General features: G+C 47.7%; 2 protein-coding genes across 2 annotated transcripts; both read right to left on the bottom strand.

Moving 5' to 3' along the window:
- Positions 1-25,629: 25,629 nt before the first annotated feature.
- Positions 25,630-38,785, bottom strand: KRT23 (keratin 23). Its single transcript, XM_062216496.1, has 8 exons — positions 38,349-38,785; positions 34,121-34,203; positions 32,988-33,144; positions 31,772-31,933; positions 31,563-31,685; positions 28,337-28,557; positions 27,349-27,380; positions 25,630-25,973 (listed from the first exon to the last, which is right to left on the bottom strand). The coding sequence occupies exons 1-8, from the start codon at positions 38,742-38,744 to the stop codon at positions 25,879-25,881; spliced, it is 1,269 nt and encodes a 422-aa protein (XP_062072480.1). The 5' UTR covers positions 38,745-38,785; the 3' UTR covers positions 25,630-25,878.
- Positions 38,786-58,454: 19,669 nt separating this feature from the next.
- KRT39 (keratin 39) lies at positions 58,455-65,676 on the bottom strand. Its single transcript, XM_062216244.1, has 7 exons — positions 65,227-65,676; positions 63,430-63,512; positions 62,619-62,775; positions 61,835-61,996; positions 61,597-61,722; positions 60,071-60,291; positions 58,455-58,713 (listed from the first exon to the last, which is right to left on the bottom strand). The coding sequence occupies exons 1-7, from the start codon at positions 65,674-65,676 to the stop codon at positions 58,455-58,457; spliced, it is 1,458 nt and encodes a 485-aa protein (XP_062072228.1).
- Between the last annotated feature and the right edge of the window lie 4,714 nt (positions 65,677-70,390).

The raw sequence follows: 70,390 nt of genomic DNA, 5'->3' as shown, positions 1-70,390 counted from the left end.
ATTTTATTTCCTGCTGCAGGCGTCATCTTGTTCCTAAGTCATTGGAGGTTTTATGAAAGATTTACCTGGTGGCCTTTTAAAAGCACATTATTTTTAAAAAAAATTTTTATTTGACAGGTAGAGTTATAGACAGTGAGAGGGAGAGACAGAGAGAAAGGTCTTCCTTCCGTTGGTTCACCCCCAAAACGGCTGCTACGGTGATTCGAAGCCAGGAGCCAGGTGCTTCCTCCTGGTCTCCCATGTGGGTGCAGGGGCCCAAGCACTTGGGCCATCCTCCACTGCCTTCCCAGGCCACAGCAGAGAGCTGGACTGGAAGAGGAGCAACTGGGACGAGATCCCGGCGCCCATATGGGAAGCCGGCGCTGCAGGTGGAGGATTAACCACGTGAGCCATGGTGCTGGCCTCCAAAAGCACAGTATTTACTGTAGTTTGTGTTTAGTCACTATTTATATTTATTGAATATGGTAAGTATGACATTTTCCCAGAATTCAGGTTTCTATTCTGTAATTCAGACCTTGCTTTCCCACTGGGTTATACTGACATGATGCCTCAACATCATCAAGACTGAAAATTGTCTATAGCCAGCGCAGCCCTAGAAGCAATTATTGATTAAGTGAAGAGTGAAAATGGAAGCTGGTTATTCTGGCAGGTTAAAATGATGGCCCCTCGTCTGCTTTGTTCCAATCACTGTGATCTTTTTTTTTTAATTTCACATTTTAATATTCCAGAAATTTCTTTTTTTAAAGACAGAATTACAGAGAGAGGTAGAGACAAAGAGAGAGGTCTTCCTTCTGCTGGTTCATTCCACAGATGGCCACAATGGCCAGAGCTGCACTGATCCGAAGCTAGGAGCCAGGAGCTTCTTCTGGGTCTCCCACGCGGGTGCAGGGTTCCAAGGACTTGGGCCATCTTCTACTGCTTTCCCAGGCCATAGCAGAGAGCTGGATTGGAAGAGGAGCAGCTGGGACTAGAACCGGCACCCATATGGGATGCCAGTGTTTCAATTTGGGGCTTTAACTTGCTGCGCCACAGAGTCAACCCCTATTCCAGAAATTTTATCCAGCATTTTTAATGTAGAAACTCAAGTGAAATTTCCTTTGGTGGAACTATAAAGAAGCTTTTGAAGACTATTTAAAAGCAGATCATGGGCCGGCACCGTGGCTCAATAAGCTAATCCTCTGCCTGTGGCGCCGGCACACTGGGTTCTAGTTCCGGTCGGGGCATTGGATTCTGTCCTGGTTGCTCCTCTTCCAGTCCAGCTCTCTGCTGTGGCCCGGGAGTGCAGTGGAGGATGGCCCAAGTCGCCAGCTGCAGTGCGCCAGCCGCGGCAGCCATTGGAGGGTGAACCAACGGAAAAAGGAAGACCTTTCTCCCTGTCTCTCTCTCACTGTCCACTCTGCCTGTCAAAAAAAAAAAAAAAAAAAGCAGATCATGATGGAGGAGGCATGGAGGGGACCCAGGGCCTCCTCCACTGAGGCTGTGAGGCTGAGATCACACTGTGAGGAGCCCAGCTCTGGAGCTGCCCTGTCCATGAAGCCATGGGCCCCTGGTGAGCACCGCAGTGTGGCTTGGGAGTGGGAAATGCACACACCACGTGTCAGGGATCCTGTGCAACTACAACTAGTCCACTAAGTTTTTTTTTTTTTTTGTATTGATTATATATTTTGGATATGTGGGTTAAATAAAACACAAGCAAGTAGCTTGCATATTGTTTTAAAGCCTCCCTGTTTTAACATTGTATTGATCTCAGTATTTACGTACAGAGGCAAGAAGACCCCAGAGCAAAACTTTTACTATAAACCCCTCCTTTTGAGATGAACAGCTATTTTGACGAAGGAAGAATAAAGCCCAGCAGAGAGGCTGGTGCTGTGGCATAGCAGTGAAGCTGTCGCCTGCAGTGCTGGCCTCCCACAGGGTGCTGTTTGTGACCCTGCTGTTCCACTTCCGATCCAGCTCGCTGCCAATGTACATGGGAAAGCAGCAGAGGGTGGCCCAAGTGCTTGGGTCCCTGCACCCATGTGGGAGACCTGGATGAAGCTCTTGGCTCCTGGTTTTGGTTTGGCCCAGTCCTGGCTGTTTCGGCCTTCTGGGGTGTGAACCAGTGAATGGACGATCTCTGCTTCTGTCTCTTTCTTTGTCTCTCTCTCTCTGCCTCTGCCTCTCCTCTCTGTAACTCTGCCTTTCAAATAAATAAATAATTTTTTTTAAAAAAGACCATTAGAAAAAGAGAATGCTTCAAACCTGAGCCTGATTAAAAAATTTTAAATCTCTCTTTCAATGTTCATTCCAAAACTTATGTCTTCATCAGAAAACAGTTCATTGGCAATTGATGCTGATCTGTCTGTCCATTTCTTCCTTGTAAGTTTGTTTGCCCAATACATTACTCTGACATGCCCCACATTAAAAACGGAAATGCACCCTGCATGCAGTCACAGTTGAGTATGTATGTCCACATGTGCTCACCACAGGCTGGTGGAAAGGATATGTTAGGTTTGCATGTTTCTAATTAAGAGGAAAAAAGGATGACTTATTTTTCTATTTTCTTCTAATCAGTTGCAAATGTATATATTTAGAAAATAGACTAAGAAAAAGAATTAAATAATTTTATCTACTTTTAAAAAAACTATTTAATTGAAAAAGTAAGTGAGCAAGAGTGAGAGAGAGAGAGAGAGAGAGAGAGATCTTCAGTCTTCTTCCCACTGGTTCATTCTCCAAATGTCTGCCCACAATAGCCAAGCCTGGGCCAGGCCAGAGCCCAGATCCCAGAACTTAATCCATGTCTCCCATGTGGGTAAAAGGAACCCAGTTACTTGAGCCATCACCCTTTGCCTTCTACGGTGCACATTTGCTGGGGGCTGAATGGAAAGTGAAGTTGGGACTTGCGTTTGGGCCCCTCTGCTACGGGGTGCTGGTGTGCCAAGTGTTTGAACCGCTGTGCCACCCAGGAGAATACGCTGTCTTGTTGAGGATATCCACACACTATTTCCTGTACTGTTCAAAACGGTTGCATTTTGGTTTTTCTCTTTGCTGTACTAGTGACACTGAGCACTTTGTTAATGTCGTAGATGCCAACATTGTAAGCACAGACTTTGTAAATACGGATTTGAACCCTATCTCTGACACTCGCTTGCTCTGTGAACTGGGCGGGAACCTCATTCTCCTCATATACCAGTGGGGTTGGAGACAGTGTCCAGTGTGGTGTTGTGTGGAGTCAGGCAATGCCACGCTGAAGTGCACGCAGGACCCCTGACCCGGGGCAGGCGGGTGCTGAGTGTCACATGATTGTGAGAAAAGTAAGCGTAAACTAGGTGACAGTGGCAAGGGAAGGGGCAGTGGCCCTCCCCACTCTGCATGCATGGGGCCTCCAGCCTGCACCATTGGTGGTGACTGAGCCCATGTGGCTGAAGGACAATGTTCTGGAGGGATGTACACTAGAGAAAACATGGACACTTTGAAATTTTGATGTTTTCCTGACTTATCGTGGCCCCACTTAGGAGTTTTCCACTTCAGTATGCTGTGGAGGTGATATGTGTTCAGTAGAAACCATTACTTTGAGTATTAAATTTTTGTTCTAAAATTTTTTTTTTTAATTTTTTGACAGGCAGAGTGGATAGTGAGAGGGAGAGACAGAGAGAAAGGTCTTCCTTTTTGCCGTTGGTTCACCCTCCAATGGCCGCTGCGGCCGGCGCATTGTGCTGATCCGCAGCCAGGAGCCAGGCGCTTCTCCTGGTCTCCCATGCGGGTGCAGGGCCCAAAGACTTGGGCCATCCTCCACTGCCTTCCCGGGCCATAGCAGAGAGCTGGCCTGGAAGAGGGGCAACCGGGATAGAATCCGGCGCCCCAACCGGGGCTAGAACCCGGTGTGCCGGCGCCGCAAGGCGGAGGATTAGCCTGTTAAGCCACAGCGCCGGCCTGTTCTAAAAAAAATTTGTTCTAAATGGATTCCTGGTGCTCCCGGGCACCGTGAGGGTGGCTGGTCGATGCTCTGCCATGCACTGTGTTGCTATGCTGTGATGCTCAGTAGGTTAGGAGTAGTAAATACAATTTTTAAATTAAAGATTTCTTTATTATTTAAAAGGCAGAGTTACAGAGAGGCAGAAGCAGAGGCATAGAGAGACAGAGAGAGAGAAAGAGATGAGAGATCCGTCTTCCATCTGCTGGTTCACTCCCTAAATGGCCACTGCTGCTAGAGCTGGGCTGATATGAAGCCAGGAGACTTTAGCTTCTTCCTAGTCTCCCACATAGGTGCAGGGGCCCAAGGAATTGGGCCATCCTCCACTGCTTTTCCAGGCTGTAGCAGAGCTGGATTGGAAGTGGAACAGCCGGGACCCGAACCAACGCCCATATGGGATGCTGGCCTTGCAGGCAATGGCTTTACCCACTATGCCACAGTGCTGGCCTCTAAACGCACTTTCAACTGATGATATTTTCAACTTAACAATGGGTTTATCGGGAGATCACCCCATGGTAAGTTGAGGTGTATCTGCACATATAATGACCCACAGATACTACAAGGGGGAGGAGCTGTGCATGATTCACTCGGGGCATCAACATGTTAGATATAACCACGTTACTTAGGTAGGAGACCCTGTGCTGCACAATGAGGACAGAAAGATGCATAACACTAGGTCCCATCTATAAGTCAGCTGCACTCCTGTTTGAGACTGTGTATGTACATGTGTGAGTGTGAGTGCCGGTGTGTGTGTGTGTGTGTGCGCGTGAGAACCAGGGAAGTAAACTTGATGTGGTGAGACCTTGAGACGTGAACTCAGATGTCAGGGTGTTCCCTCCCTGGGTGGCGTCTGGGCTGGTCCTAGGCTCCCACCCTAAGGAGTTTACACTCAAACAAAAAGGATGGCTAAGTAAAGTTCCAACCTGCCTCCCCAGAACAGGTGCCATCCCAACAGGAGCCATATATGGAAGTTGAAATTTTTTTTTTTTTTTTGCACAGGCAGAGTGGACAGTGAGAGAGAGACAGAGAGAAAGGTCTTCCTTTGCCGTTGGTTCACCCCCCAATGGCCGCCGCGGTAGGTGCGCTGCTGCTGGTGCACCGCGCTGATCTGATGGCAGGAGCCAGGTGCTTCTCCTGGTCTCCCATGGGGTGCAGGGCCCAAGCACTTGGGCCATCCTCCACTGCACTCCCTGGCCACAGCAGAGAGCTGGCCTGGAAGAGGGGCAACCGGGACAGGATCGGTGCCCCAACCGGGACTAGAACCTGGTGCCCGGTGTGCTGGCTCCGCAAGGCGGAGGATTAGCCTAGTGAGCCACGGCGCCGGCCGGAAGTTGAAATTTTTCTATCAGCCACATCACAAAGGTAAAAGAAACAGGTGAAGAAATTTTTGAAATATATTTTGTTTAACTCAATATAGCCAAAAGATATAATCAATATAAAAATAGTGGACTATTTGTAGTTGCACAGGATCCCTGACACGTGGTGTGTGCATTTCCCACTCCCAAGCCACACTGCGGTGCTCACCAGGGGCCCGTGGCTTCATGGACAGGGCAGCTCCAGAACTGGGCTCCTCACAGTGTGGTCTCAGCCTCACAGCCTCAGTGGAGGAGGCCCTGGGTCCCCTCCACGCCCCCTCCATCACGATCTGGGTTTTAACAGAATTCATGGAAGTCACTGAAGGTTGAGAAGTGCTGTGTGATGACTTGAAAAGCCCGGCATTTCCGAGACCCCACGCCCTCCCCTATCATCTGTTTGCACAAGACATTTCTTATCGTAGATTAAGTAAACCATCTTATCAGAGTCAGAGCAGAGGTCCAGCTCAGCTTAGCCCTGGTCAGATTCGGCGGCATCTGGTTAGGTTTCTCTTTGTCATGAGGTCCAGCTATTCGGCCAAAAATGAAGAAAGGCAGGACAAAGAGGAAGCAGGAGCAGGTTTTCAATTCAACTCTGTCATGAAAGATACTACGCTTCTCGTCATCTCTGTTCTTTTCTGACATAAAACAAAGAGGGGAGGGAGAGAGAGGTGAGAGGAGGAGAGGGAGAATTTCCAAATTCTTGGCCTGGCTTCAGGACATTTGACTTTAGAAGAGCCTGGTGGCATGTGTTAGTGTTCTGCCTCTAAACATTTATCTCCAGGGGCCTTTCATTTCCAGTTTGAGTCTTCCGAATGATGTAGCTGCTAGTACTTAGCGCTCACCTGCTCGAGCAGTGGGTCACCTAGGGTTTCCGAGGAGCTAGTTCTCTGTCACCGCCCTCACCACAGTCTCTTTGTGGCCTGAGAAATGGAAGAGGAAATGTGAGAAACCCGAGGATTCCGGCTTGTGTCCTGGTGTCGACGACACACGGCGAGGGTACAAGTAGTACAAGAAGTCTTATTTAAGTAAGAGAAGAGAAGCTGCGAACAGTGCGCTTGGAGAGGCTCGTGGAAAGAGAGACCAAGCCGCTGCGGGCTCACTGTCTAGGGGTATTTGTATGTGTTTATCTCTGCTACCTCCAAGGAGCAGAGGTAGTGGTTACTGTGGATGGGGGTGGGGCTGGGGGCCTTATGGGCCCTTTCTGGCTGGTTTTATTGAGACCTGGTTCTTGTCATGTTGAGCAGTGTTTGTTACGAGGGGCTTCCATCCTGATTTGTTCAGTGTGTGCTAGGTGTTGGGAAGGAGCTGCAGGTTGTGTCTAGTCCCAGGCTTCCTCAAAAAGGCCTAGGTCCCTGGTGGAATTGGGCTCAAAACTGCTTCAGAAGCAGGATGTCCCTGGAAGGCTCGGTGCTGTAACCGTGCAACAAAACACCACACCTCACAGGACAGAGGCACCCACTCAGCTGTATAAACAGCCCCACCCTCCCAGCCGGTGTGCTCTGTTCTGCAGGACAGAGCTGCAGAGCATCTGGCCAGGGCCTGTGAGTCACCTGCACCCATTCCTATTGGAAGTGAAAGTTATAGTGTTGCCGGCGCCGCGGGCTAATCCTCCGCCTGCGGCACTGGCACCCCAGGTTCTAGTCCCAGTTGGGGCGCCGGATTCTGTCCCGGTTGCCCCTCTTCCAGTCCAGCTCTCTGCTGTGGCCCGGGAGTGCAGTGGAGGATGGCCCAAGTCCTTGGGCCCTGCACCCGCATGGGAGACCAGGAGGAAGCACCTGGCTCCTGGCTTCGGATCAGCGCAGTGCGCCAGCCACAGTGGCCATTGGAGGGTGACCCAACGGTAAAGGAAGACCTTTCTCTCTATTTCTCTCACTGTCCACTCTGCCTGTCAAAAAAAAAAAAAAACAAAAAAAACAAAAAAAAAAAAAACACACACACACACACAAAACAAAAACGAAAGTTACAGTGTTGACTTGTTTCTGTTTTGTCAAAAGTTCTAACAAAGTAGAAGTATGTTAGTGTTTTCAGTGCTCAGACTTGAAATCAGATACTTGGCATCAACTCAAAGCTTTGTCTCAAGGAAAGTCATTTCATTGTGATACTAACTCGCTTGGTACAATTTGTAACACCTTTAGCTCCGGGTTTGGTCTAGGGACCCGCAAAAGTGGCATCACCTCATCACCTGGGAGCTGATTAGCAATGTAGGTTCCTGCCCCCCTCATAGCCCCCCCCCCCCCAACTGCTGAATAAGCATTTGTATTTTTCGCAAGATCCCAGATGCTCTGCGTGTGTTTTTTTTTTTTTCAAGAGGCAGAGTTACAGAGAAGCAGAGGCAGAAAGAGAGAGAGAGAGAGAGAGAGAGAGAGAGAGAGAGAAAGAGAGAGAGAGAGGTCTTCCATCTGCTGGTTCACTCCCCAGATGGCTGCAACCACTGGAGCTGCACCAATCTGTAGCCAGGGCCAGGAGCCACTTCCAGGTCTCCACGTGGGTGCAGGGGCCCAAGGACTTGGCCCATCCTCTACTGCTTTCCCAGGCCATAGCAGAGAGCTGGATCGGAAGTGGAGCAGCTGGGACTTGCCCAGATGGGATGCCAGCACTGCAGACGGTGGATTTACCTGCTATGGCCCCACATGTGTTTTAGAGTTTGAGAAGTACTGTTTGGAATCCTGTACTCAACAGCTGGTTATCGTGGTGGGGGGAGGGGAGATTGATGGAACCAGTTCACAGGCACATCACATTATGTCTGGGACCCCTTGAGGTGTGGGTCCTGCTGTGCAGAGTGGCAGCATAAACGTACCCTAGGAACTTGTCACAAATGTGACTTCTCAGACTCAACCTCTGCTGTTCTGAATCAGAAGCTCTGGGGGGGGGGGGCCAGTAATCCGTATTTCTGCCTCAATGAGTTTTTTTTTTTTTTTTAAATATAAAGATTTATCCAGGGGCCAGTGCCATGGCTCACTTGGTTAATCCTCCGCCTGCGGTACTGGCATCCCATATGGGCACCGAGTTCTAGTCCTGGTTGTTCCTCTTCTGGTCCAGCTCTTTGCTGTGGCCCAGGAGGGCAGTGGGGGATGGCCCAGGTGCTTGGGCCCCTGCGCCTGCATGGGAGACAAGGAAGAAGCACCTGGCTCCTGGCTTCGGATCGGTGCAATGCTGGCTGTGGTGTCCATTTGGGGAGTAAACCAATGGAAGGAAGACCTTTCTCTCTGTCTCTCTCTCTCTCACTGTCTATAACTCTGTCAAATTGAAAAAAAAAAGATTTATCCATTTGAAAGGCAGATTTGAGGAGAGAGGGGGAGAGAGAGAGAGAGAGAGAGTAAGTTAGAGGTCTTCCATCTGCTGGTGCACTCCCCAAATGGACACCACAGCTGGAGCTAGGCCAATGCAAAGCCAGGAGCTTCCTCCAGGTTTCCCACCTGGGTGCAGGGGCCCAAGGATTTGGGGCCATCCTCTGCTGCTTTCCAAGGCCGTCAGTAGGGAGCTGGAATGGAAGTGGAGCAACCGGGACTGGCACTCATATGGGACACAGGTGCCTCAGGTGCCAGACCCACCTTAATGAATGTTAATGGGGTGATTCTGGTGCCTGGCAGAGTTTGAGATCCATTGCTGTAGTGGTGGTGTAGGAAGAAATCCCACTGGTTGTACGTCTTCGTTTTGGATGTTTTACTTTGTCAGGTGGAGGCCTATGTGAGATCCTGCTTCATAAGGGAAGGTTGCTAACTTGAAGCTGGTGTAACTGCTTCAACTGGCACTTTATGTTTGTTAGATGTATGACAGTAGCTGGAGGTGGGTCAGGCTGAAGCTGGGGGCCTGGAGCTCAATCCAGGTCGCCCCCGTGGCTGTCAGGAATGCAGCTGCTTGAGCCCCACCACTGCCTCCCGGTTCGCATTAGCAGGAAGTGGAGTCAGGAACTAGAGGCAGGCACTGAACCGAGGTGAGAACCGAGGTGCTCTGATCGGGGACGTGTTCATCTTAATCGGCGTTTCAACTGCTGGGCCAAATGAGCGAGATTTGGACAAGGAAGTGGAGAGGAGGAAACTCAGTGGTTGAAAAATTAAATTTTTGAAAGGATCTGGTAATAATTAACCCCGGGAAGGTAAGAGTAAAAGCAAAAGCCGCACAGTCAGGAGTTTATCTCTGAATGGTCAGAGTGATTCAGCACAGGACTCACAGGGGCAGGAGGAATCATTTCTCTCCTGCCTCCGAGTGGCAGGCCAGGCCATGTGCCCTCCATTCAGAACTGCCTGGGAAGCCACGGATCCCATGCTGGGCTCAGGCGTGCCTGAGGCTGCAGCCCCCTGGGAGGAGCTTGCCACAAATCAGAACCTATAAATCAGTGTAGGCATTTAGGAAAAGGCTTGGGAATAGTAAGGAGAGCTCCCTGAGAAAAGCCAGATGGAGGGCGATTGGTGAGGTTTCCCCAGAGCTTGCTCCAGGCCACTGCAGTGTTGAAGGGACAGTGGCCAGCCAGGCTCTCCGCGGTGTTGCAGGGACAGTGGCCAGCCAGGCTCTCCGCGGTGTTGAAGGGACAGTGGCCAGCCAGGCTCTCCGCGGTGTTGAAGGGGCAGTGGCCAGCCAGGCTCTCCGCGGTGTTGCAGGGACAGTGGCCAGCCAGGCTCTCCGCGGTGTTGCAGGGACAGTGGCCAGCCAGGCTCTCTGCGGTGTTGAAGGGACAGTGGCCAGCCAGGCTCTCCGCGGTGTTGAAGGGGCAGTGGCCAGCCAGGCTCTCCGCGGTGTTGCAGGGACAGTGGCCAGCCAGGCTCTCCGTGGTGTTGCAGGGACAGTGGCCAGCCAGGCTCTCTGCGGTGTTGAAGGGACAGTGGCCAGCCAGGCTCTCCTCAGGGCTGGGGCAGGGCAGTGCAGCTGAGTGCAGCAATGGCCCTCGCCCCCTGCATCTGAGTATTCATGCGTCTCGCTTGCCTTCAGTGTTTATTCCGTGCCCTCCTGGTGCCTGGCCTTGTCCTAGGGGCTGCCCTGGTGTGCTCTAGAAGCAAGGGGGAGGGATTGTCAGGGGACACAAGGCGCCGCTCTGGTGGGGTGCATAGAGCAGTGAAGATGGGCCTCAAGGTGAGACTGATGTTTGAACAGAACCGGCAGTCTGGGTAGGGGACCTTGCAGGTGTAAAGGTCAAGGGTGTGTGTGTGGGTGTGGGTGGAGCAGCAGGGAGTGGGCTGGTGTCAGGGATGGGAGGGAGAGTGGGAGGACAGGAGGTCAGAGGTTAAAAGTGGCAGGTGCAGACAGGTGTCGTGCGAGGTCTCTGGTTTTATTTACTCTGTGTGACTTGGGAAGCCCCTGAATTTTCCATGGAGTAATTCCTGAAATCTTTAAAAAATGTACCTATAGATCTTCATCATAGACACTGACTTGAACAGAATAGACAATAGGGCACTTTTTCAAATGTATCTTTTGCTTTCAATCATCAAGGGGAAAGTAGTATCAGTGGCAGCACACACACATATCTGACAGCAAAGAAACAAATAAAAGCTGAAGAACAAATGAGTAATGATTCAGCGTGAGACCCCAACACCTCCCAAGTGGGGGCCAGAAGCTAGGACTCTGGTAATCCAGGCAGAGTCTGAATAACTGGAACTCTCTTTCCTGTATCCACCCCTTTATCCTGAGAAATCCTCCCAGCCTGGCACCATCCAGGGACAAAACTGAGTCTGTCCCCCCCGGGAGGGTTCCATGTGGGTAGTGGGGCTGGCATGGGGCTCGCAGGTGGGTAGGAATGCCCTGCCGGTGTGGGGAGGAGCAGAGCCTGGGAGAGGCTGCAAAGCACGGTGCTGCAGTGTGGTATTCTCACCACAACCGGCTGTCTGGTTCTGAAGTTGCCTGGAAGAGTGCCTTGCAAGTCTTTGTCCTCATTCCATGGCTACCACATGGTTTTCTGACAGCTCACCCTGTTGGTAGACACGGTGACCCTGAGAGAAAGTGCTGACAGTGGTGAAGCAATCCCCGCCCTTCCCCCCACCCCCGTGTCTGGTGTGAATGAGTGGAGGGTTTCTTGTTGATGGGGTTTGTATGGCTCCGTTCCTGTCGTCTCGGATCACCCTGAATGGACCGATGAAATCTGATTTCTGACCCTTGGAGTTTGAGGACAGGGCCTTTGCCATTAGCTGTGTGTTGAGAAAGTGTAGGTGGTGCAGTGACTCTGGAAGGGGCAGCTGCCTCACCGATGTGCAGGTGTAACACCCACGGCCGTGCAGTGCAGCACAGCATCCAGTGGGGAGAGCCTTGCTTTGGGCTATCTGAAGAGCAGGCGAAGCGTCAGGCCTTCAACCCAGGGCTCTGGAGCAGGGTGTGGCTACAGTAGCTACCCCAGTGAGCATACAGTTGATGTTTGAGTGAATGAGGAAGGAAAAGGAAGACTCCACTTTATCTGTTCTCAACAGGGGGAACTTTCTTTTCTCTTAAGGATGTTCCCATTTTTATGGTGTCTGCTACTTTAAAGGTATCATGCCGTGGTCCAGTTTCCTTACGCTAAATAAGAAACATGATTGCATGTTCGTGTAGGTAAATGGATATGAAAAAGCTAGATCAGCTTTGTCCTGGGGAGGCACACGGGCCAGGGTCAGAGGTCCTAGGATAGCTCCGTCATCCTGGCTTCTTAGGAAATGACATCCTTGCCGGTCAGACGAATCATCTGGGCTCAGAGTCTTGAGTCCGTATTATGGCTTTTAAAAAATATTGTGCTTAGCTCTTGCTCCCTCTGTCGGTGGTTTGCTTTCTGCTTGGCTGTCAGTGGATATAAGTAAAGCTGTCAGACCTCCTTCTTCCTCTGCCCTCCCCTCCCCTCCTTCTTTCTCTTCCCCAGACTTCACTCCTGGCTCTCTCTGTGTCAATTGTGAATGGGCTACACAGTTAAATTCAGGTCGAACCATACAAAATGTTTGTTTTGTGGATCAAAAGAGCAGGACATTGGCATTTCATATGGTTCAGCGTATTTTGAACAAGACTTTTGGCCACCATTAAGTTTCCTGCAATGAAGTTCTTTGTTCCAGGAACTGTGTTCAATGAGTTGTGGAGAGCTGTCATTAAAACAATTTAGTGGGGAGGCAAGTTTAAGGGAGATAAGTGGAAAAACATTGACCTCATTTTTGGTGGTCATTCTTTGCCATTGGACATGTAACACAAACCACTTAAATTCCAAATTGCTAGCCGGCGCCGTGGCTTAACAGGCTAATCCTCCGCCTTGTGGCGCCGGCACACCGGGTTCTAGTCCCGGTTGGGGCGCCGGATTCTATCCCGGTTGCCCCTCTTCCAGGCCAGCTCTCTGCTATGGCCCGGGAAGGCAGTGGAGGATGGCCCAGGTGCTTGGGCCCTGCACCTGCATGGGAGACCAGGAGAAGCACCTGGCTCCTGGCTTCAGATCAGCGCGATGCGCCGGCCGCAGCGGCTATTGGAGGGTGAACCAATGGCAAAAAGGAAGACCTTTCTCTCTGCCTTGCTCACTATCCACTCTGCCTGTCAAAAAAAGAAAAAGAAAAAGAAAAAAAAATTCCAAATTGCTGTCACCCCAGGGGCACGAGCTGTGCATACCTGATATTCCTTTATTCCTTTCTGAGGTCCTATGAATGAATGCAGATTCTGGTCCAACTGACTTTCCATCAGGGAAGGGTGTTGGGCTCACGGCCATGTTGCCACCATGACCAGCAGGGGGCACTCCTGCCCTTCATATCAAATAAAGGCTCATGCAACACCTCCATGTCTGCCAGGGAAATAGAAGTTGGTGAGTACCCCCCTTAGCGTCCTCTTTAAGTTGTTTGCATTGGTGTGTTGCAAGAATAGCGTGACTTCTGGGCAAGCAACAAAGCATTTGCAAAGTGATGCAATTTTTTAAAAAATAAAAGGCAAAATAGATCCTTTATTCATGGCATGTATGTGAATTACCCTGGGGAAAAAGCAGGTACGTTTTAATCTTTTAAGTCGTTGGAACTCTCCAGGTGTTTTAAGCTGACACATGGCCATGTTCAGTGGTGCCTGATGGAGCCAGGGCCCTCCCAGCTCGGGCCGAGACTTGGCAGCCTGCCCCCCGTCCTTCGCAGTGAGGGGTTTGTAGATGGGCCCCACTGTTCCTGTTGTGGTTTTAGCTCAGATTCTCTTGCTCTGTTGTTCAGAGCAGAGGTTGGATACTCTTTTCTTTTATAAAGTTTTTTTTTTTAATTTTTTTTTTATTTGAAAGAGTTACACAGAGAGAGGAGAGGCAGAGATAGAGAGAGGTCTTCCATCCGATGGCTCACTCCCCAATTGGCCACAATGGCTGGAGCTGCACCCATCCGAAGCCAGGAGCCAGGAGCTTCTTCCAGGTCTCCCACGCGGGTTCAGGGGCCAAAGGACTTGGGCCATCCTCTACTGCTTTCCCAGGCCATACCAGAGAGCTGGATCAGAAGTGGGGCAGGCGGGACTAGAACCGGAGCCCGATGCCAGTGCTTCAGGCCAGGGCATTAACTCACTGTGCCACAGCACCAGCCCCATGAAGTTTTAGTTCAAAAAAAATTTAAAAATTATTTGAGAGACAAAGAGAGTGAGAGACAGAAATAGACATAGTGAGAGCGCCTATCTGCTGGCTCAGTGGCTGGGCTGGGGCTGAAGCCTGGAGCTGGGAGCTCAGTCCGGGTCTCCCACAGAGGTGGCAGGAACCTAAGCACTGGAGCCCAGTCACCCATCCCCTGCTGCCCCACAGCGTCTGTGTTAGCAGGAAGTCAGAGTCTGTCAGAGCTGGGCATTGGGCCAGGGGACTCTGGCATGGGACATGTTTGCCCCAGAATGTTCTCTGTGTAAAGGTCAGGTGATGACTAGTCAGGGTCTGTGGGTGTGAGAGACACTAGTGCGACTCCTCCAGTCTGCTGTGTGCAGAAGCAGCTGTGGACAGGGGCGAGCCAGCTGTGTGATTGGCCAACCCCTGGCCTGTGGCACCTGTTGCTGTTCAGAGCACTTGTTGTCTCTTAGTGTATGTTCTCTGTAAACTCAAACTCTCTTCTGGCTACGAAGAAACAATCTGGTTCAGCGCCTGTCCGGCTGCCTGGTCCTCCATGCCACAGGCTGCCGAGGCGGCGCCCCCGGAGCAGAGGAGCAGCGGGGGCGATGGAAGCCCTGGAAGTTTTAGAGCTGATAGCACAGCAACCCAGAAACCAGTGTTGCCGGAACGGTGAACTTTAAACCTCTCACTCACCACAGGATTTAATCCATATTTTAAAAGAAAAATGCCACAGTTTAAAATAACAGGCACTGACTGGTCTGAAATATCCCAGAAAAATCTGGTTTAAGATTTTTTTAGGCATTGATCCAAGAACACTTTTACTTTCTGCCTTTTGGTTTGTTGAAAGAGACACAAGATACCCGGATGCCTGTGAAGGTGTGAGTGCCAGTATGGAAAGAAGTGCTCGACAAGCTGTGCTGCAAAGGGAGCCACCTCGTAGACCTGTCACTGCCGGACCTTCTCAAGTCCACCTTGGTGTTGTGTCTTTCTGTGCGGATTCTGTTTGCTCTGAGTGTGAGTGGGGGTGGGGCACGGAGACAACACCATCCTGCCTGCAGTCTCAATCCTCCTCCCCCGCACCTGGAGCTTCCCCAAGGCCTCTGTGTTATTGACAGCAGCAGGTTCCCGCCTTAAAGAAGCCTTTAGCTGGGGCTGCCTGCAGAGGAGAGGAAATAGGTGACCAAGGGCAGGGAGGTGAGTTCCCTTCATAAGGAGATGATTTGGTCATTTGCCAGAGGTGACAGCGGCACCAAAATGATGCCAGCGGGCAGGAAGGGAGTGTCAAAGAGGCCCCCACTGCCTCCCTTGCCACAGGGCCCAGATGAACATGAGAGCCCCTTCTGGATGCCGTGTGGATCCTTCACGAGAGCAGAGAACTTAAAACAGTTTTCTTTCCAAAGGACTGTAGGAGCTGGGTCTGCACCCCCCACCCCTTCTGTTGGAGTGGAGTGGGAGGGATCAGATTCCAGCTCATCACCAGGAAGATGCGAGAGGGGACCAAAGTCTTGACCACCCAGCCACAGGCTCCACCCACCATGCTTCTCCCGCTCAGGTGTTTGTGGGACTACCCACCCAGCCTCCTGGTCTCTGGACCCTTGGATGGGGCTCTGGTTTGCCCACAGGTGCAGGCTCCTAGCTCCCCTGGGCCAGTTGTCTGGAGAGGCAGTGGGACCTCTCTGGGGGATGTGGTTTTAACCCTTTGCTTGTCATAAAAATAGTTAGCAGGTCAAGGCTTGTTGGAGGGGGCTGGCTTCCTCCTCCGTGTGATGGGCTAGGGACGGACTGTGGATGTCTGCTGTTCTCAGGCAGCCCCAGTGTGGTCCGAGACAAAGCCCAGTCTGGGTCACTGCGGCCTCAGGTGGCTCAGAGGTGGGGTGGGAGGGGTGGGAAGGAGAAGACGTGAGTGCTGCCAACTTGTCTCTTGGACCATGTTGACTTTTAGTGCAACCACACCTGAGGTGGGGGCATATGGCGCCTTGTCCACCACCTTCGAAACCTTCTAGCCACTTAGAGTTGCAGACCAAAGAACAGGAGATTGTGTGAGATAATATAAGAAGCCATATTCCTACAATAGGATCCTTTTTTTGGGGGGGGGTTGGCACAGCAGTTCAGACATTGCTTGGGACACCTGCATCCCATATTGGGGTGCCTGGATGTGCGTCCTGACTTGCTTATGATTTCAGCTTCCTGGCAGGCAGCATGCATTGCTCCAGTATTTGGGTCCCTGCCACCCTTATGGGAGACCTGTGTTGAGTTCATAGCTTCACTTTAGCCTGGTCCAGCCCTGGCTGCTGTCAGCATTTGTGAAATGAAGCAGCAGATGGGAGATCTCTATTTCTGTCTCTGTCTCTCTTGCCATCAGCTGAGCCTCCTGCATGGGCTGAGTGATTGGAGATGCTGTCTCCTTTCCTAGGGCTGCCAGCCCCTGAGACCTCCTCCAGCTCAGCCCTGGAGCCAAGGGTAGCTTAGGCACCTTTGGGTGACTATTATCCTTGTGTGTTCTTTGTAAGTTAGCCCTTCCCTTGTTAAAAAAAAAAGAACGTACTACATCTTCCACGGCTTCCCCAAACCCTTGTACTAATGTCCTTTTTTGGTCAGCCAGCTGATTGTTGTTTTCCGAGGACACTAATGACAACCCCAGCGTGATGCTTGCGAAGCCCCACATTAAGGCGGCTTGCATCGCAAACCTGCCATTCAGGTAATGACTGCCGCCCTCTGGGCAAACAAGCCGGGGCCTTGTTGGGGGAAGGCCCAGTGGTAACGCCTGGCCACCTGGGCAGGGTGTGAGGCCAGTCACAGGCGCTGACCTAGTGGAGCTGGGCGTAGGGTCACAGATGACTTTATGATGCTTTTGTTGAGTGTGGAAGAAAACTTCAGAAGAGGGTGGCAAGAGCTTGATGGAAAGAACACGTTTGCTTTTGGCTTCTCAGCTTAGGTGCACTTCCTTATCACAGTGCAAGCCAAGGCAGTAATTATTAGGGTTACTGACTGTGATTAGGGGCGACAGGAATCGCAGTTGGGCAGAGGGACTGTTTTGTATATTTTAATTTCCTCCTCTGAAGTTCTGACTTCAAGAACTTCTTTATTTTGTCTTCCTGTTAGTGAACAACTCCATAAGAGGCATGAGGTGGGTGTTAAGTAACTAATCTTCACAGTTCTTCTTTCTAACTTCATTCATTGCAATATGAATTTCTTGGAAACAAAGGATAAGGACATCAGTAACCGCTGTGAAAGCAACCAGTCCAATTGAGTTTAGTGTGGATTAAGATGCAGCTTCAGTTAGATTTATTGTTTCTTCTTAAAACTTCAGCCGTTTTTGGTTCACTGCACTAAAAAATGGTTCTTATAGAGAGTTTAAGAAGATCTTTACAAATGAATACTCACTCACATGTAGAGAGAGGTGTACTTTGTAGTGCTGTGTTAGGTAACGCAAGTGGTTGATCTTGGACAAGTCTTTTTCATTCTCTCCAAAGGGTCAGATTTGTTGTGAGCTTCTCATTGCATAAGAATGGGATAATTTGAGATAAGATGATTGATCTCTTTAATTTCCAGACTCCGTCTGTCTTCTCCTCTTGGTGAGAGTTTAAGAAACACCTCCCTTCCAGGCCTAACTTAATCAAACTCTTGTGTAGGATTAACTTGCTTTGAGCAAGACTTTGCTGATGGGATTCTGCTGACGTCACCTTCCCTGCTGTGCTGCTCCTCCGGCTCAGTCTGTAGTGAGTCTATTGAGACTGACTCACAAAAATGACATTCAGTGCTGGGCCAGGCCAAGTGATTGGTGAATTCAAATCGTCTATAATCTTGCTACTTGAAGTGTGGTCCACGGACCAGCAGTCTCTGTATCATCTGGGATCCTACTAGAAATATAGACTTTTAGGCCCCAATCCAGAACTTCTAGATCATAATCTGCATTTTAATAAGATCCTGGGTTATAAGTGTACACACCAGTATTTGAGAAAAACTGATAAGGAAGACATGGGACTAGGTCGTGACCCAAAAACTCCTGAATCCTTACACATTGGAGATGACGAATGGCAGTCTTTACCATATGTGTTGGTGACGAGCCTCTGGACAGAATCTTCCCAGTTAGTGGCTGTTGAAGGTACCTGGTGTAACCATTGCCCATCCATCGTCACTACCATTCTTCATTCTTGTCCTTGCATGTTCTCCGAATGTGGGGAGGGGCAATTTTGGCAGAAACGAGAAGTGAGTGCAAGGTCTAGCTGGACAACTGTGTGAGATCTTCTGGACCTGGAACTTGCTGAACCCCCAGAGAAGCAATCAGAACTGAGTGCTTCGAGCTTTGGGTAATGGGTAGGTGGCTCCTGGTCGTAAAAGCCTGTGCCTCCATGGTCCTGAGTATCTGGTGCTGACTCATGTGTTTTACCTTCATGCCCTGTCAATGATGTCAAACCACTAAGCCTCTGACAAGTATGGGCTCTGTTTTCAAAATAGTAAATTCAGATTTCTCATCCCAAGACTGCCAGCGAGTGTTCACCAGAGTGTGTGGCCTGGGTTTAGGTTTTATGCAGCCGTTTAGCAGCTATTTTTGGTTTGTGCAACACAGATTCTGGTCCCTTGTTTTATAGCTCAGTGACCACAGCAAGTCAATGCGTTCCCGGGTGAGGACCCGGTGTCCGCAACTGCAAAATGAAGACAATGATACCCTGCAGGGTCATGGCAGGCGTCAAGTAAGACCCTGGGTGGAAAGCTCAGCCCAGGATGGTTGTCACTCTAAAAACTTGTGGTCCGTGTGGACGTGTGTCACATGTCCAAGTGTGGTGCATGCATCCCTTGACATGGCATAAACTGGCTTTTTAAAAAATTAGATGACTCATAATTTTAGGAGTAAGTTTCAAAGAGAAGTTCAGATGATTGGGTGATGGGGAGAGTTCATGCACTGGGTACACACACACATCTTAAGTAAAATTCCTGACTGTGGTTAGGTGATTAGCTCGTCAAGTATGTCAGAGGTGCTGTCTTTTCAGTTTTGCAACACCTCACTGTGAATCTATTTCCCAAAACTCTGATCTTCTTAGAAAGATGGTGACATGCAGATGTTGTAATACAGTGAACAAGATAGGGCATGAGTCACACATGTGGGGGTGAACTCAATCATGTAGTGGAGTCAGAAGCCAGCCTCGTTATGACACAACAGTCACCAACAAAATACTTTAGGGGATGCAGAAACAGCAGAATTCTTGAAAACATTTATTTTGGTCATATATTTATATATGAAAGACCAAATGGGAATATAGCATTTATGTGATAGCATTGTGAGGAATCATACCCAGAATGCCTGAATAATATTCAAGGATCTTAATAACTTACACATTAAGCATTATAACCAGGAGCTCCCTGATGTCAGGATCATCTTAATCAGTGAGAGCCTTATCACTTCTCGGAGAAGAACATTGCCTTCCTAGGCTGAAGACAGATCACCTTTCAGTGAAACTCTCGATCTGGGTGATGCCTGTAAGTGTCAGTATTTATAGAGAAACTGTTCATGTCCCTGGAATGAGGAACTCAGAGACGGAGTCAAAAGGAATGGAAACTCAGAGATAAGAAGAGTGGACCTGGGTGTCTTGTCCAGCTTGGGGCTCCACTGTGTGGTCCCCACTTGGGGAGGGGCAGGGAGGAGAACGCAGAACATGCATGGGGAGTGGCTCCACTCTCTGTGGTCTTTGAAGAGGGGAGACCTTGGTTTGATGCCTCCCCTGTGGTTGTTGGAGCAGGACTTCTGCAGAGGCGCATTTCTGTGTGCGAACGACTGATACCCTCGTCTAAGCTTGGTGGAATGCAGCTGGACTCGTTGGCCTTAAGTCAGCTGCTGGCACTGAGCAAGAAATAGACTCTCCCGTTTAAAATACTCCACTTACCTATTGATACGCGAAGAGCTACCCAAAACTTACTGGCTTTCAAACAACAATCTTTTCCTTTGTTCACAATCCTGGGAGTTGGAATTTCAGATGCAGGATTGGGGCCGGAGGGGAGGGAGCGGCAGGCTTGTTCCTGTCTTATGTTCCTGTCTTATTGGGCTGCAGGGATTGGCTGGAGTGCTGGCAGCCAGCTGGGATGGCCTCATCCGAGCTGGACTTCTGAAGTCTTGGTTGCGGCGGTTGCCTGGGCTGCTCAGTTTCCTCTTGTATGGCCACTCTGTGAGGCCAGCTTAGACTCCCTCACAACATGGTGGTCTCAGGAAGACGATAAACCCCAGTGTACACGTGTTTATGAAGCTTTTGCTTGTGTCCTGATGACCTGCATTGGTCATATTAAATCACATGGCCACACTCTGAGAAAATGTGGGAGGGACTACAGACAGACATGAGTCCCCGTGATGCAGACACACTGGGGCCACCTGTGGGCTATCTGTGGTGGACTCAGAAAGTAGTGCAACATTTAGTGTTCATTTTCACTTGCACAAGATTACATAGATATGTGTGTAACTGTGGAACAATATTGCTTAATGATCATAAACGGTATTTGAATTTGGTGTTCTTTTCTCAAAGAAATAGTGTGCCATGTCATTTCATGCCAAGTAAACTTTTAAAAGTTTCTAGGCTAAGGATAGTTTGCATCAAATAGTTGAAGTTCATCTGTTGAAAAGAAATCCGGTTTTTAGTATCCACCTCAATCTTAATTTTTTCTTGCAATTCTTGACTTTTTAATATATTTGTTCTAGCTTAAGAGTGTATACCTTATTTAGGCTTTTTAATATTTCATGCATTTAGAATGACTTTTGATTTTCTGGGAGCTGTAAAAGGTGTCTTCAGTTCTGATGTTTCTGTTTGTAGGAGATGCTGGAATGAATGGAAATGAGATGTGAATCCTAACAGGGCTTGGCTAAGCTCTCTGGACTGTGGCTTCCTCATTTCTTTTCTTTTCTTTTTTTTTTTTAAATAATTATTTACTTAGTTGAGAGGCAGAGTTATAGACAGAGAGAGGGAGAGACAGAGAGAGGTCTTTCATCTTCTGGTTCACTCCCCAAATGGCTGCAATGACCAGAGCTCAGCCGATCCAAAGCCAGGAGCCAGGAGCTACTTCCAGGTCTCCCAAGTGGGTGCAAGGTCACACGCACCCACTTGGGCCATCTTCTGCTGCTTTCCCAGACCATAGCAGAGAGCTGGATTGGAAGAGGAACAGCCGTTTCACAAACTGGCACCCATCTGGGATGCCAGCCCCACAGGCGGGGGCGGGGGGTGGTTAACCTATTACACCACAGCGCTGGCCGTGCCTCTTCATTTCTTAAACAAGAAGGTTCAGCTGGTTGGTTTCTAAGCTCTCTTCTAATGCCATTATTTTTTAAATTTGAATTTACATGTAGTGCCTTGATTAGTGATTAGAGAAATATAAATTATGCATGTGAAAAATACTAAAGCAATCTGATATTAAAGAGGAAAGTGCATATATATCCTCTAAATTAAATTTTGTAGTTACTTAGCTTAGCGATGTTTTCCCTGTGATTCTCTTCCTTGCTTATGTTACTACCTTACTGTGAAAAAAAAAAAAAAACCTAAGCGGTAAAGAAAATTAGAAGCCAAAAACACAGCATATTTTTATCACAGAAACTTATTATAGGAGACTAACACCTTGGCAAAATATTTGATTATGCACCCTGAGAAGCTTTTGCTAGACTTAGTTGGAAGTATATTTGCAGAGCTTTGTGAAATATTTTCCCACTTGAAGTATTTGTCTTCTACGTTTTTATTGGTGTATTTCCTGGAAGAAGTTCTCCAAGATTCTGTACATGAAGCTCTGATCACAAGGAATTGGGAATAAGATGAAGATGGTTCTTATTTTTCTATTATCTGTCCTTAATTCCTAGGGAGAGGGTTAAACAATCAGTGATAAGGAGAACATACAAACAGGGAAAAAAAGAGACTCACCTGAAGCTACAAAGCGTTAGGATCTCAGACTTGGCAGTGCATTGTGATAAGTTAGGAATCTTTAGAGTCAGGCTCTGTGTTTTGATGCCTGGGTTCCATTCTCCAAAGCTCTCCACGTACTTGCTCTAGCATTTGTCCTGGGCATTAGACTTTTCCAGTGTCCCCGGGTGCTCCTGGGTAAGGGAGCCAAATTTGAGAACTGTGCTGGAGAAACTTGAAACCACCTTGGGTTTGTGTCCTGTAGCCACCTTGTGCTGCTGTGGCCAGAGTCCTTGCGCCCTTCTTGGCTTTGTGACTTCTCCCCCCAGCATACAGTTGCTCATTCCTTAATTCCTGAATGATGAATTTTTATGAAGTTTAGTTCCCAGTTGCACGCACTGTCCCCAGGGTTGGTGTGGAACAATGAATCTATAAAGGCGCATATTTGGACCGAGGAATATTGGGTGGCCCAAACCATACAAACATCTTATGATATTTTAGATAAATCCATTGACATAACTACCAAATTCCAAAATAATGCTTTATACCTCTCTGGATTAGCCAGCTCTTTGTTTAATCGCGTTTGGGGTGATAGAACAATGACTACTGTTTATTCAAAGTGTTTCTGAAATCTAAACAATAGAATTTATTAGCACCTTCTTTAGGTGGCTTGGGTGTGGGTTGGTCAAAACCAAATACAAACAGAAATTTTTTTGATTGATAACTCGCCTAAACGCATAGGCATTCATTGATATCTAATGGGCATTTTGAAACATTTTGGGACTGACGTAAATGTAGGAGAAAGGTTAGTCTGTACGTAGAGCCAAAATCTTGTGTAACTATCTCTTTATTCAGGTAAATGGTTTAATTTCTCTCTGCTTGCCTCTTAACTAGAATATAAAAAATTATGAGTAATCAGCCACTCCAGTTTGCCTGGAACTGAGGAGTATACTGGGAAAATTGGAATGAGTTGGTCACCTTAATACAATGAAAATAAATAAGATTTTAAGACCTTGGATAAAAAATTATTCACATGTTATTAGATGCTTATTATTACCAAGTCATAGAGCGACTGTGACTGTAAGTGGAAGGTTAGTGGTTGTCTTTTGGGTCTGGTTTTATAACTTTCAGCTTGTCATATTCCTTCTGGATATTCTTCAAGAGATTTTTTTTTTAACAGTGCTGAAAATTCACCTTGAGAAAAATGCGTACAGACACCAAAACCTGTAGATGCTGAAGTCCCTTCCATAAAATGATATCATTAGGACCAGTGTTGTGGTGTCATGTGTTAAGCCACCATCTGTACTGTCGGCATTCCATGTTGGAGTACCGGTTGGAGGCCTGGCTCCACCACTTCTGATCCAACTCCTTGGTGATGTGTCTGGGAAAGCAGTGGAAGATGGCCCGAGTACCTGGGGCACTGCCACCCATGTGGAGAAGTAGGTGAAGTTTCAGGCTCCTGGCTTCCATTGGACCAGTTCTGGCCGTTGTGGCCATTTGGGAAGTGAATCAGTGGATGGAGGAGCTTCCTCCCCCTCCCTCCCTTGTTCCTTCCCTCTCTCTGTTGCTCTGCTTTTTTAAAAATTTAAAAAATTTTTTATTTGACAGCTAGAGTTAGACAGTGAGAGAGAGAGAGATACAGAGAGAAAGGTCTTCCTTCCGTTGGATCACCCCCAAAATGGCCACTATGGCCGGAGCTATGCCGATCCGAAGCCAGGATCCAGGTGTTTCCTCCTGGTCTGCCATGCAGGTGCAGGGCCCAAGGACCTGGGCCATCCTCCACTGCTTTCCCCAGGCCACAGCAGAGAGCTGGACTGGAAGAGGAGCAACCAAGACTAGAACCCGGCGCCTATATGATATGCTGGCACTGCAGACAGAGGATTAACCAAGTGAGCCACAGCGCCGGCCCCATTGCTCTGCTTTTTAAATAAATAAATCTTAAATAATATAAAGTGGCATAGTATTTTCATATAACCTATGTACTCCCTCCTGTGTATTTTAAGCCATCTTTAAATTACTTCTAATTCTGAATACAATGTAAATACTATGCAGATTGCTGTTGTACTGTACCATCTAGGGGATAATGACAAGAAGAGTCTGTATGTTCAGTACAGATACATTAAAAATACTTTTATCTGTACGTGATTGAACTTGAAGTTATGAAATCTGTGTGTAGAGGGCAGACTTTTTTTTCACACTTTGTAGATTTCAAGAAAGAGATAATTATATCTAAAATAGAAGAATGAATTGGTGCTAAGATAGAGGAAAAAGTTCATGTGTCTGTCCGCTTTGAGACCAGCGCCCTATTAACATACAGATGTTCTCTTAGGAAAATGAAACAGAAAAAAAGAACTAGTGACGTCTAATATCGTATGGTTCCATTTTTGCCCCCAAAACATCAGAAGTCTCCACAGACAGGTGGTACTGCACAAAGAAAACTCATTGAAGGTGTTTGGTTGTTTATTATATTTGAACCTCTTTAAAATAACCACAGTAAAGATAAACATAATTTTATATAATTCTTGTTTTATCAAATCAGTATGACCTTTTTATAATGGTGTGGTTATCCTTGGTTCTTTTTGCTGAATTTCAAATTGTATGGGGTTAGTTTTCAATTCCTTATGACTGAGGGTCAGAAACACCAGTTAGGGGCTGTGGTGGTAGTGGGGACAGCTGCCACCTGTGATGCTGGCATCCCATGTGGGCACTGGTTTGTGTCCAGGCTGCTCTACTTCTGGTCCAGCTCTGGGCTAATGCACCTGGGAAGGCAGCAGAAGATGGCCCAACTGCTTGGGCCCCTGCACCCATGTGGGAGACTTAGAAGAACCTCCTGGCTCCTGGCTTTGACCTGGCCCAGGCTCAACCCTGGCCTTTGTGGCCACCTGGGGAGTAAACCAGTGGATGGAAGAGTTCTCTCTCTGTCTCTCCCTCTCTCTCTCTGTAACTCTGGCATTCAAATAAATAAATCTTAAAAAAAAAAAAAACCCAATTGTTTCTTTAAGGAGAAGATGAATTCAGTTTTAAAGATGCCCAATTGTGAAATCTCAAAAGCAATCCTTTTCAAGAGTATTAAGACATAGACACAACAAATTTCCAGGGTGTTGCTAATGGGTTAGATGTCAATGGAGCTAAATTATATTCACTTCTAGTTTAACCATTAAAACAGTCAAGAAACCTGGTTCCAGGCCTGGCTGCACTCCTCCAGGGAGTGTTTGGGTGGTCACCTGCACTGCTCTGGAGCTCGGCCCATTTGTCTGCGAAGTGGGATGTTTTGAGACCCTGAAGTCTCTTCAGTTGTTAGCATCCTGTGATGCCACAGGTACTGTTCTGATGCAGTCTGAGTGGATGTGTGGACTGCCTCCTTGCTTTGCGCCAGCACTGCCCCTCTGTGCCGGCCATGGAAGAACGGCCCGCACTCCTAGAAGCTGTGCAGATGGCCGTTTCCTCAGAAGGCAGAGGCACCCCTACAGCTCACTGCATCCTCGGATTTTCAGTTTAGATCTTGGTCAAGTCACTTCCCTTTTTAGGGTCTTAGCGCTCATCTTTAATAAGGGTTGTTTTTTCTGGATCTCTTTTTTCTAGCTTTTAATTCCCTTTTAGTCGATTCATCTCTTTTTCTTTCTTCTAACTGAGACAGAATAATTTGTGGTCATTTCACACCTTCAACTGAGGCTCTCTGGGCTCCTCTTTCTCTACTCCCCCACTCCTACCCCCGCCCCCTCTGCTGGCAGAAATCTGGAGAGCCTGGTGAACCACGTCTCCCCCTAGGTCGCAGGGCTTCAGGGTCATCATTCTGCCCAAGCTTGGTTGCTGTGGATGCATTTGGAGCACCAAAATCCCTCTGCACCTTTTATGGACAGTGGTGTGAGAATCCATCCTTGGGATGAGGCCTTGAGTGCTATCTTGTCTCACAGTGTAAGAAAAGACATGATACCGCTGGTGTGGAGTTTTATTGGCTACAAAATAGATGCACAAGGATGGGAATCTGAAGATTGTTATAAGAAACTAGGGCTTTGAACAGATAAACTTCACGCTTTGACTCAAAAAAGTGCAGCGGTACGTTGGGAGTATTTGGGAAGTCTGGTGAGATAGTTACCAAGAAAAAATAAAAATTTCTGAATTCGATAAACTCCATGGATACCATTTAGGACTCACCCATTAGTTTCTGGGCAAAAACTTTCCATTGGGGAAAAGTCGTTTTTACAACAGGCAGATGCTTTGGCCTCATGTATGCTTTTGGATCTCATTCACTTGAGAATGAACTATTCTTCCATTGATGGTCTCCTGGGTGATGGCCTTGATCTTTGAAACTTCAGATGCTGAGGGAGAGAACAGCAGAGAGGTCACTGCCATGTCCCCACCACCTGAGCGTTCCTAACTTTCAGGCCCTCTGTCAGCTTGTGAAGGCTCCGTCTACCCTCCCTAATGATCAGCAAGCAACACGACGGGCTCTGCTGTGGTGGGAAGGGAACGCGGCCAGGAGGATGGGCCTCCCTTCCCAAGGACACGAGGCCCTTTGAGCACTGCCACTTTCTGGAGGTCAAGGTCGTCATCTAAGTGTGCCTGATACAAAGGGCAGAGCATAGGTGCCCATGGAGTTCCTTCTGCTCATGTGGGCTCCACGGCACCTTCTCCACAGGTCCTGTGAGCTTACAGAGCTCTAAGTGCCATTTGCACTTCATCTCAAGATGGAGAAGCCATGCCCCGTGAGGGATGGGTTAGGAGCCGAGGATGTTTGTCATGGTCACTGTTTTCAAAGGTATGCCTTTATCTGAGTAAGCACGTGGCTGACACATCAGCAAACCAATTCTAAACCCTAGAGGAGAGTTGAAACCATTAAGCAAGACACAGGGGGACCCTTGTTCAAATCAAACCTCTCCAGCAGTAGATGGGGCCATCCACGATGCAGTGGACATGGGCAGGGAGAGCCTGATGGACCCCTGGTTCGTTCTCGCAGAGGGGTCGCGATTAGACGAGCTGTTTATTACATGGCTATGAATGACTCCGGCTTGGATTCTCTGAGTCTCTAATGCCTTAGAACAACCTGATCACAACTTATCAGAAAGTGCCAGGTGTTCCAGACTCTGTTTTCCCGGAACTTCTCTGGGAGATATTAAAAGGCTCAGAAGGCTCCCAGGTCAAGGATGTCTGGCAATACTGGGTTAAACAAAGAAAAACTGTTTCTGCCTCTTTCTTCGTTTTCTTCTTCACAGCAGTTCTTGTTGGCTGTTTACGTCCTGGCACTTGGCTGTTTGAGAAGAGATGAATAGTGTTCTCAGCCTTACCAAGCCCTGGGAAACGCCTTTGATGGCAGACTATTCAAACCTTACGGAATGCCAGTGTTCAACAGACAGGAGTCTGGAACATGATCGGTATAATTTCTTAATTTCCTGGGGGTTTGGCAGATGGGCTCCATTAGTTAACAAAGATAATGATGCTATTAATGATCGCCCTGTGGTGCTGCTGACACGGAGCCTTCCTGTACATTGTTGAGGGCCGTATGGTAGCTCACTTTGTCTGCATTACCAAACGTGGGGACTTAACTGAAAATTCCTGGCCATCTGGGGGTAAAATGAAGACGGAACACAAGACACTTGGGAGCCCATGGAGGGTCACAACTACTTCAGAATGGCTAAACATGCTGATTCATGAAAAAAGTAGACTCAACAATGAAATATATATATATATATTTACCTTTCACACTTGATTCAGATTCTTCTGTCGTCCTATAAAAGTGATAAAGGTTAAAGCTCACTTTAGTATGAACCAACAGCCATAAAAAACTTCTCAGGGTGAACTAACTTCCTCCGCCTGCTTGTAAATTCTCAGCTCTTTGAGGATAATTGTTTGCACTGAGCAGTCTCCAGGTCATGGGTCCAGGGAACTCTCTTGGCTCCATTGTGGATGGCCTGAGGTCAGGGGATGTCTGGCTGCCCTCTCCCCGCCCCCTTCCTGCTGGCTGCAGGCTTTGCCTCTACCAGCGTCCTTCCAGGTCTGGATCCCAAGCCCAGAGCCCCTCAACTTCTCAGATTGTTCAGAGTTTGGTCCAGTGCTGCTTTGTGTAAGTATTTTTAGAAAAACCCCATAGCTCTTTCCCTTGAGTCATAGAATGTATGTTCCTGGGGTGGTCAGAAATATCGAGACTTCTCAGTCTCTTCTGAATCATTTGCTGCTGGTGGGCTCAAATAGTTTCCCTGTCCTTTTATTTTTTATTTTTTAAGTCAAAATTGTGTGCATTCCCACTGGGAAACACAACCAGCAACACCTTCTGTGCTGATTCTTTCTAGAGACTTTAATACATTAATCTTAAATGTCCTGACTGCAAATCTTAGTATCCTGGGAGTACCGGTTGGTTAATTCATACTTGCTGTCCAATAAAGTAGGACTTGAAATAGGCATCTTTGAAGAAAGGCAACATCAAGTCAACCTGTCTTCCTCGCAGCGGTGGGGAACATCTGGCCCACTGAGAGACCCAGGGCAACCGCAGCAGGGTACTCTTCAAGCTGATCACTTTTTATGGCCTGCCAGTGATGTTATGAACATCCACCTGGCCCTTGGCAGAAAAAAGGCTCCCCGGCCCTGCAAGAGTGACCATTGTGAGCTGCACTTGTAAGCTGCATAGATGCCCACACGGGGCCTGAATGCCCTCTGCGTGCTCCTCTGCTGTCAGCCTTTGCCTTACCCTCGGCTGTCTCCCTCCAGGAGCTGGCGGTAGGTGGCGATTTCCTTCTCCAGGTGGGTCTTGATGCCCAGGAGCACCTTGTACTCATTGTTCTGGCGCTCCAGGTCACGGCGCAGCTGCATCAGCTCCTCCTCGTAGTGGGAGATGACCTGCTGCATGTCCCGGAGCTGGCGGGAGTACCGAGACTGCGTCTCTGACAACATGCTTTCCAAAGCAGATTTCTGAAAGAGGAAATCGGATTTCTCTCGCTCACTGACTGATGGCTTGATTCATTCAATAGCACGTGCTTGCTGAGTACTTAGCATAGGCCAGCCCCTCTGCTAGGTGTCTCTCAGGGGCTGCTGGGGACACAAAGGTGAGAAGTGGGCTGACTTGGAGGTTTGGGACTCCCGCAGCCCATTTTCCTGGACATGAAGCCACTGGGGAGCTCCTGGCAACTCTGCTGACTCCTACAAGCGTCTGCTGTCTGTGCTACTCATTTGCTCATTTTGGGTTGGGTGGATGCCTTCTTGCTCTGAACTGTGCTCTATCACCTGATGCTTGTATCACGACCTCCCAGAGGGAGATCCCACCAGGGACTGCTGTTGCTTTATATCTTCACATAAGGGTCTCAAGTAGGGATGGCAGGCAAGATAGAGGACACCTAGTTAAATCTGAGTGTCAGATGAGCAGTTCATGACTTTTTAGTACAAGTGTGTCCCAGGTATTGCACCAGTGCTGTGGGGGACATACCTATACTAAACAACATCCGCCCCCCCAACTGTGCGGTTTCTCCGAAATTCAGATTTAACGGAATGTCCTGCGTTTGGTAAATGTGGCATCCCTCATCTTAGGCATTGGTTATGAAGGTGGCAGCAGCCTGCCCTCTTTAGAAAGGCTGAAAACTGCTATGTGAACTTTCTGGGCCAGGATGGAGAGGACTGAGTTCAACTGGCTGCTCCATTTGGATTTTTGGGCTTTTCTGGAACACATAACTTTAATCTTAGCGAGAAAATTGTAAGCGTGCGTTGCCACGGCTGCTGATTTTCAGGAGGCCTTTAATGCGACCAGGCCATTAAACTGCATTTCCCAGGTCTTGCCACTGTCCTGCTCTCCTAGAGGGCTGCTTTGTCCTCCCCACCATGCCCTTAGCCCAGGCCCTGGATTCCCAATGTCATTGGGGGAATGAAGGCCATGAGAAGGGCGCTCCCGCCACGGCTCCCGCCCACATCCTCGCGTCTGCACCCTGGCCTTCCCTGGGCTCCTGCCACTGCTGCATGGGCCGTCTGTGCTGCGGTCACCTTGGCGCTCGCTGGTCTTCTTGCATCATCATTGTCACCCTCTCTTCTAGATTATTCCCACCAGCTTTCACATGGGATAATTTCCCCTGACTTAACATTTTTGACCCTTAACCCTGTGTCTGTTTTCAGCTGTCATTCACTTTCTCTGCTGTCCTGCTCTTCCAGCAGAAGCCCCCAGAATTGTGTGCACCTGCTGTTTCAGACTCATTCCTGTCTCGGTAGCCTCCAAAACCCAGACAGTTGGGCCCCAGGTGACCTGTGGCCTCCCTTCCTTCATCTTCTCCTTCCCATCCTCCTCTTTCCTTCTCACCTTTCTTCTTCCCTGTGTTTACTTACTGAAGCCACATTGACCTCCTGCTGTTCCTACAAACCATGGGCACACCTTGAGCTTTTGTACCTACTGTCCCCTCCAGCAGGAGCCTCCCTCCTGCCCACAAGCCCATAGCTATATAAAGCACCACCTTGTCTCTTTTATGGCTTGCCCAACTGTCACCTTGACAGTAAAATCTTTCCTGATCATCTGTTTTATTTATTTTTAGAAAAGTTATTTATTTATTTGAAAGGCATAGAGAATGAGTGAGAGAATCTCCTATTTGCTTGTTCACTTCCTAAATGGTCGCAAGGGCTGGAGCTGGGCTAGTCCAAAGCCAGGAGCCAGGAGTTTCCTGTGGGACTCCCACCTGGGTGAAGAGGCCCAAATACTGGGCCATCCTCTGCTGCTTTCTCAGGCACATTAGCAGGGAGCTGGATCAGAAGTGGAGCTGTCAGGACTTGAACTGATGCCCATATGGGTTGCCAGCAATGCAGGTGGTGGCTTTACACTCTATGCCACAATGCTGGCCTCTGGCTACCTATTTTAAATGTCAACTCTTGGAGTGGACATTGAACCTGATGTTTAAGAAGCCAAGATCCCACATCAGAGCACCTGGTTTTGATTCCCAGTGAACAGAGATAAGCTTATGTAAAAGCCTCCAGTGAATCTGCTGGTTCATTTCCCAAATGCATGGAATGGCTGGGCCTAGGGCAGGGCTGGAGCCAAGAGCCAGGAATGCAATCCAGGAACACAATTATTTGAGCCATCACTACTGCCTCCCAGGCTCTGCATTTGCAAGAAGCTGGAGTCAGGAGCTAGAGCTGGGTCTTGAACCGAAGTACTCTGAGTGGGGTGCAGGCATCTTAACCAGCATCCTAACTGCTAGGCTGAACACCTTCCCCAGATGTGCACTTTTTAACATCTGTTCACCATCACAGATTCAGGCAACATAACAATCATTCACCATGTGCACCTGTGACACAAAAGAACTCATTACGTCCCCTCAGGAAACAGATGTAGAATATCACTCAGGAATTAAACTGGTGAATGGTTAGAAGATTCAGAAGGCTGTGAAGGGAACCAAATGACAGCTTTGGTGAATTCTGAGTGCTTGTGACACTCATGGAGCATTATGTGACAAATAGTGAAGATGACAGGGACTTTGCTGGGTGACAGGACAGATAATGCACAGAGCAGCAGTTTGGAATCAGCCAGGCCTGGGTTAGTCGCCTACCGTGTTGGCACAAGACATCATCCACACTGGGGTTTGGGGGAAGCCTAAGAGATTATAAGGGTTCCAGAGTCCCTCATCCTGAAGCATCACTGTGACTTACAAATGGCGACCGTGCCAGTTTACTCAGCTGTTTGTTTTTCCCATCTGAGATAGGGACACTCACACCTGCCTGGGAAGGTTCCTGGGGGAGTGTGATGAACCCCCTAGCACAGCATCCGACAGCCTGAGCACTCAGTAAGTGGTTGCTCTTCTCAGCCTCGTCAGGTGCGGTGTGTACGGAAGGTGGGACACGAGAGAGATGTTCCAAGAAGGCTGGGGCCTGGGGCCCCAGGGAGAGGTCAAGACAGGCTTTGTGGAAGAGGTGGCACAGGACCCTGGATCCTCCCAGCCCCTACTCACCCTGTTGTGCTGCGCCTGCAGGTCAATCTCTAGGGCCTGGAACGTGCGCCTCAGCTCGTGGATGTCGCTGGGGCTGCTCTGCACGGCTGCTGGACTGGCTGCCTCCTGGGACACGGCTGCTGACTGTGAGACCGAGCAAAGGCACGGGCATCAGTGTTGGGGCCACCTGGGAACGGAACCTTTGGGGAGTTCAGGCTCCTTTCTTTTACCTGCTCTTTAAACCAGGCGTCCAACTCTTGATGCTTCTTCTTTATTATAAACTCGTATTCCTGCCTCATGTCCTCCAGGACCTTCGTCAGGTCCTCCCCTGGGGCTGCAGCCACCTTCACATTGACCTTGAAGTCCTGGGGCACATGGTGCTCCTCCATTTCCTGTTTAATGACAGGGAAAGAAAATGAACCGCCTGTGCCAGTCGGAAGGCTGGATGGTGTGTTGATCGGTAGCAGGAAATGGATCTTTTGAAACTCCAGCTTACGTGCTCCTTACCCTTTCACTGGTTTGATTTCTCACTTATTACAAATAATTTTTCCTCTAGTAATTTTATAAAAATAAAAAGTAGCACATGACAGGTCACCAAATGACCTCTTTGATTATGGGTTTGATCCCTGATTGAAAACATTTCAGGAACAATGAGACTGTCATCTGGTGTGTTGTTCTTTGTGACAGGTGGCCTTTGGTGCAGTGACTATATAGCGAAACAGCTGGACATTGAGGGTTACAGGCCAAGGCTTCTGGGAGGCGTTGTAATAACCAAAAGCTGAAGGGTGCAGCAAGGCTTTGGAAACCACCTGCCTTATGACTCCACAGGGCTGGCGCCCATAGGATTTCATGAAAACCAAGCAGCCACAGGAAAGGTTTAATTAGCAATCATCACTCACCAGCTATTCAGAAACTGGGGCTCTTTGATGTTCAGAAGCCTTGTCGTTTGCTTAAAAAGGGAATTGGTTTTCTGTCATTTTATCAGAGTCTGAGGGACTTGAGGTGGATGGTAGCTCTTTAAAAATCAGTTAGCTGCCTTTGGAAATTAAGATTTTAAAGTTTGCCACTAGCCGTAGTTGCTTTGGTCCACAGTAGATTCTCTTTATTCTGCTGCCCCTCCCCCCATTTGCTGGCCATTGGGTGTATGAAGGAAGTCCAGTCTCACACACTTACCGCTGCACTGCCATTTTACCAAACAAATCTCGGTAAACATTGTGTGCTAACAAAACTGCTGACCAATTCATCTTTATTGATGATTGCGTGTCATCTGGGGAGACGGCTCTGGAGTTGGGGGAGTTAGATATTTACATTGTTCCTTAGGATTATTTAGGTCAAAGGGCAATAGGACTGGTGTTCAGATGATGGCTTCCTCTGCGGCTATGGCGTCACCCCAGATGTGCAGGCTAAGAGCTGTGCTCATTCCTGGGAGCCCTGGGGCGCTCCTACCTGCTCATGGTGCTTCTTCATGAGGATAAGCTCCTTCCTCATTCCTTCCACCTCCTGTTCCAGGTCCGTTGTGACAATAGTCAGATTGTCCAAGGTCTTTCGGAGGCCCTCGACTTTGATTTCCAGGTCTTTCTTAAATGAGTGTTCATTTTCATACCTTTTGTTGGAAGGAAGGCAAGAGAGGGCCTGGTGTTGGGGTGAAGTGAGTTCAGGATGCTGGCATCCCATATCTGAGTGCCAGTTTGGACCCCAGCTTGCTCTGCTTCCAATCCAGCTTCCTGCTAATGTGCCTGGAAAGGCAGCTGCCACCCACGTGGGAACCCCAGATGGAGTGACAGGCTCCCGACTTTGGCCTGGCCCAGCCTTGGCTGTTGCAACCATTTGGGGAGTGAACCAGAGGATGGAAGATCTTTGTCTTCCTCCCTCTCTGTCTCTCTCTGTCTCTCTCTTTCTCTGTCACTCTGCCTTTCAAATAAACGAATATTTTAAAGATATAGAAAAGTAAAATAAGGAAGGGAAGAGAATATCTGTTGTTGGATGGCTGTGGTCTTTGTAAGTTTGGAGATTTAATGAGATTTTTCAGGTTTAATGAGAATAAATGAATACATACAGGGTATCCTTTGTATGTCTGTTTCATGCTACGTCTTTCTATGATGGTGACTCAATGTCAATGTTTTGGTTGAGAAAATAGAGCCATGAACACCATTATGCTTATCACCTGAATTTAGCAGCCATCACTATTTTGCCGTATTTGCTTCGCCAATATTCATTGCTAAATTGTTTCAGAGCAAATTATACTGTTTATAACTTCTCACCATTAAATACTCTAGAATGTATCTTTTAAGTAAAATATATTCCTGAATAAGCATAACAGTATTGTACCTAAAATTGATAGTGTTTAACACCATTTAATTTTCAATTTGTATTCAAATTTCTCCACCCTATAGCATGTGTTTGTATCTGGTTTTTTAAAACTAGGTCCCCTTCAAGTAACACAAAGGGCCTTTGCAGTTGTATGCCTTTTAATTGTATCCAGTGAGATTTTAGATGTGGGCCTTAGCAAGATGATTTTTTTTTTCCTTCTTTAAGGCAATGAGGGCAGAACCCACACACACTGCTGAGAGGGCACTTACTTGAGGCTGAAGTCATCCACGGCCATCCTGGCGTTGTCGATGAGGACGACAATCTGTGCGTTGGTCAGCTTGCCGTCCACGATCTGCAACGCAGGGCAGGGGGACAACGAGTCATCCTCTCCGGATGGGTCTACAGAGCACACACTAGGTGCAGGGCCCGGGGTCACTTCATAGCAAGGATGGGCCCGGCAGGTCAGCTTCACTGTTTGGGAACTGTGTCTCCTAATGGTTATCACAAATATGATATTCCTTTTACCTAGAGTAGTGGTAGCCAAGCACACAACTTGGAGGTATGGTGAATCTGCACCCACGGTAGATAGTAAAATACTACATGAAGTCATTCCTTACCGTCCAGTGAAGCTGCTTAATAAACTTCGACAGTGTTGAAGCCTCCAGTTAGTCTTCACTGGGTGTTTATATAATTTTTTTCTTTAAAAAGGAAGATCCTACTGAAGTTGTTGAATTGGGCAGTCATGTTTGTAGTATGTTGTAATCGGGGAAATAGTGCACGTGTGATCCAGTGTCTTTAGGGACGTGGGGAGCAGGCGCACTCAAGGTCGGAGTGTGATGATACTTTTGTGCCGTTCGACGCCGAGAGCCTCCCTTTGGCTCTGGCTCTGTCCTTGACTGTGCATGGCGGGGGCCCAGCTCCACTGCAGGCCTTTCACTTGTGAAATAAGGAGCTTGTACAAGGACAGGTGACCTCAGTGGTGTGAGCTCTAAATAGCTGTAATTCAGTTGGAGTCAGAGAGTCCTGTGACAGTCCCTTTGTATTTATACAGTTAATTCCTTTATTTAGAAAGGATTTTCTGAGGACAAAGCTGTGCCTCATTACAAAGGCACCTTTTAAAAATCTGGTTCTGCTTATGCTCTGTTGGTTACATGGAATTTGGCCTCATGTAGGTACAACAGCAGGCTTCAGAGGTGGTTAGAACGCTGGGCCTGGAACCGAGGAGCAGTGCCTGGGGTCCTGCTGCAGCGCCCACTGGCTGAGCGAGCCTGGCCCGTTCTGTCTCTACCCCCTTGTTGATAAAATGGCAGCAATAAAAGCCACTTTATCCGATGAGAATTAGAAGAGCTAAAAATAAAATAATGTAAACACAGGATATTTCTGGCATACTGTGCAGACTTTTCAAAATTAGTTTGAAGCTGAATTCACTTAGAAAAATGCAAATTGTTTAGCTTTCTTTAAAAAAATCTAGACTTCGGGGCTGGCGCCGTGGCTCTCTTGGTTAATCCTCCGCCTGCGGCGCCAGCATCCTATATGGGTTCCAGTTCTAGTCCTGGTTGCTCCTCTTCCAGTCCAGCTCTCTGCTGTGGCCTGGGAAGGCAGTGGAGGATGGCCCAAGTGCTTGGGCCCTGCACCCGCATGGGAGACCAGGAGGAAGCACTTGGCTCCTGGCTTCGGATCGGCCTAGCTCTGGCTGTGGCAGCCATTTGGGGGGTGAACCAACGGAAGGAAGACCTTTCTCTCTGTCTCTCTCTCTCACCATCTAACTCTATCTGTCAAAGAAACAAATTAAAAAAAATCTAGACTTCTTGTAATCAGCACCAACGTCTGCCTCACAGTCTTCCCGGGGTCCACAGGCTGAGCTGCGTCACCCATCATTTGCTGTTCATGGTGGGAGACAGCCCGGCTGGCTGCCCCTGCGCAACTCCCTTCTTCCCTTGGGGGATTCCAGATGGAACCATGACTTCTGCCTTTGCCCTGGAAAAGGACCCTGTGGGTCCTGGCTACAGCGCTGCTCAGGGCCTTCTTACCAATGCCTGTCCTCCCGGGTCCTGATTCCTTGCATTCTCTACCCTTGTGCAAAATGGAAAGTGGTCTCCATGAGTAGTCCATAAGTGGGAATTCTGAAATTTAAAACTATTTCCCACCATCCAGGCTTACCTGATACAGTGTTAGGATCCTGCCACTATTCCTGAGACACCTTTCAAGGGAATACATGGATGAGGATGGATTGAGAAATACTCCGTAAGGCATAGGTCTTACCCTGTATGTTGTCATTAGTCACCTGGCTTCTCCCCAGGGCCCCGAGTTCATTCTGTTAAAATCTAGCCGGTGTATTAACCCCACACTGTTGCTCCAGGGTGTGTGATCTTTGACTGGGGGAAGAAAATGACCTTCTGACCATAAACTTGAAATGCCCAATGTGATAGTGTTGAGAGTCAGTCTAGGAATTTGTGATTCTCTCATGACTGTATCCAATTCTGTGTTTCACAAGGATTGGATTAATCTTTTTGAATTCAGTTTCTTGCAGAGTTTTTGAGTAGCCTTTAATATCCCTTGAGTGAAGGCTGGGGAGTGCTGTGTCTACTCGGAGGATGTCTTCAAGCCCGGAAAGGGGCCAGCCCTAGATGCCATGGGAGCTCTTTAGGCTTCTGTTTTCTCTTCTACAATTGCGGGGAGGGGGGTTGGGACAGAGGGACAACTTTAACGTCAGAGAGTTGCTTCCTTCAACTGTAGGGAAAGGGCAATATCTGAAGTAAAAATCCAGAAAGAATGGAATTCACAGCTCAAGAGACTTCCTGTTCAATCTCACAGCCCAGAACTCCAGGCCATCTGGACGGCGGGCAAGTCGCCCCTTCCTCGTAATGGCCCCCACTCACTTTTCTCAGTTCTCTTCCAAAGAACTCAGACACCCACTTGCTCCCAGTCTGTATCTATAAGTTGAGGCTAAAAATACCTGCTTCCCAGAGTTGTGAGACTTGAATGGGGAAATGGGTATGAAATGTGTGTTGAGTGGCCGTGATGCAAATGTAACGCGTGATCTTTAATGTGAAGTATGACTTTTGCGTGAGGCAGACTGGTCAGCACCAGGCTGAGGTGGAAGTGCAGAGCCCTGGAAGCAGACCCGGGAGGGAATCCCACCTGCGCCTCTTGCGGGCGGCTTTGAACGGCAGTTCTGCTTTTCCAAACTCAAGGTTGTGAGAATGAAGTCTGATGACACGGAGCCTATCTGTCAGTGCAGGAAGTGCGTGGACAGCCTGGGTATGAGTATCAAATACCCAACACGAAGCCTGCTCTACGCACATTTCTCTCCCTTTTCTCTCCTTCTTCTCCCCTCTGTTAGCTAACGCGTTCCTTGGCCAGGTCTGAACTCGCGGTTCTTTTCGGGAGTCATGTTCTCAACTCTCCATCTGCTAACATCTTCTATTCCTGCCAGCCTAAAGCCAAAGCCACTTTCTTAAATGAAGAAACTTGGAGAGGATTGTTGAGTCACCTTGTTTTTTTCGTAAAGACAACCATGCACTATATAGTTAAGGTAATTACACAGTCAGTTATTAGGCTGATTATTCAATAATTAGGGTTCATTATGAGGACAGATTTGTATTATCTTGATTGGTCCTTCCTACATTCAAGCAGGGGCAGCTGAATGTCGCAATCTGCTACGGTGTAAATATTGGAAACTCGCGGAGCCCGTTCAGGGCTGGGTTAAATCAGCGTTGTACAGGGAACTTTCTGGGCCTGCTTTTATGTAAGAGGGAACTTCTGCTGCCTTATTTCCGAGATGACTGGGTTCTCTGTTCTGACCTAAGGTTAAGAGAGGTCCTAAGAGGTGTAAGCCTAACTTTTTGTCATTTGCGCCCGAGAGGTTATTTATTATTTGAAGTAGATGTCTGTAACTCATCCCAACTCTCAAGTTCTAAAAAGGACACTCATTTGATTATGCTTGTCCAGTCGTAGGCCACACTCAGAGTTGAGCGACTTTAGTGTCTAGGGGCCTGAGGGAGGGACAGCTTTTAGGTGTGAGCTCCAAAATAGTGTATCTCAGCCTTTTGTTGGTGGGTAACCACGCCGTGGCCAGGACTGCGAGGAGCAGAACCGAGCTCATGCCTGTGCACTGAGCATGCAGAGCTGGTGCCGGCCCGTAGCAGGACTGTGATATCATCGGCTCACGAGCGATGCCGACACAGCTGACTGCCTCAGCGTGCTTAGATTTTTTTCTTTTTTTGGTGTGTCAAAAATCAGGCAGCCTCATTTCCAAAACTGTCTCCAATCCTTTTCTGATTTTTGCTTCTGTCATTTTTGACACACTTCCGCAAGTCCACACTTCAGGTCTAATAAGAAAATGTCCTTAAATACCTGAGCGTAATCATTTTAAGCACTCTTGCCACTTTCTCAGTCTTTGTCTTTCGTACTAAGTTCTCCTCCCCAGGGTCCCCTGGGGATGTAGCCCCATCTCGTGCACCAGGACACCCCCACCCCCCCGCCCCCGTATCTTACCTGTTCCTGCAGGTGGCTGATGCTTTCCTCGTACGGGGAGTAATCGTTCTTACCGCCAGGTTCTCTCTGCTGATGCCACTGCAGGATACGATTTTCCAGGTCGGCGTTGGCCTCCTCCAGGGCGCGCACCTTGTCCAGGTAGGAGGCCAGCCGGTCGTTGAGGTTCTGCATGGTCTCCTTCCCATTTCCGCCCAGGAGGGAGCCGCCTCTTCCAGACCCCCAAGACCCTCCAGGGGGCTGACGTCTTGGCGGGGTGAAGGAAAGGGAGACACGGACGCCCCCTGCGCCTCCGTGGACGCTGGGAGCCCTGGGGAAGCTTCCTGGCCGGCCCCAGCCAGCCCCCATGGCATGGGGGGAGGCCAGGGAGGTCTGGCTGAAGCCGTGGCTGGAGTTCATGGTCCCATCTGTGTGTGGAGCAGGACCAGGCTCGGCTCTGTTTCCTGGCACCGGAGAAGTGAGCTGCCCCAGACTGCCTTGGATGGTTTTATGCCCTTTGCTGTGGGAGTTCCCGTCTCTGACAACTGTCCCAACAAGATTGTATCATTGTGCAATATGTGTTTCCTCTTGGTCAATCCTCAAGTGCCCCGGGCCTTTACACGAGTTGTTGTTGTTAGTTGTTGTTTAGCACCAACATGCCACTATGCTTCCTCCCTCCCAGTCTTGACCCGGAGGTGTGGCCCACGACCGCAGGTGGGTATTAGTTTCAGGAGTCTTTCTTATCTTCCTGTGGAATTTTTCCATTATCCATTTACCTGGAAAAGGTCAGATTAAAGCTCACAGAGGTTATTACATTTCCTTTTAAAAAGCTGACGTCTCACACACACACACACACACACACAGCTTTGGAGGGAGAGGAGAACCACAAAGCCAGAGTCAGATCAGAGCAGACTCTCGAGTCCTGGAGTAAAACTCCCCATGCTAGGCAAACAGAAGGCTCCGGATATCTGATCCCTTTGTGGCGGTCGCTGTGTGATGGAAAGTAATTTCAAAGGAATTGCTCTTAAGAACAAACCCGCAATTATGGTTGTCATTAATTAATGAGCCACCAAGCCTTCCGCTTTCAGCTGCCTTTCATCCCAGCACGCCTCCAAACCAAGCAAGTCCGGCCTGGGCTCGCGACCTTCCACGGTCCCTGGGAGGTGTGCGGCTCGGAGCCGGCCGAGCCCAGGGATGGCCGGATTCCTTCTGGCGGTGACCCACACAGGGGACGGCAGGAAGCAGGAAGCGCGCCACGGGCTGTTTAACGTGCTTGTTGAATCCTAAACTTTCTGGCCAAGGTAAAGGTTAGGAATAAAGTAGGTTGGGGGCTGCTGGGGCAGAAGCCGGATGCTGCCTAGATTTAAAGGGGACCAGAACGGCAGCGAAGGAAGGGACTTTAGCCTTCCTGCATCCAAACCACTGATTTTACAGAGGCGGCAAACTGAGGCCTGCAGCGGGTCTGGCAAGGACATGACATGCCGAAAGACCACACGGCACTGTGACTTAGCCGAGTCTCTGGGGTCCCGGACAACACTTCCCTCCATGATAATCATGCACTTCTTGTTATCCCATAGCCAGGAAAGGGTTCCTGTCCTCATTTTGCCAAGAGCCAGGGGCTCCCGGAGGTGAGTGACCCCGAGCTGTGGTGCATTCTGGGTGTTGCTGCTCGGGTCTGAGCTGTGCCCTCAGCTGGGAGAGTCGCCCACCCCTGCTGCCCGGTAGTCTGAGGGTGCCTCTTTCAACAGTTGTTTTCCGAGCTCTCCTGTGTGAGTTGAGTGCCCCTTCTAGGAGGACACTGCCTCTTCCGGATCCAGGAGTCTCCCGAGGTGTAGACAGGCGGGCGTCCCTGCCCTGCCCTGGCTGCCGGAAGCTGTGGGTTCCCACTGCCCGGCCCAGCCCTGCTCTTTTACTTGTTCTGCAGGCTTCTGGAAGGCGGGGATCACGTCTCCCATCTGTCTATCCCAGAGCTCTGCCCGCTTGTCGGCGTTTCCTGCATGCCTGTAGGCTCAGTAGGGGTCATTTGCAGAGTCAGCCCGTCACCTCCTGTGCCTCTCAGGAGTGTGGGTTCTGGAGCAGAGAGCGGGAGAAGTCGCCCGCCAAGCTGATCCTCCTCCGATCACCCCTGGAGCCACACCAGGCAGTGCACCGGCTCCACTCTGCCTGCCCCCAGAAGAAACAGACCCTGATCAAGGAAGGTCCTTGGGATTCTCCCCATCATACTGTGCACGGGCTTGGGAACAAAAGTCAGCCATAGCTCAAGGAAGCACGGGGAGCGCTGGGATGGTGAGCCTGCGGCCACGTAGGTCTGCAACGTGAGAAAAAGATGAAGGAGAGGAGGATGGTGTGGTTTCAGTGTGCCCCACCCAGAACGCAGGTGGAAATTCAGTCTCCACTGGGAGGCATTGGGAGGTGGGACCAGGAGGTGTGACCTTGAAGAGGTGATTAGGCCACAAAGGCACAGACAGCCTAGTGGATGGGTTGATCCATGGGTTAGGGGTTATCTGGAGACGGGCCTGTTACATAACCAGTTGGCTGTCTCTGGTATGGCACTGCTTGTCATGTAGTGACCCCAGGACTCTGTGGTCCCCACCAGCAGGAAGATCTGCCCCAGCCGCAGCCCCTTGACCTCGGACTTGCCAGAATTCCAGAACTGTCAGAATCACACTTCTTTTCTTTATATGTCATCCAGTCTCAGCTGTTCTGTTATGGCAGCAGAAAAACCGACCAAGCCCGGGAGCCCTGATGAAGATGGCACCAGCTAGGGAGAGGTGGGGTGGCCAGCAGCATGCTGCGGGGTGGGGATGGGCCTCGTGTTGGTTTTGGCCACGATCACTTCTGGTTCCTGTTCACACAGACTCCGGTCTCACAGGAGAGGGGTTCGGTCCCCCGCAGCCTGTGTGAGGGCCAGGCTTCCTGTGCAGGCCCTCTCACGAGGATCCAGAATGGAACTGATCATTCCCCACTCGTTTCAGGTGAGTTTGAGAGCCAGTGACATTAGCGCCATGAATTTGGGCCACATCTCATTTTGTGTCAGGTGTGGGGTTTTGATTTGTACGAGTGGACCTGCAGCAGGCTGTTTGCTGTAGTGTAGCCAGCACAGGCCGGGGAGAGACTGGTGCAGTCTGGGAGGCAGAAGCAGTCTTCTCAATGCTGTCGTGCAATGATTTTCCTCTTAGCTTCTAAGGTATGGGGTATCCTTGGCTTTCAAAAGAAATAAGGCCTCTTTTGGGTAACAGTGATGCATTTTTATTGTAAACAATTCAATTATACATGAAGCACAAGAAAAAAGTGCTTTTAAAAAGCCTCCCAGGGGGCCGGTGCTGTGGCTCACTTGGTTAATCTTCCGCCTGCAACGCCGGCATCCCATATGCGCGCTGGGTTCTAGTCCCGGCTGCTCCTGTTCCAGTCCAGCTCTCTGCTGTGGCCTGGGATAGCAGCGGAAGATGGCCCAAGTGCTTGGGCCCCTGCACCCACGTGGGAGACCTGGAAAAAGCACCTGGCTCCTGGCTTTGGATTGGCGCAGCTCCAGCCGTTGCGGCCATTTGGAGAGTGAACCAATGGAAGGAAGACCTTTCTCTCTCTCTCTCTCTCTCTCTCTCTCTCTCTCTCACTGTCTCTAAGGTCTACCTGTCAAATAATTTAAAAAAAAAAGCCTCCCAAATTCCATCACACAGGCACAGCCCCTGGTGACATCTGGTGAACATCATTTCAGACGATGAGAAGCTTCTGCTCAGGCAGGCAGGGGCCAGGCAGCTGGGTCAGCCCAGGGGCGTGGGTTTCTACCTCCTGCACACGGAGCTGTGTCTGCTCCCCACCGGCCCTGCTTAGCACCAGCACACTCTGCAGCCCCTGTCTGTGTGCAGCGCCTCCAAGAGGACATCTGGGCTACCCCGGCGCTGGCCTCACTGTCCCCCACCTCTGGCAGCGACTCCTTGGTAGCCTCATGCTGAACCACCAGCAGGTTGGGGGCCTCGGTAGTCACAGCCCCCCAGCGGGAACCAGAGAGCTGCCTGCCTTGGGCTCGAGCTGGACTGTGGTCATTTCCTGGGCCGGCTGTAGCTGGACCGCACTCACTTCCTGCGGCCCTGTCTGCCCACCCTTACGTTCTGTGGAACAGTCAGGCTCTGCCCTCCGCTGGCCCCTGCACCGCCACTGCTGTGTGTGTTTTGGGAGACACATGGATAGCCAGAATGATTTTAGGAAAATGACCCTATGCACCTTATTTTGTCTTAGAATTAAGTTAATTTAAAAAAAGATTTACTTATTTATTTGAAAGTTAGAGTGACAGAGAGCTCTTCCATCTGCTGGTTCTCTCCCCAGATGGCTGCAATGGCTGGGGTCGGGCCAGGCGGAAACCTGGAGCCAGGAGCTTCATCCAGGTCTCTCACGTGGATGACAGGGGCCCAAGTGTTTGGGCCATCTTCCTCTGCTTTCCCAGGCGCATTAGCAAGGAGCTGGATTGGAAGTGGAGCAGCTGGGACTCAAACTGATGCCCATATGGGATACCAGCATTGGCAGGCAGCAACTGAATGCATTGCACCACAATGTTGGCCTTTGGGTTTTTTTGTTTGTTTTTTAACTTTTATTTAGTAGATATAAATTTCCAAAGTACGGTTTATGGATTACAATGGCTCCCCCCCCCCCATAACTTCCCTCCCACCCGCAACCCTCCCCTCTCCCGCTCCCTCTCCCGTTCCATTCACATCAAGATTCATTTTCGATTATCTTTATATACAGAAGATCAATTTAGTATATATTAAGTAAAGATTTCATCAGTTTGCCCCCACACAGAACATAAAGTGCCAAATACTGTTTGAGCACTAGTCATATCATTAATTCACAGTGAACTACACATTAAGGATGGAGATCCTACATGGGGAGTAAGTGCACAGTGACTCCTGTTGTTGACTTAACAAATTGACACTCTTGTTTAAGGTGTCAGCAGTCTCTCCAGGCTCTAGTCATGAGTTGCCAAGGCGATGGAAGCCCCCTGAGCTTGCCAATTCTGATCTTATTTCAACAAGGCCATAGTCAAAGTGGAAGTTCTCTCCTCCCTTCAGAGAAAGGTACCCCCTTCTTTGATTGGCCTTTGTTTTTTTTTTGACAGGCAGAGAGTGGATAGTGAGAGAGAGAGAGAGAGAAAGGTCTTCCTTTTTGCCGTTGGTTCACCCTCCAATGGCTGCTGCGGCTGGCGCACTGCGCTGATCCGAAGCCAGGAGCCAGGTGCTTCTCCTGGTCTCCCATGCGGGAGGGCCCAAGCACTTGGGCCATCCTCCACTGCACTCCCGGGCCATAGCAGAGAGCTGGCCTGGAAGAGGGGCAACTGGGATAGAATCCGGCACCCCAACTGGGACTAGAACTCAGTGTGCCAGCGCCGCAGGCGGAGGATTAGCCTGTTAAGCCACGGCGCCGGCCTGGCCTTTGGTTTTTAAAAATGTTAATTCACAAGTAAGAATCAAAAGTGAATTCACTTTGCTATGTATTTTCTATAGGATTTTAAAGCTTTTATTACATTTTTAAAAATTTGACATTAAAATAGAAGAACATTTTTTCCACAGATACATCAGAGTTATCCATATTGATGAGGTGTGATGTGCCTTTTGTAAAGTGGTCTATCAGTGCCAGTGTCTGTGGAGCCACAGGACAGGAAAGAGCATCCCTGGGTCACGCGTGCAGCTTCCCACTTCCAGTTAGGTGTCTGGCAGGTTGCTGGGCTCCGTTCTTAACCACAGAACTCCAAGGGCGAAGGCTTCCACTGCCTTTTCTTAGGTGTCCACCGCCTAGTCATCCTTTTGGTCAGTGAGCATTTCACCCGCGATATGGTTTTTATGATTTAAAAAAAAAATTCAGTAGCGTTCAAATTGCTCAGAATCAACATGGTTTTCCTTTGCAGGACTTCCCAGCTGAAACATTTGCAGTTTTCACATTTGGTCCATCTTCGTGAAGGACTGAGATGCTGTCGTGAAAAGAGAGTGGGTGTTTTGTGGGAGAGGTTGGACAGTGAGCAGATGAATGGAGTCGTGTGCAGGTGTATCGGGGTCAGAGGCTGGCTGCCTGGGCCTCTTAAAGATAAGCATTCCACCCCGAAATGCTTTACAGGCACCTGTTACGGCGGCGGCACAGTGGCCAGGTGACCCCCGAGTGCGTCTGTGTTCCACGCGGCATTTCAGAACAGAGGAGTAGTACGTCTTCGGGCAAAGTTGCCATGTCCTTGTTCTGTGATTCGGAGGGTTCCAGAAAGAGATGAGACAGCTATAGGAACAAAACCCAGCCTACACAGAGGCAGCAGGCTGACACTGCCAGTGCCGCAGTTTGTTAAACTCAGGCCCTTTGAAAAGAAGCTGTTTTATCATATTTCGGGTTCTCCAGGGTAGAGGGCCAACAGATAGGAGGTCCGAGCTCTATTCAGTATGGTGGTTCAGAATAGGAGGAAGAGGACAGTCAACTGCATGCTATTCCTCCCTCCCTCTCCCTCCCTCCCTCTCCCTCCCTCCCTCCCTCTCCCTCCCTCCCTTCTTCTCTCTCTCTCTCTCTCTCTCTTTCTTTCTTTCAAAGATTTATTTATTTACTTGAGAGGCAGAGTTACAGAGAGAGGGAGAGACAGAAGAAAGGTCTTCCATCTGCTGGTTCACTCCCAAGGTGGCTGCAATGGCTAGAGCTGTGCTGATCTGAAGCCAGGAGCCAGGAACTTCCTCTGCTCTCCCACATGGATGCAGCGGCCCAAGCACTTGGGCCATCTTCTGCTTTCCCAGGCACGTTAGCAGGTAGCTGGATTGGAAGAGGAGCAGCTGGGACTAGAATCAGCACACATATGGGATGCCCATGCCACAGACAAAAGCTTAACCTACTATGCCACAGTACTGGCCCTTGAATGCTGTTTCCAAATAGTATCTGTATATAGGGACTGACAAAGGCACTTCAAAAAGTGAGAGTGGAATTGCAAGTTTATTTTGGTTCCAAATATTTTGAAATCCTTGATTATTATAGGTCTGCAAAAAAATTCACAGAAAATGTATTATAAAAAAGCTATTCATGAATAGATTTTATTTTGCACCAAAATAAACTAACCTTTTAGCTTCACTTTACACAAACTATTTTTTTTAAAGATTTATTATCTGTTTGAAAGGAAGAGTGATTAAGAGGGAGATGGAAAAGAGATGGGGGGTTCCATTCACTGCTTTATTCCCCAAATGACTCCAGTTTTCCCAACTGAAAAAAAAAATCAACACAGTGTTTTAATTTAAGCTGAGGTTTTAATTTGGAATTCAAAATATAGGCTTCAAGAAGTTGGTAAAATTCCTTTTTTACTTATTTGACAGGTAGAGTTAGATGATGAGAGAGACAGAGAAAAAGGTCTTCCTTCTGCTGGTTCACCCCCGAAATGGCCGGTATGACCAGAGCTACGCTGATCCGAAGCCAGGAGCCAGGTGCTTCCTCCTGGTCTCCCATGAGGGTGCAGGGCCCAAACATTTGGGCCATCTTCCACTACCTTCCTGGGCCACAGCAGAGAGCTGGACTGGAAGAGGAGCAACTGGGACTAGAACCCAGAGTGTTGGCGCCACAGGCGGAGGATTAGCCAAGTGAGCCACGGCACCGGCCCATTGGTAAAATCTTTAAAATCGAGTGCAGGTGTTTTTTTCCTTGTATGTTCATATGCTTGCTTTTCATGGTCTTTTCAGAAGAGAATATAAATCGAAGAAGTTAGGATGCTATAATGTAAAATCTCACAGGTTCCTTCCCTCTGCTGGCCTCCGGTTGCCAATTGTTTATTTTCCTGTTTTATAGGAGTATAGAGTTGGACTCTGACATGAGCCGGGTTTGTCATCTGTTTCAGACCCTCCATTTTATAGGCAAAGACACAGTAACCAAAAGGTGCAGTTCCCCTTGCTTGGGTCGTTGGCGAGTTAAGAGCAGGTCCAGGGCTTCCACTGTCACTGCACTGCTGATCTCCTCGCCTCCCCCTCCACCCCATCCCCCCATCTTGTTTTTCTAAAGCCTGGAGATAATGTTTTAGGTTCACTAAAATTTTTGCAGTTCTGAGTTGTTGACTACATACTTGTTCATTTACATGTGCCCAGCTGTGCTTAAAATGTTTCCATTGCTGTCTCTCCTACCCTCAAACTACACAGTTAGACTCTAATTCCATTTTTGGAGAAAGTCCATAGCCACAAATAATTGTAATTAAAATCTCATTTAGTTCGTTCCATTATTGATTGTATCAGGAGTCTGCCGTGGCTCTGGGAATAGAGAGCTCATGAGACACAATTCCTGCTTCTGAGGACCCTTCAGTTTCTGGATCCAAGCGGTGTGTGTGTGTGTGTGTGTGTGTGCGTGTGTGCACTAATTCAGTGTACTGCCAGATAGCCCAGCATGTTGTGTGCAGATCTGCCCTGCGGTGCTGAGGAACGGCTACCAGTCTCTGCCTGTTTCTACTTAGACTTCAGAATCGCCAGCTCTCAAGGAGACACGGCCGTTTAGCATCATCGTCTTCCTCTTGCTGTCGAGGTCTTGCCACCTTGGTTGCAATGAAGTCGTCTTCATTTGAAGTTGTTATTCATTTTTTTAAAAGATTTATTTATTTAGTTATTTGAAAGGCAGAGTTAACAGAGAGGCAGAGACACAGAGAGAGAGAGGTCTTCTATCTGCTGGTTCACTCCCCAGTTGGCTGCAATGGCTGGATCTGTGCCGATCCAGAGCCAGGAGCCAGGAGCTTCCTCCAGGAGCGTCCTCCCATGTGGGTGCAGGGGCCCAAGGACTTGGGCCATCTTCCACTGCTTTCCCAGGTCGTAGCAGAGAGCTGGATGGGAAGTGGAGCAGTGGGATGCCGGCACTGCAGGCTGTGGCCTCACCTGCTTTGCCACGGCTCTGGCCCCCATGATTGTTATTCAGCACCTCGGTGTGAGCCCAGGGAGAATGCGTCGGCCTATCCCACAATACTGAGAGCTGAACCTCACTTATCACTTTTACCTTCAAGACAGGAGGCCCTCTGCCTCCTCCCTCCTTCCAGCTTCCTTTACCTGCTGACCCCAGACCCTCCGGAGAAGGCGCCATCCAGGTTGCCCAGTTGCTGAGCCAGCGTCTGCTGCCTCAGGCACATCAGCAGGAAGCTGGTTTGGAAACGGAGCAGCTGGGATTCGAACTGGCACTCTGATACAGGATGTGGGGCCCCATGCAGCAGCTTGCCCTGCTGCACCACAACGCCTGCCCCATTATTATTATTTTTTTTTTTTCAGAAAATGATCTGGTGAAATATGTAGGAATATCACATTAGTAGCACAACATCAACTACTTTCCTGTCACTGAAAAGAAGATGTTACAATGAGGTTCAATTTATTATTGATTTTTTATGGCATTCATGATGTGTCGTGCTGTGGTCAGCTACCTGATAGGGTTATATAACAAAATACAGTTTATGATGTTGTCTTCAATTGTATATTTTGGTGCCTATCCTAATTGGGATTCTTTTGGGCATGAAGTAATCACGTTTTGCTAAGGTATCCTTTTGTTCAAGGCTCTCAACTTGTTTTATGGACAGGTAACCACTACAATGGATTCTTTTTTTTTTTTTTTCTTTTTAAATAGATGAAAGTATTTGAAGCACTGAGAGGAGAAAGGCTTGCCTAAGTTTGTCCTGTGAGTCAGCGGCCAGGGAGCCGTGGAGACTGGGCCCTGTGTAGCCACAGGCCGGCTCTGCTGGCGTCGCTGTTTCCAGTGTCTTTGTACTGTTCCTTCTCACTGTCCTCCTCTGTATCTGAGAACGCCGTTCTCATTACTGATTTTACTGCTTCTAATTTGCTATGCACCGCTCGACTGTCAGTTTCTTCTCTCCTGTCTTTTGGTTAGGAGTGCTTGCTATACAGAGCTCTCTTCTCCCAGCTTGAAAGATTTGTTTTTTCCTCTTTGTAAAAGTCATCTTGGTGATGACCTTTTCTGTGTCTGTCGCAGTTCAAGCTGGTGGAAGGAATGGGGACCTGGGGGTGAAGGTCCTGCTCGGCTGTTAATCCACCTGCCAGTCTTAGCCTCTCGGATCCCAGTATTCTTATCACAAAAATGAGACCATCAATAGTTTTCGCCATAATTTACAGTTGTTGTGGGTTAATGTACATAGGTGAACTTTGTAATTTGTGTATAATATACATACATTATATGATGCATGTAATGTACATCTGTTTGCAGTGCATACCCTTGGGCCATATAAACTGCAGGCAGCGAACACTCATAATCCATGTGATCTGCAAGTAGTGCACACGACGAGCTCTGCAATTGCATGCATGAGTTGCAGTCTGTAGACTGCTGTGTGAGAATGAGGTCAGAGGGTGATGATGGCTGTGAACACCCCCAGTCTTTCCCACAGGGACAGAGCCCACGGGTCTGGACAAGGGGGAGGCCTAGGAAGTGGGTGGAAGTCACGAGGGTCGGATGAAAAAGCCCTGCCTGAAAGGTGTACGTACTCTGTCTCCAGGTGAGTTCGGAGAGAAGCCCTGATGGCAGGAGTTTATGTTTTGTAGACACACTCCCCGTCAAGGTCCGTCTGCATTTACACTGGTCGCTGTGGTTAGCAGGCTGGGGTGCAAATCCTGCCTCTGCCTTCCGCTCCCCAGCCTCGCAGTCCTCAGCTTTCACAGCTGTGAGCCCTGAGAGGGGGAGTCGAAGCGGGTCACCTGAGCTTTACACACTGAAGTACACAGTGCAACCGCACTTAAGATGCATTGTGTGTGTGTGTGTGTGTGTATGTGTGGGTGGGTGGGAATGCTCCGTTTGAGTCAGGCTTATATTTCTCTGTGTTCTGGCTTTGGATGCCATTTTCTGGGAAGAAAATATATATTTGGTAATGTGCTCTAAAGTTATAGACTTTGTTTTAGTATCTCTGGTGTCTTTGAAATTCTCACTTTTCTGTGAAAGTCACATTCTAAATGCAGCATACCATGCATTTGTTTTTGGTATATTTTATTCTTGTTATGTTATCTGTTGGGCACCATTTCCCTCTGCGGCAGTTACCAGAACATTCTGTGTGTCACATTATGTTGTAGTGGTTGGGGCTTAAGGCCAGGCAGGGCACAGAGAGCTGGGCTCAGACTTCTCTGGGAGGGCCTCACTTGGCCTTGTTTCTCGCGAGCAGGCGCGAGCCATCCTCGCGTGCCTTTGGCTGGACCTCACTCCCATTCTTTCCCTCCCCCTTGTCTGTCTTGCCTGTTCTATCGTGGATACGGCTTTTTCTTCCTGTCTCCATTTGTTCTCTCCTTCTTCCTCCCAGAATTACAGGAGAGGCTGGGGCGAGGGTGAAAGTGGCTGGAGGAGCAGAACCGTTCCAGTGAGTTGTCCTGCTTTGCACGCTGAGCTGGGTCCTAACAAGTCAGTTAAAGGATGCATTCTCACAAAGTACGCATCGGTCAAAAAGAAAAAAGAAAAGGAAGAGGCAGCTTTGCATGATGGCCAAGGCGTCAGGTCTGGAGCGCCCCAGCCTGAGTTTGAGTCCTGGCTGTGCACAGGGTGACTCTGGCAAGGTGTGACATTTGTGCAGAGGACACCTAATTCTGTGGGGCACTGCAAGCACTCAGTCAGGGCTGACTGTTGTTCCTGCTGCTGTAGAAAGAGGACCCCAGAAGGGTGTGCAGCATGTGTGCGTTTTCAAGCCGTTAGCTAAGGGACAGCCTGCAGCCTACACTGTCCATGCAGCAGTTGTGGCCCTGAGGCTCAAGGTCCGGCGGGGAACTTGAGTGGTCTGTGGATTAGACACGTGTGACTGCATTGCTGTGGACATCAGTCTCCAGTCCATGTCCTGGTATTTTACAGAGACGATACATTGTCTGTCTCTGTCTCTGGCTTTGGCTCTCCTTTGGTTCATTGTTAGTAGGCAGGATAATGGTCCTCTAAAGATGTCCAAGCCCTAATGCCTACAACTTGTGAACGGCTATGTTACCCGTGAAGGGAAATGAAAGTTGCGGATAGAATTAAAGTTGCTCAGAAGGCCTCAAAGTGGGGGAGATGATGCTAGTAGGCATCAGGTAGGCCCAGTGTAACCGCGAGTGTCTTCAACAGTAGAGAGGGAGGTGGAAGAGTAGAGGGTGTTGGAGAAGGAGACGTGATGGAGGCCGAGAGATGAGATCGTCGATTTTGAAGGTGGACGGGGAGCACAAGCTGAGGACTGTGGGCAGCCCCTGGAAGCTGGCCAGGGCAAGGGCACAGAAGGAGCACAGCCCCGGCCACCTGGGGCTTCGGCCCTGCCGCAGGCTTCTGAAGCAGCAACTGTGGGGTGGCACCTTTGTGTCATTTTCAGCCACCATGCTGATGGTAGTTTGTTACAGCAACAGTAGGAAATCAGCTTCATGTGTGAGTGTGTGGCTGAGTTGTGTGCATGAGTGTATGTATGGGGGTGTGTGTGTGTCTGTGTGTGTGTTTTGCACAGAATAGGGACTCTAGTGGCTGACTTTGCTCAAGATTAAATTAAGCTAGATGTTTTCCATGTCAGTAATAAGAAAATTCTCAATACACATATTTAGTAGGCATCTTTAAGTATAACAGCAGAGATGTTTATCGTGACTGTAGTTCAAAAACCCTCACTTAGCCAATTTATAGATGATTTTTATTATTTGAAAGTTTTGATTTTGATTTATCTGATATACCTCGCAGAATTTTGGGGATTTCAGTCACATTTAATTAAACATTTCCCAAGTAGTTTTTACTGAAAAGGGTAAGATCACATAGACTCAAGGCTGTGCCCAGAGGCCTGGGCCACGTGGCTGGGACAGGCTTGAGCGTGTGGCTTTCACTGAGACCTCAGGCCTTGCTCCTCGCCTCAGCCTCTGTCCATGGCTCGTGAACTCCTCCACGGCCCTTCCTTCCTGACAGAGCTCCCCAGACCACGGATTTCTTCATCACTGATTGCTGTGTACAACACAGGCTCGTATCATTGGCACGAAGAGAAGCTGCCACACCTGGGACACCTCCATCAAATGCCCTTCCGCTGAGCCAGGCCCCTAACTGGGACGCTGGGCCTTGGCCGGCAGTCTACGCCCACTGGGCCTTCTGTCCTGCGTGGGTGAGCTCCACACGCCCTCTTGACTCTCTTCACTCTGGGGCTGCAAGCACACACCTGTTTTGTGCTTTTCCCCCTCCTTCTTCCAGTGTGTTCCCTGTATTCACAGAGCATCTTCTGTCTAAACCTAACATATTTGCTTTCACTTCTGATCACCACCCCTACCCTCAACAATTTTTGGCCTTTCTTAAAAGGGATCCTGGGCTGAGGTGGAGTTTGAATATTCCATCCCATCACCCTTGTGCCCTGTCCATCTTGGGATAGATGGAAATCAGAAGGTCCCCTGTGGCTTTAGCAACCTGCAGATGCCAATGAAGCTACAACTTATCCTTTGGAAAGTGGCTGTCTTGCAGCCATTGCTTCAACTCTGTGCTTATTGGCCAGCTTCTTCCTATTGGCTGCCAAAGACCATGAAGACTGATGTAGGAACATCCTTTCCCACTGAGTTCCACAGCATTCTGGAAAATAAAAGGGTTGGACCTGCAGGTGGTTTTTACCTTGGGCCATTGTATGACTCAGCTTTCTATTAAAAAGAAAAGTTCCATCCTCAGCCTTGTGCTTTTATTAGTTACCAGCATGACTGTCATTGTCAGTTAGCTCAAACAAATTAATTCATTTGCTCTAGTATGATTGTTTTGCCAGTTGAATGTAAGCTTCCCAAAGCAGCATAATGAAATCTTACAAACAGCATTCCTGGGTGCCAGGCATGCTTTTAGAGCTTGACATGCACTAATTAACGTCATCATTTCAACCCTATGAAGTAGGTGCTATTATTAGCCCCGTTTTACAGATGTGGAAGAAGAGATAGAGAGATTAAGTAACTTTGCCAAGATCCCTCAGCAGGTAGCTGGGCTGGGACTTAGACCCTGCTGGTCTATATCTGGTTGTGAATCAGTACATAATTCTGTGTCTTGACCAGAGAAGGCCAGTGTTCTTTTCTAGCTTTTTCTAATGCCTAAAGAGGGGTCACTTGTTCTGAACTAGCGAGAAGCCCCATCTTGGGCTGAATTTCTCTTACCCTGTGTAGATGGTTGTAGAGGACTCCCTATCCCCCTCCGTATGGAGGAGTCATAAGGTTTTGTCTGGGCAACGAGCACTTATCGGTGGGAGATAAGTGTTTTTGGCTCATTTTTCACTGATCCACGGGAAAAAATAACCATGTCTGCCTCCTTCAGTGCTCAGGAGACACCCCTGCCCCCACCTCCATCCCGCCAACCTGCCGACATCGCCTCTGTGGCTGTAGAGAGAAGTCTCTCTGGGAAAGCAAATAAAGCTACAACAGACCATTGAAGAGGACTCTGGATGGAGCTAGAGGGTGACAATTCAGAACTGGGTCTGGGCTCTCTCTAGGTCTTCTGGGTCAGTACAGGGGCCTCCCCGAGGGTCACAGACACCAAGTGGGTGGGTATGGCCTTCTCTGGGATGACTCTCGGGCACCTGCTGGCCCCCATGTGCCCCCCCATAAGGAGCTGTGATATCAGAAATTTTTGTTCCTGGCTTAGAAGAAGACTCTTTTCATTTATTTAGTTTTTTAGAGAAACAAAGATAAGGGAGCCCGAAACCTACTTTCTTCTAGATAATAGTAAGAGAACCTATTGCCTGAGATGTTTTCTCCAGGTGCTATCTGTATGGTCGTCTTGATTATTATGTTGTTCTAGTCAAGAGGACAGAGAGTGAGAATGAGAGGGCATTTGGAAATTTTGCTATTGTGGGAGCTTTTTTGTGTGTGATGTTCAGAAACATTGGAATATGAAATCTTATGTTCATGGGAGTGGTGACTTATAGCTTAAATGTGTCACCTAAGAAAATCCTCCAATTATGATCACCTAAAAGTGTAATTCCAACTAGAATAAACCTTTTCAGTGCTGCCAAATAGGGCTGTTCCTGTTTGAACTGCGTGCGTGGGCTGTTCCCACGAAGCTTGTGAGTCATGCGTGAGCACCTTGGCCAGGTGATTCCAGCCAAATAGCCAGGGCCTCCATTTCCTGTGAAAGGCATGTGCTGGCGTGTTGAAACCGCGTGTGCTTCTGGGCTTGCTTGCACTGAGGCCAACCCACGGCCCCGTGCCTAGGATGCTGAGTGCCTCAGCCTAGAAATTCTCCCCAACACGTGTGTGTGTGTATGTGTGTGTGTATGTATGTATGTGTTGTGTGTGTGTGTGTGTGTGTGCCCTTCCCTTTTCTCCTGAACTTTGATCTCTTTCTCTATCCCTGTCATTTAGAGGAAGTGTTTGCTTTCACAACACCTTTTATTATCAAAACTTTGATATTAAATTAAAATGGACAGGTTTCAGATTAACCTACTTAATGCAGTGCCATTCATTGCTGTGTATGGTGAGATATTTTCTTCATCATGATAAATGAAGGTTATGAATTCATAATAATAACATATAGTAGTTGGCTTCTAAGGAACATAAAGATATCACTAATATCATCTCATTGCCATTGAAAGACACAGTGCTGGAGGACATTATTTCTGGAATTTTCTTTTAGTTGCAGAATGAGAAGTCAGGGCATAGTAAGGTAGTGTCAGAACTTAATAAGAGAGACTAAAGATGTTTGATCAGAATGTTTCATTGTGGGTGCTCAGAGTCCAAGCACAGAGAAGCCGAGAAATGGTGCTAAGAACTGGAACCCATGACCACTGTCTTGTGGTCCAATATTGTCTCCATTAGACCACGCTCCACTGCTGGCCACTGCACAGGTGGTGGGGAACGGGAAGCCGAAGAAATGGCTGTGCTGTCTCATGGAGCAGGGCTCATGGCCCTTTCCCTCTGGGCCCCAGCTGCTCTATCTCTGATGTGAAAAAGGCGTCACTTTTCCCGTTCTAAGACTGCTCTAGCCTGTGCCTTTCTGGATGAAGGAAGTCATCAGTGCTAATGGTGCAAGGCCTCCTGGGATGGCTTCTCTCTAGGAGCGGTGACAAGCAACTGGAGAAGGGTGCTTTGAAGAGTTGAAAAACTACCTGTCACTTGTGGTTTATTTCCATTCTTGGAGACTGATCCTATGATGTGTCAGGTCCTATTTTGACCTCCCTAAGGAAACCAGAGTACTTAAAATTCACTGTCATTGTTGTGTGGGGTTGAGTGAATCACTTAACTTCTTTGTCTAGCTGTTTCCTGCTCTTTTGCTCCATGGTGTCATTGTGAGGGTTGAACGAATTACTAACACTAAGTTGATTATTGTTGACTGGCTCCATTTTTATAAACAAATGGAGGTGTACACGGAGAGGAGGCGTTATCTGTAAGCATGGTAATCTGTCAAGCCACTGTCAGAGTCTAGAAGAAAAGCTTAAAAAGCCATCACAGAGTTCAGATCTTAGAGCCAAAAAGTGTTTGTCAATTACAAAGCAGTGGCTCTGAACTCAACGCACGCACACACACACACACACACGTCAGCTGGAACTTCGGTTAGAATTTTCACAGATCCTTACCTGGAAATGCTCATGCAGCAGTCTGCGTGAGCGCCCAGGAGTCTGAATTTTGTAGGCTGGTAGCTTCTGGATCCCACCAGAGAAACTGCGGGGGGGTCACCACTCACCCCACCACTCACCCCGCCACTCACCAAACCCTCCCAGCAGTCTGCTCTGAGCAGCAGCTGCTGCTGGGGATGTAAAGATGGAGGTGGTGGGAGGCAGCTAAGGGCTGAGAGGGAAGTGTGGTTGCCGCTGTGTGTGGGAGAGTTTAAACCACTGAGGTCGTAAGCAGAGAAGGAAAAAGAAATCTAGGGTGGGGGGGGGGGCTGGAAATCTATCTAAAACATCTCCCTGTGGGCCTGCAAAGTGAAAAGAGAGGTAGGATTTCATCTCAGCTCCAGAAACTATGTGTGCGTCTGGTTCATGGATGTCTTTGAAGCTGCACTAAAATTATGCTTGTATTGAATTTTCCCTTCCTTTGAGCCCCATTTCTACAGTGGCTGTTGACCTGTGCTCAGCTATGTTTAAAATGAAACAAAACACGACGACAACAACAACAACAAAACCCCTTTAACTCCCCCCTGTGGCTGTACAGGATACTTTAACTTCCTAGTAAAACTCCAGACTTTTATGGCCTTTCAAAGGTTTCATCATATGTATCCAAGGCCCAGAAGATGGTTTTAGGTTCTCTTTTTACAAAGAAAATATGCGAGAAAATTGATAAACCTTGAATGGCCAAATCCCCTCTTGACCGTGCCATTCCTAATAACTCATTTTTCACCACAGAAGGCCTGGGGGGTACTTTACTCAGATTGGGAGAAGGCATCCTGTTTCTGGGGTGAACTGACATGGCATTGCTGCCTCTGCTCAAGGCTGGCCTGAGGCCAGTGAGCCTCTGGCGTCTGAAGCTCAGAGTGGACTGAGCATCTCTCCCCAGCTGGTTTCCCAGTTAGCACTGGGGGTTACATATCAGGGTCTATCTGGGCCCACCACTGAGCCAGCCAGAGAGGAAGAAGGTATGGGTGGGATGTGTGGTTTCCAGTTTAGGGAAGAAGCATTCTCTCTGTGTAGCACCTTATAGTGTACAAGACTTCCCCCTTTGCTATTGCATTTAATCTTTCCAGTGGCAGTCGAGAGGCCTCTGTGGTGTTATGCCTATTTTGCTTCAGGTCACACACCCAGGCTGGATTCAGATTCCATCTCAAGGTTTCTGAATCCAAGTTCCATGCTCTTTCCACATTTCCAACCTGCAGTGCAGCTACTATGCAGTTAAAGATTGACCAGAGTTGCCGTGCCCATTCAGATGAGAGGCAAATTATTGATAGAACATTCCAGGAGTTCTGCATCCCACTTGCTTACCGTAAGTCACTCCCTGTCTGGAGGAAGTAAATTGCTAGGCTGTGGGTTAAACAATGTGTGTGTCTTTGATGTGGGCTCTGGCATCAACTGAAACCTGACACATAGTCTTGAGAGTTCAAAACTGTTTTATTGAGGAGAATTGTGAGCTTGATCATGGGAGATCTTGTTTCCTTTTTTACACCAAAAGCTAAACATTATTAAAACCCTCAGATCATAACTAGATAGCTACATTTCATGGTGAAAAAATTTTAAATGAGATAATAATGACAAAATTAGGTCTAGGGCTGTTGCTAAAAGCAAAGCTTATTCAAGTATAGAATTACATTTCTGTAAGACTTTTCAGTATACAAAATAGGATGTCATAAGCAATTTCATTTATCTTAAAAACCCCTTGAAGTAGGCATGATCCTCATTGAACAAAGAAATGAAGTTTGATGAAGGTTCAAGGTTGTGCCCCAGGTCACAATGAGAATGTGGCAGGCTTAAGACCTGAGGTCTTTTGTTTCCATATTGTGGGCTTTTTTTGGTAAGATTTTATTTATTTGAGAGGTACAGTTACATACAGAGAGAGAGAGAGGGACAGATGGAGAGAAAGATCTTCCACCTGCTGGTTCATTCCCAAAATGGCTGCAATGGCCAGAACTGGGCCAATCTGGAGATAGGAGCTAGGAGTCTCTTCTGGGTCTCCCATATGGGTGCAGGGGCCCAAACACATGGGGCATCTTCCACTGCTTTCCCAGGCCACAGCAGAGAGCTGGACTGGAAGAGGAGCAGCTGGGACTAGAACGGACACCCTTATGGGATGCTGGCAATGCAGGTGGAAGCTTAACCTACTGTGCCACAGTGCCGACCCCCAGCATTGTGGGGTTGATTTGGAATTGTTCATTAAAGATTCTAGAAATGTCTAATAATTTTTGGGGAATGATGTACTCTGTGACAGCCCTGTAAGAAGTTATGGCTGGTTGGACATACATGATGCCTTTTCACTTTGGAACTGCCTAGAACTGGTGAGCAGAAATGATTCCTTCTTGCTTTGCTGTGAAGTTTCTGGATACTAAGTATGTGTGTGACTCATGGACAGAATGAAGCATGGACTGAAGCTGTTTTTCCATTGTCGCCATCATGGGGAGGAAGCAGGCAGGGGTTGTTATGTCCTCAGAGTCCCAGCTACAGGTCCCTTGTCAAATAGTCAGACCAAGCTCCATTCCCTAAAGAATAGGAAGAGAAATAGCAAACATTTAATTCAAGGACTCATGCTGTTTCTTCAGAATGCTCTAGGTGTGCTGCCCACAGCTATTACTAATTCTTTTTGTTTTAAAGATTTATTTATTTATTGAAAGGCAGAGTTTCAAAGAGTAGGGGAGAGCAGGGAGACAGAAATTGATAGATCTTCCATCTGCTGGTTCACTTCCCAAATGACTGTAATAGCTGGGGCTGGGCCAGGCCGAAGCCAGTAGCCTAGAACTCCATCTGGGTCTCTTATGTGGATGGCAGGGTTCTAAATACTTGGACCATCTTCTGCTGCTTTCCCAGACACATTAGCAGGGAACTGGATTGGAAGTGGGCCAGCTGGGACTTGAAGTGGTGCCCATATGGGCTGCAGGCATCGTAAGTGGTATCTTAACCTGTTGAGCCACAATACTGGCCCCTAGTCCTGTTTCTTAAAAAAATAGCCTAATGGCTTGTACAGTTCTGAAGGATGTGGACAGCTTTAAAAACAGGTTGGGGAAGGTAAAGTATTTTAGGATAGTTAAAGAGCAGTTGAGCCAATAGTGTGGATTAGGTTCAAACTTGTGCCCATCTGCTCAAAGTAACTAAGTATTAAAGATTTCATTCTCTCTTTGTATTGTTCCTGCACAGGCTTCTTTCCATATCTAAAGAGGGAGTTCAGAAGAGAAGGTTGTAGCTTTTCACCTTCAAGTACCAATGGCCACAAACAGTCCTAGAGCTAGTCTGACTGGCTCTAAGGAGGACGAGAAGTAAACAGGGCCCGAGTACACAAAGGAGAAACCTGCCTGTCAATCACCCGTGGAGTGGCGCCATGTGGTCTGCCTTCCTTAGCGCCTATAAATCGTTTCCCGTCCCTTTGCTAAATGCGGTATAGCCGTCCAGAGAAATGTGCTTTATCATCACGTTGGGAGCAGCAACTTAGGGAAGGAGCGGAATGAAGCATACTCTGTCTAGCAATTGGGAGGGGACCAGCTGTAGTAGCAAAAACTAAGTACCTGCAGGGACTGGGGAGTTCTTAAACCTTTCTGGCAGGAGCATGCATTGGCCTGTGTCTCAGGAAAGCAGGCCATTGTTATCACCTTGGGACGTTAGACTTTGGCCAGTCTGGTGATGTAGCAAGGCTGCACGTGCTCATGAGAGGAAATGATCTTCCCGTCCTGGATCTCCTGTGTGATGGTGCATATTTTAACCAGGAGCCGGGACAGGGGTGCGCAGGCACTGTAGGCCTTCCGGATCCCCTGGGGGACCGAGGAGGTGCAGGCTGGGGCCGGGCATCCCAGGGCTCTGGCTTTACAGGAAGTACGCGTGGGAGATTCACATTCGGTGGCACATGGGTTCCAGGGAAGCCTGTGGAGACAAGCAGAATTCTACCTGTGACTGAGGGAGGGCAGTGGTGATGATGGAGAAAAATGGCACTGGCTAATGTTTCAACCCTTGGCATTCAAAAGGAGTGCTTCCAAAAGCTCGTTCATTCACCTTGTGCTGTGTTCAGTGTGATCAAAAGAATCAGACAGGCTCTACAGAAAACAGCATCCTAGGTGTAAGAGTGGGTAAGCTTCCACAGGAGTCCATGCCCTAAGAATACCACCCCAGCAGTGAAAGCCTGGGACAGGACCTGACTCTGTCACTTAGTGCTGGGTGCCTTCAGATAAGCCAGGTTTTCATCTGCAGAATGGATAAAATGGGAACTCCATTCTTGGGATCAACTGTCATAAAGAACAGGTTGAAGGAATGGAAACTAAAGAGAGATTTTTCTTATCGGGGAATGTTTTTCTTATCGATAAGGAAATGGTTCCTTATTGAGGAGCCCATGTAAGCAGCGTCCCCAGTGTGTCATCAGGAAGCCTGAGTGTCTTCTGGATGTCAGCGCGGAGGTCTTAGAGGACTGCAGTAGGCAGCAGTTAACAGAGAACACTTTTGGTGACACGGGACACTTTCTGTGATGACCCGAGGCACTTGGGTGTATCATTGCTCTTTAAGGTCATGGCGCTGGTTAGCATTGTGCTAGTGTGATAAGCATATGCTAATTAAGGGGATGCTGTGAACAGAGTTCACCAATTATCTTTTGGGAGGGGCGGGTAGTGCAGGTAGGTCTCCTTTGCAAGTGGAACCAAGTCTGGTCTGAGGTTGGGTTGAGTTACTTCAAGTAGCTCATATTTCAGGTGAGTTCCTATGGGTGGGTTTAATGTCTATTCACTTAAGAAAGTAACTTTCACTAAAGAAAAAAGTTACTGAAACACACAGGTGTACGTGCTGCTCTTGGCATCAAGGACTAGTGGCTGCCCAGTTAGGGATTTCAGCCCCAGCACACTGTTCTTCGGAGACAGCAGGGTTGTCCTGTTCAGTCTCCTGCAGGTTAGATGCTGCACTGGGGGTGGAGCTGGGGGAATTTGTGACAGTCACCAGGAATGTCCCTCTTTGGGGAAACCATTTTTTTCTTCTAATAACATCTAAAACTCTAAGAAGCTAAATACCATGTAAGGGATTCACTTGATAGATTGGCTCTTTAGAACCACTTAGTTCTGCTAACACCTCGACTTTGGACTAGGTCACAGTTGTCAGTGTCTAAAGGTCACTGTTGCCTGTGTGGAAGCAGCTCCCCATTCCTGGCCAGATCTAAGTGCTTGTCCCCTGCTGCCCATGGCAGGACACACATGTGTGCCTTGGAGCATCTTTCTCGTGCAAGTGGCTTTAATTTACATACTCGCAGTCTGAGCTCTCCAGAAGGCTGCGGTATGTGGCGATCTCGCCCTCCAGCCGGGACTTGACATCCAGCAGAATCTCGTATTCTTGGTTCTGTCCTTCCAGGGCACTCCGGATCTCTGCCAGCTGAGCCTCCAGGTTGTCGATCAGACTCTGAATCTGGGTCAGCAGGGCTGTGTAGCGGGCCTCCGTCTCAGTCAGCATGCATTCCTGGGAATCCCGCTACCACGGAGGAAGAGAGTAGGGTTGTAATAGTCACTTCTTTAGCCCAGGTCATTGCTTCAATTATTTTAAACAATGGTTTTGTGATGGTACTTACGGATCTCCAAGCCCTTATATTACCTCCTAGCCAAATAAATTAAAAAAACAAAATTACCAATTATGCTAGAGTTTGCTTTCCTTTATCTCCTCTGTTTTCTTTTTTTTGGCCCCTCTTTTTTATTTTTCTTCCTCAATCTTGACCGACTGATAATCTTCTACCACATTCTCCTACTTAGGAGAGGCAAAAAAATATTTCAAGCTATTGTACATCTAGAGGTTAAAAATGTATCACAATAGCACTTCATTCAGTGAGTGTTTAGATTTTAAAAACAAAGTGAGTGACATTTAACCATACACATTGCCCTCACTAGATCAGTTCCTTTAGATGTAAAATACGAGTGTTGACATTGATGGGTGAAGTTACTTCCTACTCTATCATTTTGTAAGACTGTGGATTAAGGTGGGATTTTAGGTGCTAATAGCCTGTTATTTGCATGATTATCCCAATTTCAGAAAACTGAAGTTCAAGAGATTGACTGAGTTTCTGACACATGATAAACCAGCTTGAGGCAGTGTTCTGAGCACCCTTCCTACCAGAGCGTGCACGTAATTCCCTACTTCCGAGAGGGAGTACAAAGAGGCAGGTAGGATACTGGCTTTGGAATCTGAATTGTGGCTCTGAGTCATTTCTCTTGATATTTTGGACAAGTTACGTAAAGCCTCAGGATTTCAGCGTCTCCATCTACAAAACAGATGAGAGGAAATTTGCCTTGGATTTGGCTTGGAAAACCCACCTTAGCTCTCAGAGCCTCATCTGTATCCTCATCTCGCAGCATCAGTTGTCAAGTGGTTTAATAACTGCCACCTCCCTTATAAGACTATTTTGTAAACCTAGTATGATAACTTAGGAACTAAAAAGCTCTCCTAGTGTTTCCCAAGATGTACTCCACACAGATCATTACCATGAGATGCTCTAAAAAGGGGGATTCACAGTCAAATAAGTTCTGGAATGCTGAAGACCACTCAGCCCGTCTTTGGAGACTCCTGGTGGATTTTGGCTTTTTGTAGACTTTCAGGAAGGCACCCTGCTTAACCTTTGTTCCATTCAGCATCTCCCAGACTTATTTGACCACAAATACTGTCCATAGATTCTTTAACAAGCAGAAGAACTGTTCTGAGGGATACAGTTTGGGAAACATTGCACACACAGGTGTCAGAGGCTGTTGCCATCCTTGCTGTGCTAGACTTGGTCAGCTTGCTGGGTACCATTCGGTGCTGAGCCTGCAGTTCAACTTCCAGAGCATTCCTGGTACGTCTCAATTCTATGATCTCCTTCTGACAGCATTGCTGCTGTTGAGAGCTGGTCACCACTTCTTGATTCAGCTCCTCCATCTGAAACACAGTCAAAGACCATGGATATTATGCAAGAACACACGACTTTGGGTTAAGGGTCTCTGGAAATGCAACGTCAGCCTGGTGTTTTTGATTTTTCTGCTCTCCCCACCTGCGCATTGAACCATTGTTCCACATCTTTACGGTTTGTTTCCATGATGGACTCATACTGACATCTCATTTCTTGTAGAACCCGGTTTAGGTCAACAGAAGGGGCAGCAGTCACTTCAATGTTGAGTCTGTCCCCAAGCTGGCTCTGTAAGGAATTAACCTCCTGTAGAATGAAAAAAATTTACTCAGTGAATAGATGACCCCCTTGCATTCTTGTTTCAGTCTAACAGCAATAATTTAGCTTAATTGTGTCTTGAATACAGCCTACAATAAAGGAATACATGATTTATAGTTGTTATTGAGATGCTATAAAATGACTTCAGTCTACTTCATGTCTGACTGTATGTTCAAATATGTGCAATTTTAAAAGGAGTTGACCAGCAAGATCAAAGTTCCAAAGAATTTAGATCATTTCTAGGGATGAACAATGGGAGAAGCAGCATAGATGTGGAATTTATGAGACAACGTAATCTCTATGATGCCAATATTGTGCCAATATTGACCTGCACCAAAGGGAGCCGACAGAAGTTCATGCAAGGACGCCTACAAAGAGATGAAAGACCTGTGGGGATAGGAAAATGGGGTTACTTTCTTCTCAAGGGAAAGACGGGGAATCCATGAAGGTGTGTCTTACCCAGATGTTGTGTTATAGCCAATGGATTTGAAATATGTTAAGCCAGTGGTCAGTGTTAACAGGATGGTGTCTAGCCATAGTACCCCCCTTTTAGGTAAAATTCAAGGGAACTTATGCAGTTGCCAGACGACTCTCCTGGTCTTTCTCTAACCTCTTCATGGCTGCTTTTGAGGCAGAAGAGCTCCTCCTTCAGAGACTGGACTCGTGCCTCCAGGTCAGCCTTGGCCAGGGTCAGTGCATTCAGGATCTGTCGTAGGCTGTTGGCATCGGCCTCCACAGGCTGGCGCAGGGACACCTCCGCCTCATACCTTTAAAAACCAGGTGTGAAAAGAAAGATACTAAAAAGTAGATGATGCAACTCAAGCCAAGTAAAATGTCCTCCTGCCTTTTTTTTTTTTCAGCCTCTCAATGAGTGGATTTCTATTGAGGTTTTTATCCCTTCAGAGGGGAAAACATTTGATAAACAGCATGACTTGCCTTGCCTATTGTGCCGAAGTTCCTTTGCCAGAGCAATGCTACATTGCTATTCTTTGAGATGAGGGAATTTATCCTCCCTCCCCTGCCTCACAGGCACTACAGTGTGAGAAGAGCACCAGACCAGGGCTCTGAAAGCTTGGGTCTGGGCTTTTGTTCTGTGCTATACTGACTGTATGCCTTTGGGAAAGTAAGGTAAACGTATTAAACCAGCTTTCTCACCTTAAAGGGGATAAAAACATAATATCCCTACCTATTTTACTGAGTTATTGTGCAGGTAATTGGATGGGTTCATATGTTAGAAACCATAGGTACCTTGTACCTGTGAGTGTTTACTAATCTTAGTCATTGAAGTTGAAGGTCTTCTCTGGGGTAGGGTCAACATGTGGGGGCAGAAGGGTTAGTACATCTGGGGATTATCTTATTGGGAGTGTTGAGTCCGATTCAGGGTAGGTTCTGTCATCGGGGGCAGTGCTGAGCAGGCTTACTTGGCTCTCAAGTCATCTGCAGCCAGTTTGGTGTTGTCAATTTGTGAGACCAGTCTGGAATTCTCAGCCTTGGTGCACAAGATCTAGAATTAAGAAATTGTACACACAAATAAGACCAACACCGGGATCTCCTTCTGTAAGAACCGAGGGGCTGGTGTGTGTTCAGTTAACAGGGCAAGGCCAGTTAGAGTTTTCATAAATCTTTTTAGCTATGCTCTGGAAGACTTAGAAAGTCTTGTTATTGTCCTACATGATTAGCAAAACATTACTTAAATAAAAACCTTAGTATACAAATACAGACCCTTCCTAAATTAGCATAGCATACCGTGATCCTCTTGAATGGACCTCTTTTCACTAATAAGAGGGGTCTTCAAAAAGTTCATGGAAAATATGCATTATGAGAAAACCAGGCATGGATTTCAAAATATTTTTGCAGCAAAATAAATGTATTTTTTATTTCATTTTTCCATGAGCCTTTTGAAGTTTGCTTGTATTTTCCCAGAGCCTAGAACAATGTCCGGCACATTGTTGTTGATTCTCTATAAATATTTGTTGAACAAATAAAACTGGATAAATACAGGTATGTAGCAGCAATACATCATTCCGAATAGGAAACTTGGGTTTGATAGAAACAAATTATTAAACAATTTAGAGTTGGTAAAATGAGCACAAGAGGAGAAGAGAGTGGTGAGAGTTGCAAAGTAGATGAAAAACTAAACTGTTTAGGAACTTGTTATAACAAAATTCATTTTTTCCAGATCCCTGTTTTAGTATTTTTATTAAAGAAATGGTAGCAATTGGCTATTAATGTTTTGGTTCTGAGTTCTTTATAATGGTAGAGAGTATCTCTGAAAAAAAAAGAAAAACTGTAGAACTCAGAATGCTGCCTCAAGATGATGAGGCTTTCTTATTAAAGAAAAATTTGGGGGGAGGCAGGCATTTGTCCTAGCAGTTAAGATGCTTGCATACCATGCTGGAGAGCCTGGGTTTCCATCCCGGTTCTGGCTCCTGACTCCAGCTCCCTGCTGATCCAGACCCTGGGAGGCTGCAGGAAATGGCTCAAGGCGTTGTGTCCCTGCTCCCGATGTGGGATACCCAGATTGATTTCCTGGTTCCCATCTTCGGCCACAGCCAAGAGCCATTACAGGCATTTAGAGGGTGAACCAGTGGATGGTAGATCTCTCTCTCTCTCTCTTCCCATCACCCCACTTCCTTCCTTCCTCCCTCCCTCCCTCTCTTTCTTCTTTCCTTTCTTCCTTCTATTTCTCTCTGCCTCTCAAAAAAATATTTCAGCATAAAAGGACCTAGAAATATTACAGTTTAGCAAATAGCCATTGCTTGGATACCATCAATTCACAGTGCTTCTCAGGTCTTGTAGAGTCTTGGATTTAAAGGTGTGTAGAAGGGCCCGTGCCCGAATCATCATGGGCGGCACTCTAACTGCACCACTGTGGCTCCTCTGTGACCCTCTGAAGGTCTGCTTAGGGCTCCCTCACTTTCCAGCACCTGAGGTGCTAGCGTCTCGGAAGAAGAAGCTCAGAGGGACTTTGTAGAGAGAGTACAGCAAATGTGCGCTGAATTTGCTTAAGTGTTGAAGACAGTGCAAAAGGATCTTTCATATATTTGACAGTGTAGGAAATTATCTACTCCTGATAGAATAAGTTTAGTACCCTTGCTTAAGGCAAGAGTTTCAGATTTACTATTAGCAGCTCATCTGTTCATAAAAATTTGTAAAATTAAAAAAAATAAAGCTAGACTCTGTATGTATGGTGAGCATAACAGGTGTTAAAACCTTACCTTCTGCTGGAGCTCCTCAATGGTAGAGTAGTAGGACAGGTAATCGGGACACAAGACAGGGAGCTCTCTGCTGCACTCTTCCTGGATTTTCCCCTCCAGCTGGGCATTCTCTTGTTCCAGCACTCGCACCTTTTCCAGGTAGTTAGCTAGGCGGTCGTTCAGGATTTGCATGGTCTCTTTCTCATGGCTGTTGATGCCTTCGCCACAGCAGCCCCAGTCATCCAGAGAAGGACAGGCACTAAAGTTATTTACTAGGTAGATGGGTCTGCGACAAAAGCAAGGAGTGGGCTGGCAACCCAGGACCTGGACAGTTCTCAGAACGCGGCAGCTGTTGGCCTTCAGACCACCACGATGGCAGGTGTTGCTGGAATTGATAACGTTTGTAGTCCTAGAGCAGTTTTGGCATGAGGTTGAAGAGGAGGTAGTTGTTGCACAGCCCTTGGTATCCATAGTGTGTGCCCAGCGTCAGTCTGTCTCCGAGTCTGTGGTCATCAGCCCAGGCAACCTCCACCGAGTATAAATTCCACGCCTGTCGCGTTGGTCCTCTGTGAAGTGCTTATATAGCCTCTCCTCCGGGGGTGGGGGTGGGGTCACAACAGATGGGATGTTTTCCTTTCTAAGGTTTATATCAAATCCTGTAGGAACATCTCATTAGTCTGCTTTTTACTTGCCTGAGAAGAGTTACTTGTCTCATAAAAATACGCGTTTAAGGAGGTTACTAAGTCATTACCCATCCCAAATACTACTTCTCATTGGACCCAGAGCTTCACAGATGTCTTCAAAAGGAACTGTGTCACCATCCTAACAGCAGCCATTACTAAGCGGGTGTGAGCACATTAAGTTCATTAAATCCTTGTTGACCTCTCCACCTGGCCTGCAGCTTGGCCAGGAAGGAGTCTGTCCTTTTCCTTTCCTTCCTAGGAAAGAGAAACTGCTAACATCTAATAATTATCGGTGGATTTAGAAATCAGTGTCTGATTTTCTATTGCCCAACTGATTTTCCCATTTTCACTGTTAGGACCTTGTGAGCATGGATGAAAATGTTAGTCTTAAATGAGACGCTCTTAATTGCTAGATTCATGCGTTAGCTTCTAGGCAGGGTTTGATAGTTAACAAGAAATCTCTTGGGAAAGAGGCTGGTTACCTTTTGGTTTTCAAGGCTCATATTTGGTCACTTGTTTAGTGCTCAGTTTTTGTTTTTGGTATGACACTAGCTAAAATTGTGTCACGTGTTGGTTTATATTTGATGTTTAAATGTGATTTGTTGAAAGGTACGAGTGTTCTTTCGGAGGAGCGTGTACTCCTCATTTTCTTGAGAAAGTTACTTGTTCTTGGTGTTCAATGGAAGTCCTCGGAGTAATGTTCTCGCCTTCTCCAGCTTCCAGAGACTGTTCATATCCTTGGCTCACGGCTCCCTGCCATCTTCAAAGCCACAAAGAGCGGCTCGAGCCTCTCACACATCCCATCACTGGGACAAGACCCTGTCCTTCTCTCTGCCAAGCTAAGGTTTCTTGTGATTACGTTGAGCCCACCCAGATAATCCAGGATAATTTTCCTGTTTCCAGGTCAGCAGCTTGGTATCTTTACTTCCGCTTTGCCATGGAGCTTAACATAGTCCTAGATTCAGGAGCTCATTATTCTGCATACTATACAATGTAAGGGGGAAAAGCCTATAATTTGCAGTAGCATCAGCACCTATAAAACATGCAGGAATAAATTGAGTTAGAAAGGTGGCAGATCTTCAGGAATGACTTGTTAAAATATACAGAAGAGCAGCGCAGTAGAATTAGTGGAAATATACATCATGTTCTAGGACCGAAATGCAACATTCAGCTTTGTAAAACTGACAGTTGTCTCTGGGTCAGTCTAACTTACACCCCAACAAATTTATTGAGGTCTCCCCAAAATGGATATGATTTTTCCAACTAGCTTAGATAATTCTGAAGTTTCACGAGAGAAATAAGAATAGCAAGGACAATTCTAAAAAAATACACACAAAGGGTCTTCAAAAAGATCATGGAGGTGAATTTAATGAAAAAAAGACTATACATATATTTAAAATTTTTTTACACCAAAATAAATTTATCTTTTAATTCCATTTCCATGAACTTTTTGAAGCTCCCTTCTGTGTAAGTTTTGTGAGTAGGTATGTGCCCCAGATGAGTAAGATTTTACAGATACAGAATGACTTACACAAGAATGCTTATAGCAACAGTATTCTTTTTTTTTTTTTTTGAAGATTTACTTATTTATTTGAAAGGTAGAGTTACAAAGAGGCAGAGGCACACAGAGAGAGAGAGCGAGAGAGAGAGAATGAGATGTATTCTATCTGCCGGTTCACTCCCCAGATGGCTGCAATGGCTGGAGCTGCACCGATCCGAAGCCAGGAGCCAGGAGCTTCTTCTGGGTCTCCCATGTGGGTGCAGGGGCCCAAGAACTTGGGCTATCTTCTACTGCTTTCCCAGGCCATAGCAGAGAGCTGGATTGGAAGTGGAGCAGCCGGGACTTGAACTGGTACTCATATGGATGCCGGCACTGTAGGCAATGGCTTTACCTGCTATGCCACAGCACCAGCCCCCAACAGTATTCTTAATAGCACCAAAATGGAAATACCCCAATGGCTCATAAACAGGATAATGGGTCAACCAAGTGTAGATTATTTTCATAGTAAACAGTACTCAACAATAATAAAGAATGAGCCAGTGGTATCCACAAAAACATGGGAGAATATCAAGAACTTGTTGAGCTGAAGGAGTTGGGTACAAAAAAGAACAGACAGTCTGATTACATTTATATTAGCTTCAAGAACAGGCAAAACTCCTCTGCAGTGTTAGATGTCAGAATAGTGGTTGCCTTTGAGTGTGTGTGTGTTTGGTGGGGTGAGTTGGTGCACAGGAGTGTGAATGGACTTGGAAGGTTGATATTCTATGCCTTGATATTCTGTATCTTGATCTGGGTGGTGATTACCTGAGTGTATGCATTTTCCAAACTTCATGGAGCTGCATACCTTCAAATGATGCATTTTATCACATGAAAAAATTGTACCCCAATAAAATACAGCTAAGGTTTCATACAACTGTGTAGCTACCTGAACATTCACTTCTTTATTTGTATACTTAAACTCCAAGTGGATCAAAAATTCAACCATGGAATATGGAAGTCATAAATATGTTTAAAGAAAGTAGAAGGCCGGTGCCGTGGCTCACTAGGCTAATCCTCTGCCTGCGGCGCCAGCACCCCAGGTTCTAGTCCCAGTCAGGGTGCTGGATTCTGTCCCGGTTGCTCCTCTTCCAGTCCAGCTCTCTGCTGTAGCCCGGGAAGGCAGTGGAGGATGGCCCAAGTGCCTGGGCCCTGCACCTGCATGGGAGACCAGGAGGAAGTACCTGGCTCCTGGCTTCGGATTGGCACAGTGCACCGGCTGTAGTGGCTATTTGGGGGGTGAACCAACGGAAGGAAGACCTTTCTCTCTGTCTCTCTCTCTTACTGTCTAACTCTGCCTGTAAAAATAAAAAAGTAGAATTATTTAATGTAATACTTTGTAGCAATGACTCAAAATTATGCAACCATAAAAATGGATCAGTTTGATTCCATAAAATAACATTGTTTGAAGTAATTCATAATTTTGAAAATATACAAAAATGATGCGAGAAAATATATCAAAATGTTAACAGTGGAATTCTTTGCACTTATAGTTATTGATGATTATTCTCTTCATGATTTTATATGCATTCAACAAATATATCTCTTTCAGAGTCAGAAGGAAGTGTGAAAACTAATGTTTGTACTTCCATATCCTTTTCTCCAACTTGCAGTTTTTCTCTCCCTTGAGTATCTCACAAGCAGTGCTGTTCCTCCCTTCCATGGCCTGCTTCTTTGTGCTGTTGAGTTGATTCCCCCTTGATTCCTGTAGGACCATGACTCATCAGTTACACTCCTCATTTTTTGTCTCTTGAATCTTTGCACATCGATCAACTTTCCTTTCCCAGGGAGCATGTGTATTACCTGATACTACAATGCGTGTTGACTTGATCCTGCAATGCGTGTTGACTTGATCCTGCAATGCGTGTTGACTTGATCCTACAATACATGTTGACCTGGTCCTACAGTGGGTGTTGACCTGATCCTACAGTGGATGTTGACCTGATCCTACAGTGTGTGTTGACCTGATCCTACAGTGGATGTTGACTTGATCCTACAATACGTGTTGACCTGATCCTACAGTGGGTGTTGACCTGATCCTACAGTGGATGTTGACCTGATCCTACAGTGTGTGTTGACCTGATCATACAATGCGTGTTGACCTGATCCTACAGTGGGTGTTGACCTGATCATACAATGCGTGTTGACCTGATCCTACAGTGTGTGTTGACCTGATCCTACAGTGGGTGTTGACCTGATCATACAATGCGTGTTGACCTGATCCTACAGTGGGTGTTGACCTGGTCCTACAATGCGTGTTGACCTGATCCTACAATGCGTGTTGACCTGATCCTACAGTGGGTGTTGACCTGATCCTACAGTGCGTGTTGACCTGATCATACAATGCGTGTTGACCTGATCCTACAGTGGGTGTTGACCTGATCATACAATGCGTGTTGACCTGATCCTACAGTGGGTGTTGACCTGATCCTACAATGCGTGTTGACCTGATCCTACAGTGGGTGTTGACCTGGTCCTACAATGCGTGTTGACCTGATCCTACAGTGGGTGTTGACCTGATCCTACGGTGGGTGTTGACCTGATCCTACAATGCGTGTTGACCTGATCCTACAGTGTGTGTTGACCTGATCCTACAGTGGGTGTTGACCTGATCATACAATGCATGTTGACCTGATCCTACAGTGGGTGTTGACCTGATCATACAATGCGTGTTGACCTGATCCTACAGTGCGTGTTGACCTGATCATACAATGCGTGTTGACCTGATCCTACAGTGTGTGTTGACCTGATCATACAGTGTGTGTTGACCTGATCATACAATGCGTGTTGACCTGATCCTACAGTGTGTGTTGACCTGATCCTACAGTGTGTGTTGACCTGATCATACAATGCGTGTTGACCTGATCCTACAGTGGGTGTTGACCTGGTCCTACAATGCGTGTTGACCTGATCCTACAGTGGGTGTTGACCTGGTCCTACAATGTGTATTGACCTAATCCTACAG

The sequence above is a fragment of the Lepus europaeus genome, chromosome 18 (genome assembly GCF_033115175.1).
Source record: "Lepus europaeus isolate LE1 chromosome 18, mLepTim1.pri, whole genome shotgun sequence".
Lineage (NCBI taxonomy): Eukaryota > Metazoa > Chordata > Mammalia > Lagomorpha > Leporidae > Lepus > Lepus europaeus.
Note: the sequence above shows the minus strand (reverse complement) of the source record. Positions and strands in the feature narration are given on the sequence as shown.

Bases quoted from the DNA above. Each gene is read 5' to 3' on its own strand.
- KRT23 (XM_062216496.1), bottom strand. From the start codon at position 38,744: ATGAACTCCAGCCACGGCTTCAGCCAGACCTCCCTGGCCTCCCCCCAT. The intron at 34,204-38,348 runs GTAAGATACGGG...CCTGCGTTGCAG, and splicing joins TCAGCCACCTGCAGGAACAG to ATCGTGGACGGCAAGCTGAC. The intron at 31,934-32,987 runs GTAGGAGCGCCC...GTCATTAAACAG, and splicing joins TGAAGAAGCACCATGAGCAG to GAAATGGAGGAGCACCATGT.
- KRT39 (XM_062216244.1), bottom strand. From the start codon at position 65,676: ATGGATACCAAGGGCTGTGCAACAACTACCTCCTCTTCAACCTCATGC. The intron at 61,723-61,834 runs GTGGGGAGAGCA...ACTGTGTTTCAG, and splicing joins AACAATGGTTCAATGCGCAG to ATGGAGGAGCTGAATCAAGA. The intron at 60,292-61,596 runs GTACCCAGCAAG...CCTCCGTGGTAG, and splicing joins TGCAGGCTCAGCACCGAATG to CGGGATTCCCAGGAATGCAT.